Source organism: Carcharhinus amblyrhynchos, chromosome 16 (genome assembly GCF_965287045.1).
Source record: "Carcharhinus amblyrhynchos chromosome 16, sCarAmb.v2.hapA, whole genome shotgun sequence".
NCBI classification, from domain to species: domain Eukaryota; kingdom Metazoa; phylum Chordata; class Chondrichthyes; order Carcharhiniformes; family Carcharhinidae; genus Carcharhinus; species Carcharhinus amblyrhynchos.
In genome coordinates this window covers 39,632,796-39,704,884 of record NC_137339.1, presented here as the reverse complement: position 1 = coordinate 39,704,884, position 72,089 = coordinate 39,632,796, and the positions used below count along the sequence as shown (strand labels likewise).

The window sequence follows — 72,089 nt, the reverse complement described above, 5'->3', positions numbered from 1 at the left end:
CACTCCCACAGACGCATCCTTGCATCAAGCTATCTGATAAGCCTCAACTGTCCCATCAACTGGGGATGCAGTCATGCTGGTCCTTTCTCACCATGTACAGAAACATCTCTTCAAAGGTGTATCTAAAAGTTGAAAGGAAGTGGTGGCTGCAGTTTGCATTGTGAGGCTGTCAGGCAATCTGTTCAGGCACCAGTTTTGGTCCCACTCGGGGCATACTGGGGTCCCAGCAAGCGCAGGGGTTGTTGCGGCCAAGGTTGTTGCAGGAAGTGGGTCCTGAGATGCATTTGTGCCATTGTCGATTCCGTAGTGGGAGAGGAGGTTAGGAGAGAGTCAAAAGCAGGGCATTGCCACATTTTGGATCACTGGCTGTCATCAGAAAGTTATGTCGGGTGAAGTGGCCAAATTTCCAATGGAGAAAAAACCCAGCAAAGAACTATGACTGTTCCTCTGCTTTTTAGGAGTCTTCATCTGTTAATTTTATTTTATGATACAATCAGGAAAAACAATACAATAAGATAAGTTCATGCCTTCTTGCAGCCTCATTTTCCCTCTATATAACATCCAATATAGTAAATTTTTTGTATGTTCTACACTGCCTGGTGCAAATTACCTCATGTATTAGATTAATTTGAGGTTGGGGCATTTTATTTCAGATATCTGCTGAACGTTGCAGTCTCAATCTAACTCCATGAAGCAATGGGGACCCCAATTCACAATGAAAATTGTGTGTGGTATAATGTTGACAGAGTGTTATATTTAGGCATCATAAATTGATAAAAAGAAATGTTTGAATCTAATAGCGACAATAAAACTATACTATAATGATACTATACGCAAACCAAGTGCCCAAAAGAGTCTTTGTAAAATTATATAGTCATTATCTAATATGAAATACATTGCTATCATTTGGCACACATCAGGGATGTGTAATAAGAGTTACAGAGTGCAACACAAAAATTATGTCAGTGCGAAACATGTGTCATTAAAGGAGACCAAATAAATGATATGTGTCTTGATAAGAGCTGAAAAATTAATTTCACATGGTGCAATTGCAAACATGTACAATGTGTTATAATAAACTAACTTTTGTGTTTACATTTGACATTTAACTTGCTAAATGTAAGAAAGGTTGTTTTCATATATGACTTTATTTTGTACAAGATGCTACCTTGGGGTGTCAATTCATCTCAGTATGCACAAAATGATCTTGTGACAACATGTGCATCCTTGATGCTCTAAGGCTATCCTTTCATCATGACTTCTTATAGTGCTGATAGAGTTGTATCTTGTTGGGTAGGTCACTAAAGTGACTGGGTCTGTACTCGTTGGAGTTTAGAAGGATGAGGGGGGGGTCTTATAGAGACGTATAAGATAATGAAGGGGATGGATAGGGTAGAGGTAGAGAAATTGTTCCGGCTCAGAAAGGATACTAGGACTAGAGGGCACAGCCTCAAGATAAGGAGGGTGGGAGCGCAGTTTAGAATGGAGTCGAGGAGGAACTTCTTCACTCAAAGGGTGGTGAATCTCTGGAATTCTCTGCCCGTTGAAATGGTGGAGGCTACCTCGCTAAATATATTTAAGGCGCGGGTAGATAGGTTTTTGGTAGGCAAGGGGATTAAGGGTTATGGGGAGAAAGCGGGAAAGTGGAACTGAGCCACTTCAGATCAGCCATGATCTTATTGAATGGCGGGGCAGGCTCAAGGGGCTAGATGGCCTACTCCTGCTCCTATTTCTGATGTTCTTATGCTCTTGATTTGAGCAAGGCATTTGTCTGACCGATTCAATGACTAGAATTTTCCAGCAGCCGTTCCTGCTGACAGGATCTTCTGATCCTGCCAACCCCTGCCAGGGTTTCCGAAGCAGTGGGGGAATAAAAACAATGTGAAACCCTATTGACTGCAATGGGACCAGAAGACCTTCCACCATCCAATGGCGGCCACCGCTGCTGCTGCAAAACATGCCACAAGTGTGCCGAAACTCCTGCCTAATGTGTCTGTAATGACTTCTAGATTATGTCCAGCTCGAGCTTCATGTTGCATCAGTTGTGATATTCTCATGTGGAATGCTGCCCTTGACAGCTTGTCTGTGATATACATCTGTTTTCCTTGCTGGTATGTCATGTCCAGACGCTATCTTTGTAAACAAAGGAACATTCTTTGGAGCAGCTAGCACTAGCTTGACTCCAATGAAGCTTTGTCCCTCCCAAGCAGGTACTGATGAAAATGCTCACAAGCAGAAACAATAGCCTGGCACACTTTCTCAGTGGGTGTATAATGTTGTTCTATTTGCATTAGTGCTCTGGATGCAAATACAACTGATTGTCCCTGCTGCATTCGGGTTGCTCCAAGAACTGTCACACTGGCATCACGCTGCGAACTGACTTCATCATTGACATCATAGTACTTAAACACTGGCATCGTCCTCACTAGATGTTTGAATTTAGTGAACACTGCTTCTTGTTCTGTCTAATACCACAGCATCTCCTTGGTGGTAAGTTTGCACAATGGTTCAAACTGGGATGAAAAACTAGGCAAACACTTAATTCATTAAACCAACAGATAGTTGCACTGCTTTCACATCTTTTGGTAGCTGCTTCACTTCTACAGCTCTCACCTTGTCAGCACCTTAACTTCAGGCATCTTTGGACACAATTTATTCTGATTCCATTTCAGGTTCAACTTGCAAGCCTTCTCCAGCAGTTGGATTAAACACAAGCCCTGGTTCGCTATGGCTTCTTCCACTTTATCTCCGCATCCATAGGCTGCTCTGGAAAGAACTCTGATCCCATGTTGCCTGTGTTGATACACTTCTGGAGCCATGGAAATGCTAGACATCATGCACAACCATTTGTATCTCCTGGATAGTTTCCAGAACGTCATTAGAAAGTTGCTGCTTTCATCCAGCTTCACTTACCAGTAACCATCCTTCGCATCTCAATTAGTGAATATCTTTGCAAGATGCAGCAAAATTCCTTCAATAGCTGGAATGTGGTAGTGAGATTTCTCCAATGCTTCATTCAGATCCTGTGGGTCTAAGCGTACCTTCAGCTTTCCAGATTATTTCACTGCTACCATGCTGCTAATCCAGTTGTAGTTGTTGTCACTTATTTGCTTACTTGCTTATTTTCTAGCTCTTCAATCTCGCCTTTTAGGCTTGAGCTGTTGGCAGTTGGAGCTCTACTCAGCAGATGCTGAATTAAGCTTACACTGTCATCTATTTCTCAATATTATCTTGGTAGATATCCCAACCTTGTAAATATACCTTTGTATTTCTCTATGGTCTGTTGGGCTGTCAATGTTTTTCTATTTTGTGATATGTTGTGTATTATTGTTGGCACATTCAGGGTTACCAGTCCAAGCTGTAGATTGGCTTCAGCTGATATGAGTGATTGTTGTATCCCATTTATAATGTGGAACTCTAGATCTTCCTCCTTGTCAATGAATTGGGCTCTCAGACTAATTTGTCCTCTCAGTATGAGTATTGTGCCATTATATAGCCTCAAGGTTACTTCTGAAGGCTTCATTTTGGATTGTCATATTGAGCCACTTTTCACAGATCAGTGAAGATCACTACATTACGTGGCGCACCAGAGTCTATTTGACACTTCTTGTCGCTTGATACTCTCCTTCTACAGTCATCACTGTAAGAGTCACAAACAATTTAGCCTCTAATTGACCGACTCAGCTGTTGCATTGTGTATAGTTCTTCATCAGACTCTTCTGCTGATATCTCACCAATGGCCATCTGTACAGACTTGTTTTGCTTTTCTCTCATCAAGCACTCATATACAAAATGATTTGACTTCTTGCAGTTAAAACAATACTTTCCCCACACTGAGAGATGTGTATGGTGTCCTTCACAGTATTTGCATCCTGTCCTTTTTCTTTAGAATGTATTTATTATTCACAAGTAGGTTTACATTAACGCTGCAAATGAAGTTATTGTGAAAAACTCCTAGTCGCCTGTTCGGGTACACTGAGGGAGAATTTAGCATGGCCAATGGACCTAACCAGCATGTCTTTCAGACTGTGGGAGGAAACCAGAGCGCCTGGAGGAAACCCATGCAGAAACAAGGAGACTCTCAGACTCTGCACAGACAATGACCCAAGCCAGAAAATCAAACACTGGACCCTGGTGCTGTGAGGCTAACCACACGTTCCACCGAACCGCCCCGCAATTGCTCTGTTCTTTTGGCATATAATGTATCTCCTGGTGCACTGCCATACATATGCTCTAACTCATGTTTCCCAAGCTCTACATTTCTACATGTGCCTTTCTTGAATATAAATTTCTCCTCTTTCAGTAGACTTTCTCTCACTGTGGGGTCTCTGATGCCTAAGAATATTTGGTCTTTAATCAGATCATCTGTTAGCTGTCCAAATTCCCAGGATTCTGCAAGCTGTGTATTGCAGTCACTTACTGCTCAATAATCTTGTTTTTTCCTTGAATTCATAGCTTTCACAAGTAATGTTTACTCAGAGTTCAAAGCATTCTTTCAAGGCTTTCAAAATCTTGTTTTGTTTGTCTGTTAGATTTAGATAAACTTTGTAACAGTACTTCCCAGGAGGTGTAGTCGGAGGGGGGGGTGTGGTGGTGTAGTCAGGAGGTTGGAGAGTTATTGGGGGGGACGGGCTGGGGAGTGTAGTTAGGGATGTGGGTGTGGAGTCTGGTGGTGGGGAGAGTAGCTGGCAGTTGAGGAGGGTAGTCAGGGGGAGGGGGTAGTCAGGATGGTGAAGAGGGCAGTTGGGGAGTCCTGTGGAGGACCAGGCGGGTAATCAAAGGGTAATCTTAGGTCCTGTAGAGGTTGGAGAGGTTGGGGGGGGGTAATTGGGGGATCTAGTGAACAGGAAGGAGCATGGGGAGGGGGGAAGGAATCCTAGGTGGGCTGTCAATACTATAGTTACCCAGAATTTAGAAGTGGTTTTAATGCTTCTGACATTTTTTGGGTAATTATTACTGGATAAATTTGTGATTTAAATCTGTTTCAGATGGTTCCCATTGCCCAAAGGAAGTTTTAAATACCTGGCAATTGCAGTGCAAGATTTATCTAAGGACTCCTGGGAGTGGTGGGGGGAGAGTAGGGGGGGGGGGGGGGGGGGTATACCCTCAGCGCATCTTTCGCATACTCCTCCCCCTCCCCCACACCCCCCCAGGGTACGACACCGAAGAGCTCAGAGGCTAAGGGGCCATTATTGTCAATCTTGTCACCTAACTTAAATTGAAAATAGCTGAGACCCCAGCAGTAATCCTTGTGGCACTTTACCGGTTACAGACTGTCAACCTGAAAATGCCCCATCTATCCCTATCCTGTGCATCCTCTCCAACAACTAATACCCCATTCATGTTAATAATTACTCCCAACTCCATGAACATTCACCTTGAATGTGGCACCTAATCAAAAGTCTTTCCTAATACTTTTTCTCTGTTGATATTAATTATTTTAAATTCCTCACTCCTACAAGTCCCTTAGTTACATTCTAGGATATGTGGGTCTTGTGAAAATGGTCAAAAAATACTTGTTTAATGCCTCTGCCATTTCCTCATTCCTCTTGATAATTTTTCATGTCTTTGCTTTTTCAATGGTTCCCAATCTTTTGTTTGACACACCTTTGTACTATAAAAATATTTGAAGCATATGTATTTTCTCAAACTGAACTGCACTCGACCAAAAGCGTTTCATCTCTAAAACCTCCTGGAAATAGCAGGAGGTTTTTAATGCAGTTTTCATTAGTTTTAAGAAGGTTACAATGAAAGCCTTGTCATTAGTTGCATGTCAAACAGAAGATTTTTCGTTGAAAATGTACACAATTTAAAAGTGTCCTCCATTAAAGATTTCAATTATTTTCAGTTTTTTCTAAATCTGCATTTCTCAGTGTGCAAATTTATAAATGAAGGAAATATTATGAGCTGCATCTCAGCAACAATATTAAAGTGACACCTGGGCCTGTCGGAGTGAGCAGGGTCTTTTGATCCTGAGAGGAACTGATGAAGGGCAATCAACAGCTCTTGCTACACTGGCAAACTCTCGCACCTTTTGCTTTTTTTTACATAAGCCAGTTTTCAGTATGCCAGCTCACAAAAGTAGCTTATTGGAAACAGTAAGAATAGTGCTATGCATAATCTGAAATAAATAAACATTCTTGTCCCACAAGCAACCAAAATGTGTCTAGAGGCAATTCAGATGATTCAAGAGGCAGCAAACTAAAGTACCCAGTCAAAGTCTTCCATACTCATGGAGAAGGAGTACCATTCAAACTTCTCTTGTTGCGTTTTAAGATGTGCAGAGGTGAGGTTGAGTATGCTGGATGCCAGCTTGAATATTTTAATCAGCCCATTTGCCACTTTTTCTTGCCAGGGGGTCAGTTTTGATCTGAAGCCTTAAAGTTTACCTGTGGCAGTTAGAAAGTTTTTATTTTTCCCCTGCATTTTAACATTCAGCTCACTCAGATGGCAGCGCAGTGGTTGGGACTGCTGCCTCACAGCTCCAAGGAACCAGTTTCAATTCCTGGCTTGGTTCACTGTCTGTTCAGAGTCTGCACGTTCTCCCCATGTCTGTGTGGGTTTCCTCTGGATGGTCCACTTTCCTCCCACAGTCCAAAAGATGTGGTGGTTAGGTGCGTTGGCTATGCTAAATTCTCCCTCAGTGTACCCAAGTAGGCACCAGAGTGTGGAGACTAGGAGATTTCCACTGTAATTTCATTGCAGTGTTAATGTAAGCCTATTTCTGACATTAATAAATAAACTTTAAACTGAGCATATCTGAAAGATCGTAAACTTAGCATGCCAAGAATCATCACATTTGAAATCTCTATGTGGTAAGCCAAAAACACTTCAGCGCTTTACAGAGCTCATAAACATGAGAGAGGACCTCTCCTTGAGACAGCCATTGTGCTTCTGTGTGCATGAGTTAAACCCTGGTTCTCAGCTCCCATCTCAAGACAAAGTAGTAAACAATTCACAATTTTCATTATTTGGTCTAACGTTGCAGTTTTCTTTATTTATTCGTGGGACACGGGTGTTGCTGGCTGGGCCAGCATTTATTGCCCATGCCTACTTGCCCTTGAAGAGCAGTTGAGAGTCAACCACATTGCTGTGGCTCTGGAGTTACACGTAGGCCAGATCGGGTAAGGACGGAAGATTTCCTTCCCTAAATGACATTAGTGAACTAGATGGATTTTTCCAACAATTGACAATGGTTTCATGGTCATCAATAGACTCTTAATTCCACATATTTTTACTGAATTCAAATTCCACCAGTTGCCATGGTGCAATTTGAACCCAGGTCCCCAGAACATTAGCTGACTTTCTGGACTAATAGTCTAGCAATAATACCACTCGGCTATCGCCTCCCCCTGAAGTTAAATCAGATGACAAGAGCTTCACGGTTTAGGATATAGTGGCTGGCCCAGATGTCAAGATTCTATTATTTCACCTTAGTTTTTTCATCATGGCAGTTGCTTCATTAACGCAAATGCTATTGCACTTGATCCAATTAAGATTGTTTTCCTGCAGATAAGCAGTTGTGTGACAAGAAAGATTTCCTGTCCTATCGCATGACCGAGCAATTCTTAGCAAACAAAGAAATTCCCTTTGATAGAATCTCCATCAATACACCTGACATTGGCTAAGAACTGGCAGTGTCCATTTTGTATTTGTGAAGTCATCAATCTATGGGGCAAATTTTACAACTCATTCCTAATTTCTCTTGAAGCACCTGCTCAGTGTCAACTGGCATTTATCAATGCATCTTTGATTGCAATATCAGAAAGTGGAACTATTTTAATAGAACCATAGAATCACTGCAGTTCGGAAGAAGGCCATTTGGCCCATTGAACCTACATCGACCACAATCTTACCCATGCCCCATTTTGGCAGCAACATCTCTCAACAGCACTCTTATAATATTTTGGCATGCAGGCAGAATTATGGTTTTGGCAATGGTGTACACATTTTTCAATTTTGCTATGAGCTTAGGCACCAGGTAGCTCATCACTTATGCTTGATCTGAAACCCACACACACTCCATCATAGGTTGACTTTTGTTTATGCTTTGTTCTCTCAGGCACTTGAAGTACTATATATTCTTGCTGGAGAGCGAATGGGTTTTGTATTGAAATGGCATTTCAACTAACTTGGTACCATTTCAGTGTCTGAGGACTTCTTTCAGCAAATTAGGCATTCTGGGATAGGGCAAGAGGCATCACCAGTCCACAAAACTCCAAAGTTGCTGTACTGTCTGTGTACGAACCTCATTTATTTCTCCTGAGCTTCAATTCTTTTAGCCACATCTGAATAAGAGTAGATATTTCACTCCTCTTCAAGAACTTATCGATGGCAAGTGGAAAGGGGCAGGGACGAGAATAAAAATAATGTAGTTGTTGTACAGCCTCAAGATAAAGGGGGGGCGGTTTAGAACGGAGTTGAGGAGGAACTTCTTCACTCAAAGGGTGGTGAATCTCTGGAATTCTCTGCCCGTTGCAGTGGTGGAGGCTGCCTCGCTAAATATTTTTAAGACGCGGGTTGATGGGTTTTTGATAAGCGAGGGGATTAAGGGTTATGGGGAGAGGGCGGGAATGTGGAACTGAGCCACGACAGATCAGCCATGATCTTATTGAATGGCGGGGCAGGCTCGAAGGGCTAGATGGCCTACTCCTGCTCCTATTTCTTATGTTCTTATGTATGTATAGACATAGTTCTTTGCAGCCATGAGTGTGATCCCCAGGCTGTGTTTCCTGCCTGGTGTCAGGGTTAAGGAGACCTCACCTGGGCTGGAAAGGAACTTTTGCGGGGGGCGAAAGGCTCTTGTGAATACCAACTATATAGATACGACCAAGAAAATGATAATGAAAGCTAAGAACTAAATTAACAAGCACAGCCACAAAGGTAATAATCTTAGGATTGCTACCTGAGACACAAGTAAATTGGCTTAGGGAAATAAGATGAAAGAATTGAATGTATGGCTCACAGATTGGGGTGAAAGAATGTGATTTGATTTACGAGACACTACTAGCAGTACTGGGGAAGAGGAAGCTCTACCATTTGGATAGTCATCGCTTGAACTGCACTGGAACCACTATACTAGTGAATTATACAGTTAAAGCTGGAAAACATGCTTTAAGATAAATAGTTGAGGAGAGAGTTCATGTGAAGGGAAGTTTAGAAAGTTAAGGAGAAAGGATAAAGCAGGATAGTGATGGAGGTAATGATAACCAGAGTGCTTTAATCTAAATTCATTCATGAGATATCAGCATTGCTGACCTGGCTGGCATTTATTGTCCATCCCTCATTGTCCTTGTAAACTGCCTTCTTAAACTGCTGCAGTCCATGTGGTACTGACAGGGATGGAGTTCCAGGATTTTAGCTAAACCACAGTTAAGGAATAGCAATATCTTCCCAGTCAGAATGGTGAGTGGCTTGGACAGGTATTTCCAGGTGGTGGTGTGACAGAAGGGACAGAGTGTATAAAGATAACAGTGCAGCAGCAAATAATATCATAGTGTTATGGCCTTGGACCAGAATCCCAAATTACATTAGAAAGCCAGACTGGACAGCAACAATTTTTTTTTCTACTTTGTCATAACTATAATAGGATGCTTCACTCTAGGAGTAATTCCACTGACAAATTAAGGATCTTTTATAGTAAAAAGAACCTTTATTTAATAACCCAGTTTAAGTTTAACTCAAACAAAGTGATACAGCTTAACTCTTAACAATTAAACCGTAGTTTAAAAAAAAGAAAAGAAACAACTTTAATTTCTAACTTATCACTGGTTTCAGTTCCAAATAAGCAACATTCTCTTACAGACTTAAAGTTCCAGTTAAATACAATTAGCAACCATAAACCTACTTGCCATTATGAGGTATAGTTGGTCTTGAAGTTGTCAGAGAGATTTTGCGTTTCAGAGCAGCTTGCAGACCTCTGTCTTTAAACAAATCCCAACCAGAGCTGAAAGCTGTTTTCTTTGCTACCTATCTAACACCTCCCATTAATCACATTATCACAGGACCCTGTCAGTCAACCTAACTGAAAACCCGACAGGAAATCTTCATCTATAAACCCCATTAGCTCTTTCCAAAGCAAACACAACATGGCTAAAATGAGTAATTATCTGCTCTCCCAGCATTTGAGCTGCATTCCCCCCAGAAGTACCAACTGACTGAAGAAAAAAAACTGAATTTTAAATCATTCCCCATAGAAACTACTATCATCACTCTAGGGAAATGTTACTATACCCATTAATATACATGGGGAAAATCTAAAAGACCTTTATTGATTCAGTAAAGATGCTCATGTCGCAACAAAAATAATAACATTTATCTAGCACATTTAAAATCCCAAACCACTTGCTGTAATAAAACTAATTATGATGCCAAGTCACATAAGATGTCAGCTCAGGTGACCAAGAGGTTAATCAAAAAGGTAAGCTTTAAGGAGTGTCTTAAAGCAAAGAAGAGTGGAGAGATGTAGGGCAAGAATTCCAGATCTGAGTGCCAAGGCATCTATGGAGGAGCAATAAAATCATGGACCAATGGAGGAGCAATAAAATCATGAATGCTCAAGAGGCTAGAATTAGATGATTGCAGGTATCTAAAAGGACTGTGGAATAGAAGAGATTAAAGAGATGTGGAAGGATGAAGCCATGGAGACATTTGAAAACAGGAATGATCATTTTTAAATCAAGACATTGCTTGATTGGTTTCCCAAGAAAGTCAGTGAACACAGAGGTGAACAGGACTTGATGCAAGTTAAGACATGGGCAGCAGAGTTTTAGATAACCTCAAGCTTGCAGAGGACCTGAAGTGAGAGATAGGCAGGAATGCATTGGAATAGTCAAATCTATAGGAAACAAAGGCAGGAATAAAGGTTTCACAAGCCAATGAGCCGAGACAGGACCAAAGTTTATAATGTCACAGAGGTGGAAATATATGTGATCTCAGTGATATCATGAACACAAGGTTAGAATCTCATCTCCTTAAGATGTGATCCAGGACTCAGATAAAATTATTACTATTCATTTGCAAAATTCGTAGTGAGTATTTCAAAACTATTCAACTGTGGATCACAAACAAGCTCAATACAAGCTCATCTGGTGTCCTCACATTCATGCTTGCCCTATCAACCAGGATATGGAACACGGACTGATTTATTCCAGCTTTGATGACAAATGTAACCCCTCCGGCATGGCCCCAGGTGTCTCAGAGCAGAGTAGAGATTGAATCTGACATCTCTCTGTTCTGTTGTACTCTGCTACTTATTGGGTTCAATTGCTGATTCAGTGGGGAGGGAGAAGAAAATTTTTGCACCTTCCATTATGAGGTTCAGGTCAAGACCATGAGATTCTTCTTCCCAGGACCATGATCTCAATGATCATTTTTAGGAATTCAGACCAGGTATGAATAAACTCAAAGCTCATGCTTCTACTTCCTTTCTTGTTTAATGCTGACTCATCTTCAGGTTGTCGTTGGTCACAGGTATAGTGCCTGAGGATTGGAGGATAGCAAATGTTGTCCCATTGTTTAAGAAGGGGAACAGAGACTTCCCCGGGAATTATAGACCGGTGAGTCTTACTTCTGTTGTGGGCAAAGTTTTAGAAAAAATTATTAGGGATAGGATTTATAGTTATGTAGAGAGTAATGTATTGTTTGGAGGTAGTCAGCACGGTTTTGTGAAGGGTAGGTCGTGCCTTACTAACCTTATTGAGTTTTTTGAGAAAGTGACCAAAGAGGTGGATGGGGGTAAGGCAGTTGACGTGGTATATATGGACTTCAGTAAAGCGTTTGATAAGGTTCACCATGGAAGGCTTCTGCAGAAAATGCAGATGTATGGGATTAGGGGTGATTTAGTTAATTGGATCAGGAATTGGCTAGCAGATAGGAGACAGAGGGTGGTGGTTGATGGAAAGTATTCGTCATGGAGTTCGGTTACAAGTGGTGTGCCTCAGGGATCTGTTTTGGGGCCACTGCTGTTTGTAATTTTTATAAATGATCTGGATGAGGGTATAGTTGGGTGGATCAGTAAATTTGCTGATGACACCAAAGTCGGAGGAGTGGTAGATAGTGAAGAGGGGTGTCATAGTTTACAGAGAGACTTGGACAAGTTGCAGAGCTGGGCCGAGAGGTGGCGGATGGAGTTTAATGCGGAAAAGTGTGAGGTAATTCACTTTGGCAGGAATAACAGATTGTAGAGTATAGGGCTAACGGTAGGACTCTGAATAGTGTTGATGAACAGAGGGATCTAGGTGTATGTGTACATAGATCCCTGAAAGTTGGGAATCAAGTAGATAAGGTAGTTAGGAAGGCATACGGTGTCTTGGCGTTTATTGGTAGGGGGATTGAATTTAGGAGCCGCAACGTCATGTTGCAACTGTACAAAACTCTGGTGCGTCCGCACTTGGAGTATTGTGTGCAGTTCCGGTCCCCACATTATAGGAAGGATGTGGAGGCATTGGAGAGGGTGCAGAGGAGGTTTACCAGGATGTTGCCTGGTATGGAGGGAAGGTCCTATGAGGAGAGACTGAGGGATTTGGGGTTGTTTTCGTTAGAAAGAAGGCGGCTAAGAGGGGACCTTATTGAAACATATAAGATGATTAGAGGTTTTGATAGGGTGGACAGTGATAGCCTTTTTCCTCAGATGGAGAAAGCTAGCACGAGGGGGCATGGCTTTAAATTAAGGGGTGGTAAATATAGGACGGATGTCAGAGGTAGGTTCTTTACCCAGAGGGTGGTGAGGGATTGGAATGTCCTGCCTGCTGCAGCAGTAGATGCGCCTAGTTTGGGGATGTTTAAGTGATCCGTGGATAGGTTTATGGATGGAAAGGGATTGGTTTAGGTTAGAGGGTCATTGCTTTTTTAACTGGTCGGCGCAACATCGTGGGCCGAAGGGCCTGTTCTGCGCTGTAATGTTCTATGTTCTATGTTCATTGACATAACATACTTGTTCAATCATCACAGGATGTCAAAAAGTACAAATACTCATAGATTTTGCAGAAGTTGAGAATGTGCAATGCATGGAGATAAGTATGTTTTAGTTATCTGATGTCATCACCAATTGGTTTCACTCAATCGGAAGACGAGGATTCTTAGCTGCAAAATGGACCAAAACCACTCGGCAATCTTGCATACAAAATAATTGGACATCTGGTTTAATATCACTATGATTTCCTCAACCCTAATTTCAAGGTCAGTTAGATCCCAAATTAAGAGATTATGTTAATGTTTCAAAACATGACTGGCCTGTTAATCTATTTTATTCATATCTTAACGCTATCTCTAATTGCTTTAGAATGAGATGTTTTCTCAAAAACTGATAATATTTGTTTTGTATGGATATTTGCATTAGTGGTGTATTTTAACTGGTTTCATGTAACAGAAACCTCACTTTAGATATCTATTTCTGGAATAAGTAATAAAGCCACAATAGAAAGATAAAAATCTGTTGCAATGCTCCGTAATAAGATCAACCTATACCTCTGTGAACAATACATGGAACCCTTCCAAGGTTTATAAAACAGAAATTCTGTTCCCTTTATCATGTGGTAAGAATCTATTGCACAACATATAAAGATGATCCCTTTTTGGTCTCTTAACCACGTTGCCACCCTGAACTTGTGTAATTATATGTTATACATGTGGTTACTGGCCAATTTAATTGCCTTGAACAGATTAAATGTATTATACAAAAGCCTTCCTAGCATAACAAGATCAAGGTCATTTTCAATTCACATTTCCTTAGAACTTGTGTTTTCTCGTAATAAATTTAACATCTTTTGACATTTTATTTGCCTTTATCTGCATGGCCATTAAAAATTAAATGTCAACTAGCTTGCATTCAATATGTATTTGCTATGGTGTTTCCTTTTTATCTGATAAGTTAATGAAATGCAGATAAAAATCATTAGTCTCTGATGTGCATGGTTGCCTTCTTTCATCAGACCAGCTTGGTTAGCTTTCTGCAGTAAGATCTATATTTATTATAGATTAGCCTTTTCATGGGCTTGCAAAATCAAAGTTTAATAACTTTGCAAATGCTCTTTAAGATATGCATCAATCAGCTTGGTTGTTCTAAATTTGCCAAAAGGGTAAATGGCAATCGATATAATGATTCTGTAACACTAGAAAACAATTCAGCCTTACAACAAATCAGAACGAATGGCGGCAATAACTTGAGTGGTTGTGCCTGCAATCTAGTTTTTAGGCTTCAAGGTCTCTTGAGAGTCTCGGGATTTATGGTCCCACTTCAGTTCTTGGAAACTGGGCGTTCAACTGACTCAAAGGCCTCAAATTGTTGCGTTGGATAAAGTGTGATAAAGAAAATAAAATCTGTAATAAACTCAAAACACTTTGTCCCAGTCTTGAATGCCTCCATACTTATGACCTACAGCCATTGATGTATAGGGTGCCATCACTGTAAAGTAGGTGTGTGTGCTCATTGTAGTGAAGACGCTCAGCAGGACAGAAAGGTGGAAGATTGCACACATATTCAGACTTATTGAATACCAGGTTTAAACAGATGGCGCACAGATGGGAATAATGTAACTGCATCTATCTGAATGGTTTAAGTTTGCCCATTAATACTGATATGGTTAGAAATATTGTATCCCTATAGATGCTACATCACAGGCCTAAGAACACTACCTTATTTGGCAGAAACCTCACACATGAACTATCAGCTTCCAGGCCTCTCCTATCAGGATTGTGATCTATCTCTGCAAGGGACTGCACTGATAATTCCTAGCATTTTTCTTGTTTTCCATCACTCGAGGATATTTGGTGCAAATTATGGGGTAGTCATGCTTCATTTATGACAACAAAACTGTACAATACCCAATGCTAATAATTTAATACAATATACTTCAAGAACTGTACTGTCCCACAATTCCCACAGAACCAATACCAATGAGTCCTTGATCTCAAATAGCTTGTTAAAAGAATGGGGATGAGACAACCAGATTTAAGGCAGAAAATACCTCTACTTTCTCAGAGTTACATGTATGAAGTAATTAGTTTAAGGTTGCTATTTTCAATTAAATAAATGTTGCATTTTTTACATTTCTCCAATATTTTCTTTTGCCTATTATTATAATTCTTCATTATGTTCACAATAACCACGTACTGCCAATTTATAATGTTATTAATGATTTACCGTTGTCATCTTCCTTAAATTACAATTTTTTATTTAGTGTCTGGTATTTCTATTGATTGATACAGAGTTAGCCAGTCTTAAGTTTCCTCCCTTGTTTGTATGTGTAGAGCCGCTGTTTCCTGCCAGAAATGTTCCTGAGTTATTCCATAGCAGAGGCCAAAAAGACTGATTGGTGGAATGGCTTTTTTTTTCACTGCTGTTAGGTTTTTTGCCACTATAGCTGCATATCCCATGACTCCATTAATGAGCTTTCCAATATTTATACCAGTTAAATGGCCTGTTAGATGCTTGAGGAGCATTAACGGTTCATTATTGAAGCTAGATCATGATCGACTATTACATTTTCTTTACTACTAATGAAATAATATTTCAAGCACTTTGCCAGCAGCTTCTTAACTCAGACCAAAAGCATCCATTCTGTCTGTTTTTATAAAAACATCAAAGCTCCAATTTTGTCAATCTGAATTCTAAAATATCTCAGCTGTTGAGGACAGAGTCAAGTATCAATCATTTTCTAGAGTGCTTACACATGGTCATGTAAGGTTCTAGTTAGCACCTCATCAAATTAACATGTTGGAGAGTCCAGAGTGAGTAACTTTAATACTTTATTAAGAAAAAAGATTAAGAGGGTGGCACGGTGCCAAAGTGGTTAGCACTGCTGCCTCACAGTGTCAGGGACCCAGGTTCAATTCTGGCCTTGGGTTACTGTCCATGAGGAGTTTGCACATTCTCCTCATGTCTGTGTTGATTTCTTCTGGATGCTCCAGTTTCTTGCCACAGTCAAAAGATGGGTGGATTAGGTTGATTGGCCATGGTAAATTGCCCCTTAGTGTCAGGGGGATTAGCAGGTAAATATGTGAGGTTAGGGCCTGGGTGGGATTGTTGCAGGTTTGATGGGCTGAATGGCCTCCTTCTGTACTGTAGAAATTCTATGGATGTTCTAGCCTATGTCACATCAGATTGATGTATTAATCACAGTAAACATGAAAACATCACGTGTCCATGTTACTAGTATGAACTATCCCATTGGATGGAACTTTGAACATACTCAGGTTCATCTCAAACATCCTACATGTATGTTGCCCACTTACACCAGCAGGTTCTCGCTTTTATACTCTACAGTTATCCATCTATAATACCTACATTATCTTTGTCTTTTCTTGTTTTTGGCATGAGACTAACTACAGCAGGTGGAACATCCCTAATTAGTGATTTTCAAGAGCTCAAGACACAGTACTCCAAAAGCATTTAGATCTTTTTCGTCATTGTCATTTGATTAGCATGCTTATTGTTAATGATGTAATTCCTTATAACTTCATAATCAGAGAAACAAACTTCATAAATTACACACTTCAGTTTAAAGTCAATGCCAGACAAAACTTTTATCTCACTGTCAGGAAAACAAAGATAATTTTAAGGATTTATGTTTGTATTGGTAAATATATGGGGAGAAACCTTACCAGAATTTCTCAAAGTGTCAATTCTGGTGAGAAAACCGGTGTGGAGCTCTCCAGATCCTGCTGCCAAGAAATGGTAGGCCACCTCCCGCCACCAAGAAACACTCTACAGGGAGACCTGCCGAAATGGACAATTTTACATTTGTCCACTGTATACTCTGTCGGATTTTTACCCATTCACAACCCTTCCATGTCCTTTTACAACCTCCTCATGTCATCTTCACAATTTGCTTTCCTATTTATCTCTGTGTCATCAGCAAAATTAGCAACCCTACATTCAGTTCTTTCATCCAAGTCATTTATTTAAATAGTAAAAAGTTGAGGTCCCAGCACTGATCCCTATGGCACACCACTCATCACATACTGCCAACTAGAAAATGACTCATTTATGCCAACTCTATTGTTCCTGTTAGCCAGCCGATCTTCAATCCATGTTAACATATTACCCTCTATACCATGAGCTTTTATTTTATGCAATAACTTTTAATGTGGCATCTCATCGAATTCTTTGTGTATATCTGAATACATTATATCCACTTGGTCCCCTTTATCCACAGCACATGTGACTCCTTCAAAGAACTCTAATAAATTGGTTCAACATAATTTCCCTTCTACAAAACCATGTTGACTCTGCCTCATTGCCTTGAATTTTTTTTTAAGTGTTCTACTGTAACATCTTTAATAATGGCTTCTATCATTTTCCCTATGACAAACGTTCGGCTCACTAGCATAGAATTTCCTACTTTCTGTCTCCACCCCTTTTTGAATAAAGGAGTTACATTTACTATCTTCCAATCGAATGGACAGTTCCCTGATTCTAGCGAATTTTGGGAAATTAAAACCAATGCATCAACAATCTCATCAGCCACTTCTTTCAAGACATTAGGGTGAAGTCCGTCCAGTGAGCCTGTAGACCCAACAATTTGTTCAATACCACTTCCCCAATGATTGTAATTTTCTGTTTTCCTCCTTCCCTTCTATTTCCTGATTTACAGCTATTTATGGGATGGTACCGGTATTTATGGGATTGTACCAGTATTCACGGGAAGTCTTGTGGCACAGTGATCACGCCCTTACCACTAGATCAGAAGCTCTGTGTTTGAGTCCAACATCAGAAATCAATCAGGCCACAGAAGGAGCATTCAAAGTGATTCAATAGCTTGATAATCAGCTCAGAAATCCTTTCAACATCTCCCTCACTATTTCCCAAAGTGTAAAAAGCACAATAGATGTGAAGGTGTGCTAACAACAACAACCAAATTTAATCAATCTACTATCGCCTTACTTTCCATTACTGAAAATATTCCCTATTATTTCACCCAGCCATCTGGCATGTATATAGACCATGATGATTGAATTCACTGATGTTGTGTCTTCCTTCTGCAGATGTGCCAAGGACTCCCTGTTGGGCATACAGGAACACTTCGCTCTTGCATCAGCATCATGCTGTCTCTCAGAACCAGGCACTAGGGCAGATACTCACACGTCAGTGGGCATTGGTTATCATCTCTATGTAGTCCATAGTGGTGAGGGCAGATCACGTTCACGTGAGGAGGTGGCAGATACAGGGAGGTCCCAGGGCGTCGACAATGGGAGCACTGTTTAAGATCAAGGCTATGCTGAGTATGAGGCAGATGTCAAGCTGATGGAGATGTCCATCAGGTAGAAGATGCTTTATGTCCAGCGGGATAAGCAAGGAAATCTGGTGAAGGTGCTGCATGCCATGGCTTCCATCCTGGTGGAGTCTATGCAGAACATAAGCATCATACTAACGCTGAGCATTGAGTCCACATCCTTCTCCATTCAAAAGGTGGAGAAACTGCTTCAAAGACAACCTCTGGGGTTTCAGGTGGTGGACTTTCAAGCCAACACATCAGCTATGACCTCTGGATGTCACTGCTAGTGCGAGAGATGGATGAACTCTCTCTGGTAGGTCCTGTCCATCAGTGATGAGCAGGGAGGGGCAAATGCAATTTATTAATCTGGAAATTGTAATGAGGAAATTGCTGGGATTAAAACCCAATAAGTCCTCAGGGCCTGAGGGTCTGCATCCCAGAGTACTCAAGGAAGTGACTCTAGAAATATTGGACTCATTGGCGATCATTTTCCAGCATTTTATAGACTCTGGAAGAGTTCCAATGGATTGAAGGGTAGCTAATCTAACCCCACTTTTTAAAAAAAGGAGGGAAAGAGAAAATGGGGAACTATAGACCGGTTATACTGACTCTGTGGTGGGGAAAATGCTGGAATCAATTATTAAGGATATAATAATTGAGCATTTGGAAAGTGATGACAGGATCAGTCCACGTCAGAATGGATTCATTAAATCGTGCTTGACAAATCTTCTGTAAAGTAGGCAAAGGTGACCCAGTGGATGTTGTGTTCAAAAGGCTTTTGACAAGGTCCTATACAAGAGAACAAAATGAAAGCTCACAGTACTGGGGGTAATGAACATAAAAAACATAAGAACATAAGAAATAGGAGCAGGAGTAGGCCATCTAGCCCTTCGAGCCTGCCCCGCCATTCAATAAGATCATGGCTGATCTGTTGTGGCTCAGTTCCACTTTCCCGCCCTCTCCCCATAACCCTTAATCCCCTCTCTTATCAAAAACCCATCAACCCGCTTCTTAAAAATATTTAGCGAGGCAGCCTCCACCACTTCAACGGGCAGAGAATTCCAGAGATTCACCACCCTTTGAGTGAAGAAGTTCCTCCTCAACTCCGTTCTAAACCGCCTCCCCTTTATCTTGAGGCTGTGCCCCCTAGTCCTACTGTCTTTTTTGAGCGGGAAGAGTCTCTCCACCTCTATCCTATCCATCCCATTCATCATCTTATACGTCTCAATGAGATCTCCCCTCATTCTTCTAAACTCTAACGAGTACAAGCCTAGTTTATTCAGCCTCTCCTCATAGCTCAATCCCCTCAACTCCGGCATCAGCCTAGTAAACCTCCTCTGCACTCCCTCCAGGGCCAAAATATCCTTGCGCAGGTGCGGCGCCCAAAACTGCACACAGTACTCCAGCTGCGGCCTCACCAATGCCCTATACAGCTGCAGCAAGACCTCCCTACTTTTATATTCAATCCCCCTCGCTATGAAGGCCAGCATCCCATTCGCCTTCCTGACCACCTGCTGCACCTGCAAGCTGGGTTTTTGCGACTCATGCACAAGGACCCCGAGGTCCCTCTGCACCGTCGCCTGCTGCAGTTTTTCGCCACGTAAGTAATAGTCCTTCCTACCATTCTTCCTACCAAAGTGGACCACCTCACACTTGCCAACATTAAATTCCATTTGCCATTTCCTGGCCCATTCGCCCAGCCTATCTAGATCCTTCTGCAGACTCTCCACACCCTCCGCACAATTTGCCGTTCCCCCAATCTTGGTGTCATCAGCAAATTTCGACACCCTGCACTCGGTTCCCTCCTCCAGATCATCTATATAAATGGTAAATAGCTGAGGCCCCAGCACCGACCCCTGGGGCACCCCACTAGTCACCATCCGCCAATCCGAATAGCACCCATTGACCCCCACTCTCTGCCTCCTATTTGACAACCAATCCTCTATCCACGCTAACACCCTACCCCCAACTCCATGTCCCCTGACCTTCTGCAATAACCTCTTGTGAGGTACCTTGTCAAACGCCTTCTGAAAATCCAGAAAGACCACATCCACCGGCTCTCCTCTATCCACTGCCCTAGACACATCCTCATAGAACTCCAGTAAATTTGTCAGACACGACTTCCCTTTAATGAAACCGTGTTGCGTCCGCCCTATCAAGCAATTCCCTTCAAGATGCCTCGCAATTTCCTGCTTAATGATGGATTCTAACATTTTACCTACCACAGACGTTAAACTAACCGGCCTATAATTCCCCGCCTTTTGCCTGGCACCCTTCTTAAACAACGGCGTAACATTAGCCGTTTTCCAATCTTCCGGCACTTCCCCGGAATCCAGCGACGTCTGGAAAATAACCACCAAGGCATCCACTATCACCTCCGCCATTTCTTTCAGAACCCTCGGATGCATTCCATCCGGTCCTGGGGACTTGTCCACAATCAGCCCCTCCAGTCTGTCGAGCACCACCTCTCTAGTAACAGTAATGTCATTAAGACCCTCCATTCCTACCACCTTTCCATCGCTAACACCCGGCAAATTATTCACGTCCTCCTCCGTGAAGACAGAAACAAAAAAGTTATTCAAGACCTTAGCCATATCCCCATCCCCTATCACTAGCTCCCCTTTCTCATCCTCTAAAGGACCAACGTTCACCCTAGCCAGCCTCTTCCTTTTTATATATTTATAAAAACTCTTGCTATCCTTTTTTATATTAAGTGCTAGCCCAGCCTCATAGCTTCTCCTACCCTCCTTTATCAACTTCTTTGTCAATCTTTGTTGACATTTAAACCTTTCCCAATCCTCTTCTCGCCCACTGCTCTTAGCTACTCTAAATTCCTCCGCTTTTAATTCAACACTTTCCTTCACCTCCTTCGTTATCCACGGCTTATTACCTCTCCTCCTACTGTCCTTTTTAACCATCGGAATAAATTTCTGCTGAGCACCAAGAAAGATCTCCTTAAAGATCCTCCACTGCTCCTCAGCAGACCTACCTTCCAACACATTCCCCCAGTCCACATTCGCCAATTCTTCTCTCATCCTACCATACTCCCCTCTATTCAAACAAAGGACGCGTGTCCGGGAACCCACTTTCTCCTCCTCCATCTGCACCAGAAACTCCACCATACAATGATCACTCTCTCCAAGAGGATCCTTCACCGCAAGGTCCCTAATTCTACCCGCCTCATTACATAGCACCAGATCCAAGATAGCTCGCTCCCTCGTCGGCTCCAACACACACTGTTCAAGGAAATTATCCTGGCAGCATTCCAAGAACTCCTCCTCGAGCCCACCTCGTCCAACATGGGTCGACCAATCAATATGCAGATTGGATAGAGACCTGGTTGGCAGAAACGAAGCAGAGAGTGGGAATAAATGGGTCTTTTTCAGAGTGATAGGCAGTGACTAGTGGGGTAGCGCAGGGTTCAGTGGTGGAATCCCAGCTATTCAGTGTACATTAATGATCTGATTTGATTTATTTTTGTCATATGTATTAACATACAGTGAAAAGTATTGTTTCTTGCGCACTATACAGACAAAACATACCATTCACAGAGAAGGAAACGAGAGAGTGCAGAATATATGTTACAGTCATACCTAGGGCATAATGGAAGATCAACTTAATGCAAGGTAAGTCCATTCAAAAGTCTGACAGCAGCAGGGAAGAAGCTGATCTTGAGTCGTTTGGTACATGACCTCAGACTTTTGTATCTTTTTCCTGAAGAAAGAAGGTGGAAGAGATACTGTCTGGGGTGCATGGGGTCCTTAATTATGCTAGTTGCTTTGCCAAAGCAGCGGGAAGTGTAGACAGAGTCAATGGATGGGAGGCTGGTTTGCGTGATGGACTGGGCTACATTCATGATCTTTTATAGTTCTTTGCGGCCTTGAGCAGAACCTCTTGAGCAAGCTGTGATGCAGCCTGAAAGAATGCTTTCTATGCTGCATCTGTAAACGTTGGTGAGATTCATAGCTGACATGTCAGGTTTCCTTAATCTTCTGAGAAAGTAGAAGCGTTAGTGGACTTTCTTAATTATAGTGTTGGCATGGGGGGACCAGGACAGTTTGTTGGGCAAAGGAATTTGAACAAAGGAATTTGGGCGAAAGAATTGAATGCAATATCTCCAAATTTGCAGACAACACTAAGCTGGGTGGCAGGTTGTGCTGTGTGGAGGATGCTAAGAGACTGCAGGGTGACTTGGATAGGCTGGCCAGGTGGACAAATACCTGGTAAATGCAATATAATGTGGATGAATGTGATGTTATCCACTTTGGTGGCAAAAACAGGAAGGAAGATTATTATCTGAATGGTGGAAATTTAGGAAAAGGCGAAGTGGAACAATCACTGAAGGTTGGCATGCAGGTACAGCAGGTGGTGAGGAAAACTAATGGCCTGCTGGCCTTCACAGCAAGAGGATTTGAGTATAGGAGTAAGGATGCCTTGCTGCAGTTATACATGGCCTTGCTGAAGCCACATCTTGAGCATTGTGTGCAGTTTTGGTCTCCTAGTCTGAGCAAGGATATTCTTGCTATTGAGGGAATCTAGCGAAAGTTCACCAGACTGATTGCTGGAATGGCAGGGCTGAAATATGAAGAGAAACTGGATCAACTGGGCTTCTACTCACTGGAATTCAGAAGAATGATCTCATAGGAACATATAAAATCTTGATGGGACTGGACAGGCTAGATGCAGGAAGAACATTCCTGATGTTGGGGAAGTGGAGAACTAAGGGTCACAGTCTAAGAATAATGGGTAAGCCATTCAGGACTGCAGGAGGAAGAACTTCACTCAGAGCTGTGAACCTGTGGAATTCTTTACCAAGGAAAGCTGTTGAGGTCAGTTAGTTAGATATGTTCAAGAAGGAGCTGGATGTGGCCCTTGTGGCTAAAGGGATCGAGGGGTGTGGAGAGAAAGTGGGAGTGGGATAGTGGAAATGCATGATTAACCATGAGCATATTGAATGGCGGTGTATGTTCACAGACCCAAATGGCCTACTCCTGCACCTATTCTCTATGGTTGTACGTTTCCATATGTAAGCTGAGGGCTATGTGTGGATTGCGCTCTTAAGGAAAGCTTTATTGTGAGTGAGATATTGACATTGGGTTGAGTCAGCCTCCATGCCTCAGATACCTAGCTGAAGATTCATTGGATCAATGCATCCCTCAAGTCATTGCACTCTGAATGTTCATATCATTGCCACTAAACCCTCACTCCTGTGCAATACTAGAATCATCCTCAGACCCTTCATTGGAGTCATCCTTCCTGGTGTGTGGTCCTGCCTTGTTCTTCTTAGCCTCCATTGGAGCCCCCCGGTCAGAGCTGGACTGTACAGAGCACAGAACACAATACTATGAAGGAAACATGCTCTAGAGGATGCTATCCAGGATCAGTCAACGCATTGGGAGCACATTTTGAGCAGCCCGATGGCCCTCTCCACTACCAGTCTTGTGGATGCACGACTTCTGTTGTATCTTTCCTCTGCCTCAGTTCTTGGGTGATGGAGTGGGGTCATCAGCCACTTCTTCAAGATCACCCAGGAGCAATCCATCCAATCTTGCAGGATCCAGAAACAGCATTGTATCCAGGAATGCTACAAGATGGGTGAATTATATGAACTCCCTGGGTAGCAGGCACAGACTTGTAAAATTTCTGTCCTGTGGTCACAGACAATCTGCACAGTCATTGAGTGGAACTCTTTCCTGTTGTTGAAAGTTCCAGCTCTCCTGCTTGTACATTGATGGCCGCTTCCATGCAATCTATAGCACCCTGGATGTGGGCACCCAGCCATCACCATGAACCCTCTCTCTGCCTGACTGCTGTCATCTGGCTGGTAGTGGATGAATGTACAGACCTGTCTAAAGATAGCATAGTGACTGGTTTAACACAACTGTAAATATCTGATTGAGAGATGCCACACAAATCCCCCACTGAGCTCTGGAAAGAACTGAAGGCATAAATGTTGAGGGTCACTGTGACCTTCATTGCCACTGGCATCTAGTGACCGCCCACGCAATTGGAGGCAGCTTTGGTACCTATCATGCCATAAATTGATGTCATTGTGTACTTAGAGAAGTGTAGCCTCCTGTAGCACTGGACTTCGGAGATCTGGAGGTAGTTGGTATGCTGTCTGTATACTTCAGCCATTGGATAGTGGCATCTTCAGCATTCCCTCCCGTCTTAGCCTCCCTGCTGGCCCTGTGCCACTGTGCATGTGCCTCTTCCCTTACAGGTCTCTGCCTGGGACACTGCCTGCCCTCACCTGGCCTCATCTCTCTCCTGCCCCTCTCTTCCTCTTCAGAGGAGGTCCCACCAGCAGAGTAGACTATCCCCATTGGATCAGATGAGAGGACCAGTGCATTGCAAATAAAGGAGCACTGTGCTCTATTCCTTCCAGGGAAGTTCTCAAATGCTGAAGTCATGCTTCAAATATTAAACAATAACTAAGAAACTCAAGCTAAACTCTATGCTCACACACCTAGAAATTATATCAAAGAGAAACTGTTACAGTCCAGGGGGCTTTTATCCCACTCTTCATAGAATCATAGAATTTCTACAGTACAGAAGGAGCCCATTAGGGCCATTGAGTATGTGCTGACCACAATCCCACCCAGACCCTAGTCCTGTAACTCTCATTTACCCTGCCAGTCCTCCTGAGACTAGGATCAATTTAGCATGGCCAACCTACCTAACCTGCACATCTTTGAACCGTGGGACGAACCTGAAGCCCACGCAGACATGGGGAGAATGTGCAAACTCCATAACAAACAGTGGCCCAAGGCTGGAATTGAACCTGGGTCACTGATGTTGTGAGGCAGCAGTGCTAACCACTGCGCCACCCAATCTCCCCACTTGGATGAGAAAATTAAATAAACGTGATAAGCACCCACCCATTTTACACGTGCATTAAGCTGAAAATTTTACTGGCAGCATAACATCGATTGGACATTAAATGGCCTTAACTGGCCCTTTAACTGTTGGCAGGCATACATTATATTAGTGCAGACTTGCTCACCTCAAAATTGTGCACATGGCAAGATAACATCAGGAAGTGTACTCGAAGCCTTCTAGTGCAATTTAAACCATTTTCAGATTGGGCACCCATCAGCCTGAAGAATGCAAAAGCGGGTTGTGAGTTCAGTCTGTTGCTGTGAATACAGATTGAGGGAATGAGTTCAGTCTGTACCTATGATCAAGGGAGTGAATTCAGTCAGATCCTGTAAACAGATTGAGAGAATGGGTTCAGTTTATATCTGTGAACATGGATTCAGGGAGTGTGTTCAGGCAATAGGTTCAGTCTGTTCCAGGGATCACAGATCGAGGCAGTGGGTTCAGTCTGTCCAGGGATCACAGATCGAGGCAATGGGTTCAGTTTGTACTTAAGAACATGGACTGAGGGAGTGGCTTCAGTCTGTTCTGTGAACACAGATCGAGGGAGTGGGTTGTCTGTTCCTGTGAACACAGATCAAGGGACTGGATTCAGTCTGTTCATAGAATCATAGAATCTCTGCAGTGCAATAGGAGGCCATTCAGCCCATTGAGCCTGCACCGGCAACAAGCCCACCCAGGCTCAATTCCCGTAATCCGACGCTTACTCTGATAATTTCCCGACTTGCCTTTCACAACTGATGCATTGAAATATCATCTTTAACCAGTAAAAGTCCCAAGGGACCTCACAGGAGCATTATCAGACAATATCTAAGCCATAAGAAGCTACCAGCGCAGGTGATGGAAGAGGTAGGTTTGAAGTTGCATCTTGAAGAAGCAGAGGAAAGTATTGAGATAGAGAGGTTTAATGAGGGTAACTCCAAAGTTTACTGCCTGAACAGTTGAAGGTCAGTTTGGAAACAGTGACATACCCAAATAAAACACCAGCAGTTATAGGCATATGACAGACCAAAGGAGATGTTTTTGAGATCAGAGTTAAAGATCTGAATAAATGGCCATCTAAAGTAATAGTTTATAAAGCTGTTGTTGATTTAAAAATACAATTTGATATATGTGTTCATTTTAGCACTTCCATGTTCTTTTTGGAAAACTGAAAAAAACATTGTATTAATGAGAAATACACTTAGATGTGGAAAATTTGTTCCATGAGTTAATATTGAAAACGTATATGCATGTAAGCATGCAAATTAGGAACAGGAGTAGAACATTCGGGCCCTCAATCCGTTCCGTTATTGAATAAGATTATAGCTGACCTGATTGCGTCCTCAGCTCCACTTTTCTTCCTATCCCCGATACAGTTTGATTCCCTTGACAATCAAGATTCTATCTAACTCAGCCTTAAAGATATTCAACAATCCTGCCTCTACCAAAAAGAAAACAACTTTCAAAATTCACTAGAATTCTTTCCAAAATCCATTGTATCTGGCCACAATTTTCTGGAAATGCATTTCTTATGAAGAGGTGATGGGACATAATCTCTGAGGGCGGGATTTTATGGCCTCGCTCGTCTCGAAACCGTAAAATCCCGAGGTCAAATTACCTTCCCAGAGTTCACCCTTCGCCCACTTCAATTCACGTGGTAGGCAGGGAGGTAAAATATTGGCCTATGGAGTCAAACCTGATTGTTAGCACTGAGGTTTATAAAAACTGGTGGCTATTATAGGGTCGATAGGAAACATGAACTCTCATATGAAACTTAACAAATACAAGGCCCAAGAAATGGGGGGACAGTGAAAATTACACTTCTGGATCAGACAGCAGCATTGAGGGTAAGTCAGAGGTTACAATGTTTTATGATGATATAAACATTATAGCAGAAATTTTTGATCATCAGGATATTTTAATGTGCCACTAAGGAAGTTTCTGCCAAAAACAGCTCCTCCTGAATTTATTGTGTGTTGGACTTACCAGCAGTTACATTCAGGCAGTGCCACTGAAATCAGTGCTTACTGACTGTGCGGCAAGGTGTTAAATCGCTGGAAACTTGTTTCCGTAGTAGGCAAGCGAGAGAGAAAGAATGGAGACAGTTCAAAATATCTTGCTGATTAAAGTTAAGCCTGTCTCCAATTCACATAGAATTGTAGAGATTACTGTGGAGAAAGAAGATAATTTGGCCAATCACATCTGTACAGGTGCTAGCTTTTCAACTGGAATTGTTTACTTTAATCCTATTCCCTTTGTGCCCATTATTCCTTTTCAAATACTATCACAACCTGCCTCAATATCCACTGATGATAAAGTATTCTATGATCTAACATCTCCTCCCACTTACAATTTTTCAATCAGAAATATATTCCTTTGATATAAAGCATCAAATAGTTGCATGTTATGAATTTATAGAAAGCAACTGTGTTGTCTTTATTCTGCTGACCAACTAACATCATACCTCCTGCCATCCCTTACAGTGCACAATCAATACTCATTTAGGAACATTCTTGTATATTTGCTTCACAAAGGAAACCATCAGTGATTCATTTCATACGATGCAACCCAACCTAGAACAATCTCTAATTCATTGCACTCCCAGTGACTGTAAGATCACAACTGGCTTAAACTTTTACATATTATGGCCTGGATTTTACATCCTCTCCCAAAGCCTCTATCCAGTGTGTTTTTTCTTTGGGGGGGGGGAGGGTATAATATGTTAGGTGGTTAGCCCATGGCCTACCCATGCACACCCACAATAATGGGGGTGGTGGAGATAAGACACGTGTATGTTCTCTCACTATTAGACCCATTGAGGATCTTAAGTCAGTTATTGTGCACTTAACACCCTCAGTCTGCCTCCACTGCCACATGGCAGTAAAGTGATTAGCACTGCTGCCTCACAGCACCAGGGATCCAGGTTCAATTCCCGGCTTGGTCAGTGTCTGTGGAGTTTGCGTGTTCTCCCTGTGTCTATGTGGGTTTCCTCCGGTTTCCTCCCACAGTCAGAAAGACGTGCTGGTTAAGTGCATTAGTCATACTAAATTATCCCTCAGTGTGCCTGAACAGGCACCAGAGTGTGGTGACAAGAGGATTTTCACGGTGGCTTCATGTAAGCCTACTTGTGACACTAATAAATAAAAATAAACAAAGGCAAGAGTGGGAAGACTGTTTTAACTTTGGTCATAAGGAAGGAGTGCACATTATTCAGGAAGTGCTGTGTGCTCATTGAGGGCACTCCCTACTGTCAGCATTTTAGCTCCCTCTTTGTACATCCCCATTTGGCCTCCAAAAGCTGCAACTCCACACCACCCCCCTTCCAGCTATTTCCCTAGGACTTACGTAAGTCTGCTCTCCATCTTCAATTTCTTTTGGGCTTCCTTGCAGTTCCAGCAGTCCCCACTATGTTTTCTGGCATTGCAACCAAGACTGGTCAGCAACTCTCGAGCACAGGACTTAATCTCACTGAGGGGCAAAGTCTGACCCTCAGCTTACTTGGACTGCTGGCAGTTGCCTTGTTGTTGCAAGGTGGCCATTTTCAAAGTTGGTCAGTTTAAAACATGCAATCCAGCCCTTTATCAATCTTGAAGGACAAAATGAAATCAATGAGATGAATATTTTATGCACTGTATATGGCTCAATAAGAGAATTCCCAATAGCTTTACATATCACTGATTTCAATGATTGTATAGTTTATATAGAAAGCAAATTTTTCAACCTTTTTAGGACAAAATAAATCTATGACAGTAACATAAATACTGAATAGCCTGTTTCACACATTGCCCAATTTTTTTTTTCCACAATGTTACTGAAGACCTATTTCAATCCTTTCAGTTCAGTTTGCACTGAAGCGCTGAACACTAAAAGGAGATTTAGTACAGGTTTTAAAATTATGAGGGGCTTTGATAGGGTGAACACAGGGAGATTATTTCTTCCAGTTGGGAAGTCAGTTATGAGGGCCATCAATTTAAAATTGTCACTGAGAGTGAGGAGAGGTTACGAGAAATTTCTCTATAGGCAGAGCAGTTGGAGCATGGAATGTTTTGCCAGAGGGAGTAATTGCATCATTTTAAGAAAAAAAAAGTAGATTTTACACTTGAAGCAAAGGAGAATGCAGAGCTATGAGGAGAGATCAGGGCAGTAGGAATAATTTTATTGGTCAGTTATTCAGAAAAATGCAGACATTTGATGAAAAACTTTGTAAAACCTTTTTGTTCTGAAGAATTAATCAGTAATTCATTTGAATACATGACAGCCTGAGTTTTCACAGCTTCATCCAGAAAAATTAGGGAATGCAAGAAAAAATGTGAATACCTGTGACTCTAAAAAAATAACATCTGCCCTACCTTATGTTTGCTCCTTTACCTCGTAGGCTCATAAGAAGTAGACATTGAAGTAGGGATTTTGGCCCATCAAGTCTGCTTCACCATTCAATGAGCCGATCCACAAGTCTATTCCTTCTGTTGATCACTTTGTGTGAAGAGATCCCCAACATTGGTCATAAACTTGTCTTTCGCTAGTTTGAAATGACCTACCTTGCCTTATTCTAGTTTGAAGTCATTTCCTAAAGCTACCTTCCAAAGTGTTTTCTTGGTTGTTGGTGTTGCGAAACAGTTCACTCAGAGTCCAAGTTGTTGTGGCAACATGCACTTTTTTTACATTAATGTTGTAGTCTGGAACCATAGCTAGTGACGGTACAGACTGCCCAGGAATCTCTGCCACTCTTGCAGTATATGATGGTGGGATTTGTAGCTTGATATTCAACCTTTTTTGGCCACAGTACAAATACATATTCCTTGGCCATCAAGGACACTATCGTCTGCGCCACAATGTCTCAGGTTTTTTTTTCCCTTACACATATAAAAATCTTAGTGTTTCTTTGGGAGACTGAAAAGATCAGGCTTCCCTAGTCTCTGAATAGTTTAAAGGGCTGTATTGGTCAAGATGCTGATATACTTTAATGCAATATTTGCTTTATTGATTAGTTCTTGACATTTGTCAAACATGTCGAGCCATAAGTCTATTAAAATTTCGAGATTACGTTCAACTTCACCTTTAACCTGTTCAATAACATTTATGGAGTGCATATGTAGCCCAGTTTTTTTTGTGTGTAGTACTTTATATTTGACCATGTTAACTTTTATCTACTGCGGTTCCACATTAATACGTAAACCTGCCTTGATTTAGTTGAAGTTGCTGAGCTATCCCTCCTTGATTATTTATAAATTTTACCAACTTGCATTGAATTTCTGAATCCAAGTTATTAATGCAAATAAGCAACAATGGGTTTCTCAAAACCAACCTTTTGAGTCACCACGCTCTTCCCACTGGACTGCAGTTTTCTACCAGCCAACCAACTAGTTCTCCATTTCTACATTTTAGTTTGAAATTCTACCGTCTGAGCTTAACTCAGAAACAATGTTGGATTTTTTTAAAGATATCTAGGCACTGTCTTGTTCTAGAACTTTTGTCCATAAGAAGTATCACTTTCTCAGAAAAAAAGAGTCAAGCAGGTTCAAAGAGCATTCCCTTCCCCTACTGAGTCTATATAAACTATTTTTTATTGTATTACTATACAGGTAATCCTCAAGTTCATTCAACCAGCCGGATCTCTCCAGAGTTTAATCCTTACTATGCTGATTTAATACAAACAATTCCAGGAAATGTATTTGTTTTAAGCCTATCTCATCTATGTCAGTCATTAATTTTAGCTGTGCTATTGTCATTCACAAAAGTTGTCTATTAATCTTGCTGAGAAAATACTTGCAGCAAATATTATTTATTAAATTGACTATTTAATTGTACTCATCAACTAACTGCTAATACCAAAAGATATCTGCGTTTACAACCATGCTTTAAGATCCTTCCTTTAACACAGTTCCTTTCTGTTGTTTCTAGAAAAGAAATTCCCCCTGCAGGACCTGTAGAGGTCATTCTTCCCACTCCACTTCTGTTTGTTAACGCATTTTAGAATCACGTCTGTTTTGCCTATATTTGCTGTTTACGGATAAAACTTTTATCTGGAATATTTATCATTATGATGCCTGTGTGAACATACCGGTAAAAGCAAATTACTGCAGATGCTAGAATCTGAAACACAAACAAAGAATGTTGAAAAATCTCAGCAGTCAGATAGCATATGTGGACAGAGACCAGTGCGAATGTTTTGAGTCTGGATGACATTTTGTCTGATGAAGAACAGTGTGATGTGCTCTACTAAAGTGTTGAGTGCAACCTCTACTCCCTGGAACTTTAAGCTGTTCCCTCATGAATTTGAAGCTAGCCCCCTTATATTGTTTAAGACTGACAGTCCTGAAGAATTTTGAATTATTGAATATTCAAGGGTTCATTTGACAGAGTGGGGAGGGTGGAGGAAGAGCATGAGAGCAGAGGAATCGGGGACAGGAGAGAGGGTGAGGGAAGGAACAGGAGAGAGCTGGGGAGGCTGGGGAGGCGGGGAGAGAAGCAGGGGCAGCACTAAGCAGCCAAGACATTTACTATCTAAAGGATCCCAAAGCACTATTCAAAGTAGCGCAGGCATGTTCCTCTGAAATCATAGGCAACATTTATCCCTTATTCTACATCACCAAATACACATCAACTTGTATTTTTTCTGTGTGGTCATGTTATGTACAAAGTGTTTACCAACAATAAATAACTTTACTTCAAAAGCAATTAGAATCATAGAATTCCTACAGTACAGGAGGTCGTCATTTGGCCCATCAATCCCATCCAGGTCTTATTCCTGTAACCCCATAAATTTATCCTGCTAATCTCCCCGACACTAGGTCAATTTAGTATGGCCAATCAACCTAAAATGCACATCTTTGGACTGTGGGAGAAAACTGGGGCACCTGGAGGAAACCCACGCAGACATGGGGAGAATGTGCAAACTTTACACAGATACTGACCTGAGGCCAGAATCGAACCAGGGTCCCTGGTGCTGTGAGGCAGCAGTGCTAACCACTGTGCAACCAATTAATTGGTTGTAAAGTATTGAGGTCCTAACTACATGGAAGCTGTCAACAAATTATTACATACATCTTTCCTTTGCTCATTATTTGACAAGGGTTTCCTTGGTTTTGTACTTTCTGCCTTTAATAAAGCCAAAGATTCTTTGTTTGTTATTCTGGAAAAGAAATAGCCTTCTCAGCTTGTCCTGCGCTTTGAGGACTTATGTACATAAGTCCAAAGGTGTCTACATTCCTGTACCCACTTAAAGCATGTACCAATTAGTTAAAAATGCCTTTGTTCATTCTTCATAGCAGAATAGATCACCTCACATTTGTCTGCATTCAAATGCATCAGCCAATTTTAATCAATTAGTCTGTCTCTCTCCACCTAATTTGTTGCTATTCTTCTCATTGCTTACGACATTTCATAGTATTGTGTAATCTGCACACTTTGAAATTATGCCCTGCGTATCAAAGTGCAGTCATCACTATATATCAAAGAACAGAGCAGTGTGCTGAACACTGAGGGAACACTGCCATCTCTATTTCCCTATACCATGAAAACAACCATTTACCACTATTCTCTGCTTTCCAGTCTCATATTTACAATGTCACTTCCCCTTTAATCATTTGTCTTCAATTTTGCTAACATGTCTTTGAAGTGTTTCCATTTACTTATGAAAGCAGCATTATTTCCCCATCAATTGTTCGGTCTGAATGATTCTAGAGTCACAGCCTTCTGAAAATGAAAGGCTAGCAAATGATGCTTTTAATTGTAGCAACCCAACCCTTTCTGCCATGCACTGCTCCTTTGTAACACTAGCTGATTATTCAGATTCAACAACATTAGAGTTTATAAGAATAAATCTCTATTACCAGTATGCTATCACTATATATATATATATATATATATATATATACACATACACAAGATTCAATGGTCACAATCAAATCCTGATTATATTGCAATAACTCAATAAGTTCAAAAAAAAAGAAATAACTGCATTGGCTTTAGCATTGTGTAAATTTAATTATTTTGTTGTGAAGGTGGATTATGCAAGTTGACCAGAATGGACATTCGTTGCAATGTGTTACAGCAATCAAAATAAGAAGTTGATATTTGAATGCCAAAGGAATACTTCCTAATTTGGGAATTAAGATCTGAATATTTTATAGACAATTCAAAAATCAGAATATGTATCCACCGTAACAAATAAATAACAAGTGCAAGAACATATAAAAAGTTTTCCCCTCAAATAAATGGAGCCACAGGACAAAACGTTTTATAAGTCAGTCCCATATTGAAGAACAAATTATGACTGTTTTTTTAAAAAAAAATCACCATCTCCTGAAGCAAACACAGCAATAGCTGCCCAACTTGGGAAATTAATTATTCCACTGAATGAAATGTGACTGTTGAGAATACACAGCTCAGTTGTCATCTGCTTCAAGGTTAATGTTGTTTCCAAATTTTGCATAGAGCTGAACTTTAAGATCAGATAACACTTGTTGAATGGTCTCCACACGAGTCTGCAAAGCCTGGATCTCATCTTGGAGACTTTGCTGAAAAATAAAGTTTGAAGTCTTGTCAAGGTACAAAGATTCAACACATTCTACATTCATTGAATTGGAGTCACAAAGTAGTGAAAACAGCTTTAGGGATTATTTTAGTGTATAAAGCAAAGCCTGAGGAGCTTATGGCAACTGTACTTTGAGTCACTTTACAACCAAGAAACAAAGTGTAATTTACCATAATGCTTTTCACGTCATAGTTTAAAAGTGGTGGGGCAGGGGAAAAATGGCAATGTGGATCAACTGTTAAAACAGAAAGCACTAGAACAAAAAAAATGAAGAAGCCAGTGCCTCAGACCACTATCACCACTTAAATATAGTAGCAAGCTGCCCTCATGAGGGAAATAAAAGCTGGCAAAATACACAAAGCTTTCATCAAGATCATCATGCATATCTATAATGATTAAAAGTCTTACATTTGTATGCACTTCCAGTCATCCTTTTCTGTAAGAAATTCCCACAACCGCATTTATAATGGAAAATATCTACATATTTCATTTGATATATCCAGTCATCTAATGTATTTTAAACGATATAACTCCAACATAAATTTTGCATCTTGGGGAATGCCACATATGATGCTTATTCATGTCCATAAGGAAAGGGTTAAGCACTGCTAAGGCAGCAAGAAAACCTCAGGCAGGAAAAGTATTGGCTGGAAGGAGTTTGGTTGAAACTGGTTTTCAACACAATACTCATTGTAATATGATCAGATGTCCAGACCTGTCAGATTTGGTTGAACTAATCAAAGTCCATTTGAAACTGTGCCCATCAATGAAATATTGATCACCACCCTATCTTTTAATCTGAGTTAATGACTGGACAGTGCAGAAGATCTTGGAAAAACTCTATCGGTCCTTGAAAAATTCCCAAAAAGGCGTGATGCCAGAAAATAGATTAAGACACACGTGATCACTCTGGAGCAACTCAGGCTGGCCACCTGAAGTTTTAACTGTATGCTTTGCATGATAAATTAAAATTAAGGTATTAGTTTATTTTACATAGTGAGCATTAAAATTCTTTTTAGTATTGAGGTATTTCATGAAGGTGTTTGAATTAACTGCGGTGTTATCAACATTGAACAGACAGAAATCTTACATATGCTTGTACTGCTTTAAATCCTCTTGTTTGCCCTCCCCACCCCCACACATAGCTTCTAAGTGTCTTTTATTTTGAATTTTTGAGGCAGGTATGAAACATGGATGACTATGTTAGAAAAGCCTCCTAACAATTTCACTAACTTGCGTAGCTGGCTGGATCTCTTCCCAGCAGCTTTGACCAACGACCCAAGGTCAAAAATAGGTCGTTTAGAGGGATGTCTCAGCTTTATCAACTTGTTATTGGTTGTGAATAGTGCCCATCATTTGGTTACTGGCAGTCTAGTCACTCTTGAACCTTGCACAGTTGTACATTTACTTCAAATAAGAGTTACATTTTTAGGTGCATCGTTATGTCACTCTAGAAATGTGACAGTAAAGCTGCTTCTCATTTTATCTACAGCTGATGCTTCTCGACATGATGTATCACCTGGAACTCTTTGAGTTTGCATGTCCATCCACATTTTCCCAAATAAATGTCACTTGGTGGGCAGTAGGGGGAAAAAGCTGATATGGCTAAACTACGCAGTTTAAACAATGCAAGTAAATTAAAGAGAATGCCAAGGTTCATTCCTACAACCAAATCCTCCTAGAACTGGCTACATTTATATTCCCTCCCTCTTCACTCACCCATCTTCCCCCACCTCATAGCTCCTCTGTCCACACTCATCATACAGGTGTCATTGCTTGAAGAGTAGCTGTTTCAAGTAGTTACATTTATATAATATCCCAAGGTGCCTCACAAAATCAATGAAAAATGAACAGAGACCAAAAGAAGAGAGATGTGGCGTAACCAAAAAATGGTGGGTTGTCAGAAGGGTCTTAAAAGGAGATGGAGGTGAAGCAGTTAAAGATGATAATTTAAGAACACAAGTCTGAAGTAACTGAAAGCGCAGGTTCAGGTTTTCACTCGCCCGGGTTTTGTTCACCAGATCATCCATCCCATGAGCAATGATCAAGGTTACTGGTGGTTTCCTCATGTTTCTTTCTCCATCAGGAATTGGCAGTTCCAATGTTGAACTGGTAATTTTTCCACTTGGAGTTTTTGTCTCCCCTTCCTTCACCGGTTTGCTCCTTGCCCAGTTTTTCCCTCAGCTTCACTCTAAGGTCCTCCTGCCTCTTGTTGACTTGCCCGAACATCTTTGGGCAAGGCGTCCTCTAACAGAATGAGTTTGTCTTGATCAAGGTGAACCAGCAGATTAGCTAACTGAAGCTGGATTTCACATCCTTGAAAGCTTTCTTTTGTGCTGTCCCCCACTTCTGTTTTGTTTCTTTGAGAAGTAGTAGATACAGTGATGCCAATGCTGTTGAAAGATCTGGCAGAAACTTCCCACAGTAATTCACCAAGCCCAGAGATGAGCTCAGACACACTTGAGGTTTGGAGCTTCCTTGATAGTTCTGATTTTGTCTTGCACCGGGGACAAACCGTGACTTGGTGACACAAATATTCCACACACAGCCTGGAAATGTGCACTTGCTACACTTACCTTTGAAAATCTCTGAGGCTGCTGAGGTGCTTCTCCTCAGTTTTCCCTGTGGTCAGAATGGTGTCCAAGTAAACTGCTGCATGAAGAGTACAGCAGTGAGTAACCGTCCAGCTTGGAGGCCTAATTAACAGTAAGATTTTAACCCTGCATGTGCCATCACTTTGAAGGAAATGAAACAATTGGAGCTGCCCAACATGTGAATTGAATGGGCTCAAGTCTCTGCAGCCACTCCATCTCTTCCTCCATTTTGCATAATGAATGGTGTAGGGCCCTGTGCTGAGCTTGAGAAAGCAAGCAGTAGCCTGAGGATCTACGGACAACTCAACTATAGCACCACACAATGTATTCAGTTCATCGTTGAAAACCTCAGAATACTTCTGAATGACATCCACTGTTGCCTGTGTGCTCTTAATCTCACCAAGTTCAATGGATTTTTACTGAGCTAGTCACACCACAGTAAACTAGGCCCTTTCCCTTTTACCACAGGTGCCATGCTCTTGCTTCTTGGCTGTTATGCAATGTCCATTTGGAACACCCCAAGCAACAGTCTAATCTCTTTGGTGTACATCCGAAATCGGGGCCCTGTCTCAATAAGACCTGGTGCCTGCTTGGAGCCTGTGGTCTTATCAATGATGACAGATGCAAAGGCTCCCGTGTCCACCTCCATCTTGATTTGTTTCCCATCAACCTCCACTGTAGCACAGATGGGTTCTGCACACTCCTCAGTCACATTGAACATATTGTAAGAGTGCTCCTTTGTCTGCTCTGAACTGTCCAAGTGACAAATAGCTGACTGAAGCTTTTTCAAATTTGAATTTCTCTGCTCTTTTTTGTTGCAACAGTAACAAACAGCATCCTTAAATTTGCAATGATTTTTGTAGCGTTGAAATATTCCACTGCTTTTACCTTTTTGCTTGCAACCTTTCTTTACTTGATGCATTTTCACCCGCTTGTGTACTGCCTTTTGAATACCTTTCACATTGCTGGCAGGCATTTCCATGCCCTGAGAAATTTCTAGAGCCTTCTTGAAAGTCAGTGCGGCTTCTCCCAACAAACAATGTTGAATGGTAATGTCATTAATGCCATAGACTAGTCTGTCTCAGAGCATGTCCTCCAACACTGCTCCAAACTCAATGTTTAGAGAGTTGTTTGGCTTCAGCAACAAAGTTAGTTAGACTCTTCTGACTTCCAAAATTATTATGGAACTTGAACCACTGTCTGCGGAGGAATGCTACTGTTGGAGATGCTTTAGCCATAATTGAACAGGCAAGAATTAAATAAAGCAAGGCCAAGCCAGTAACACCGGACAACAGCTTGTGGTCAAAGGCCATAAAACAGTTGTGAAGGGAACTTCATGATGGTCACAAAGCCAGGATAGAAGTGGGACCAGATGGGCAGGGAATGAGGGAGGGAGGGAGGGAAGCAAACAGTCAAATAAATGGATGGTTCATCTTGTTGATAATAAACAAATCTATGATCCTTGCAAGCTTCAAAGTGCATGTAGAGATGACCAAAAAGAGTTTAAGGCAACTGCACTTTAAGGAAATTAGTCCCCCAGGAGGACTGCCTGGTCCCAGAAGTGGGCAATTTTAGCAGAGAAAGGTAAGGTATGGTATATTTTATGTCAAGCCAGATCAGTCAATGGAGTGTATCCTTATTATATCCAGTAAGATATTTCATTAATTTGCATCATTGTAGCTATACTGTTTTCTTTGTACCCAGTTCCAAATCATACATATTCCAATTAATTCTATATCAAAGTGCTCTCCCCTGGACCTGAGCGAATGAAAATTGAGGCTGTATCAGAAATAAACATCAAAAGGGATTGGTTGAGAAAATCAACCCATTTTCTTTAAAATCACATGAGGTTGCCTGCAGCCTGTGGAGAGGAAACGTCTATCTGACCAAGTTCCTAATGTGACAAGAATATAGAAATAACTGCTATGGAAAATTATTCATTGTACAGCATTTGTGAACTAGTTATTTTCACAATTCACAAGAAGTTAGTTTAACAGCCACAAACAGATGCTCAGAACTTGAGTCAATGCGACTCCTTTTCTTTTTTGCCCAATCCAAGATCTTTTTAACCTCTTCTTGTTTGAGGCTTATTGTGCAAAAAAGCAGATTGACTATCCAATACAAAACTGAAAAGGCTGTATTGTCAGTACAACTTTTCTGTGGAACTGATGGTAAACCCACACCTTTATTTTTTTCTTGTTCAGTTGGAAGTTAAAAGTTTCATAGCACTTGTGCCATGTGCTGGTGAGGCTAGGAACAGGGAGATAGTGCAGTTGAACATGTGGCTAAGGAGCTGGTGCAGGAAGGAGGGTTTCAGTTTTTTGGATCATTGGGATTTCTTCCAGGGAAGTTGGGGCCTGTACAAGAAGGACGCATTACACCTGAACTGGAGGGGCACCAATATCCTGGTTGGGAGGTTTGCTATTATGGTTCGGATGGGTTTAAACTAATGTGGCAGGGGGAGGTGGTAATCAGAACAGTAGGTCAGCAAATGTAGAGACAGGGATGAGCGTGGAATCAAGGCCAGGATAACTAAGAGGAAGAGCAGACTGGGGGAGGTCGAACTCAATGGGCTTGGGGGGTCTGGAGTGCATCTGCTTCAATGCAAGGAGCATAACAGGTAAGGCAGATGAAGTTAGCGTCTTGATTCTTGCACGGAACTTGGATGTGGTTGTGATAACGGAGACTTGGTTAAAAGAGGGATAGGACTGGTAGCTAAATATTCTGGGATATAAGTGTTTTAGGAGAGACAGAAAGGAAGGAGAAAGAGGCAGGAGTTGAAATACTAGTTAGGGAACATGTTACAGCTGTATAGAGGGAGGACATCTTGGAAGAATCTTGTAATGAGACGCTGTGGGTAGAACTCAGAAACTTGAAGGAAGCAGTCACTACAATGAGCATGTACTACAGGTTTCCCAACAACCCATGGAAAGTTGAGGAACAAACATGTAAGCAGAAATAATAGGAGCATTGTAGTGGGAAGCTAATTTTACTCATATTGACTGGAAATCCCTGAGAGCTAAGGGTCCAGATGGTGAGGAATTTAAGCGTGTCCAGGAAGGCTTTTTGGAACAATACGTGGATAGTTCAACTAGAGAGGGGGCTATACTGGACCTAATACTGGGGAATGAACCTGGCCAGGTCATCAAAGTTGCAGTGGGGGAGCATGTGACCCCAATTCCATAAGCTTTCGGATACTGATGGAAAAGGACGAATATTGTCCTACATTGAGGTGCTAAATTGGGGCAAGGCTAACTACAACCAGATTAGGCAAGATTTGAAGGTTGTTGCTTGGAAGAGGCTGTTTGAGGATAAATCCACATTTGGCATGCGGGAGTGTTTTAACGAATAGTTGATCAGACTGCAGGACAGGCATGTGCCTATGAAAAGGAAGAACAGGAAAGGCAAGATTTAGGATCCATGGATGACCAGGGAAATTGTGGGTCTAGTCAAAAAGAAAAAGGATGCATGCATGAAGTCTAGGTAATTAAAAACAGATGAAGCATTTGAAGAATGCAGGGAAAGTAAAAAAGGGCTCGAACAGGGAGTTAGGAGGACAACGGGTCAAGAAATTTCCTTGAAAGACAGGATTAAGGAGTACTCTGAGGCATTTTATACATATATTAAGAACAAAAGGGTAGCTCGAGAAAGAATTGGTCTACTTAAGGACATAGGAGGGAAATTATGCATGGAACTAAAGGAAGTTGTGAGATCCTTAATGAGTACTTTGCATCAGGACACGTCAATTGATAGTGTCTTGTAGGGGTATGTAAGCCCTTTAGGACAAGCCATCATTGCTAGGGAGAAAGTGTTAGGTAAATTAAAATACATTAAGGTAGACAAATCCCCAGGACCAGATGGCATCTATCCCAGATTACTGAGGAAGACAAGAGATGAAACTGGTGGGCCTCTAACAGAATTCTTTGCTTCTTCGTTGGCCACTGGTGAGATACTAGAGGATTGGAGGATAGCCAATGTTGTCCCATTATTTAAGAACAGCAGCAAGGATAACCCGCGTAACTATAGGTCATTGAGCTTGACTTCAGTGATAGGGAAATTGTTGGAGAGGATTCTTAGGAATAGGATCTATACACATTTGGAACTGAATGGTCTTATTAGCGACAGACAGCATGGTTTTGTATACGGGAGGTCACGTCTCACTAATTGAGTTTTTTGAGGTGGTGACAAAAATGATTGAAGAGGGAAGGGCTGTGGATGTTGATTACGTGGACTTTAGTAAGGCATTCAACAAGGTCCTTATGGCAGGCTGGTGCGAAAGATTAAATCTCATGAGATCAAGTGTGAACTAGCCAGATGAATTCAGAACTGGCTTGGCCATAGAAGACAGAGGGCAGTAATGGAACGGTGTTTTTTCTGAATGGAGGTCTGTAACTAGTACTGATCCAGCAGGGACCAGTACTGGAACCTCTGCTATTTATAGTATATATATATATATATATATATATGACTTGGAAGAAAACCAAGGTGGTTTGATTAGCAAGTTTGCAGATGATACTAAGATTGGCAGAGTTGTGGATAGTGATGATGAAGATTGTCAGAGAATACAACAGGATATAGACAGACTGAAAAATTGGGTGGAGAAATGGTAGATGGAATTTAATTCGGACAAATATGAAGTGATGCATTTTGGTAGATCCAATTCAGGTGGAAGCTATAAAATAAGTGGCAGAACAATCAGGAGCGTAGACACACAGAGATCTGGGAGTACAGGTCTACAGAACCTTAAAAGTGGCAGCATTAGTGGAACAGGTAGTGAAGAAAGCATATGGCATGCTTGCCTTCATCAGACAGGGCATCAAGTATAAAAGTTGGCAAATTATATTACAATTGTATAAAATGTTGGTTAGACCACATTTGGAATATTGGGGCCTGTTTTACCATTTTGATTCTAAGTGCTGAGCAGATTGGAAACTGGGAGCGTTTCAGATCCAACTTTTAGATCTATTCTCAGGGGCCCCCACACGCGCTCTGCCTGCAAAAATATCAGTGATTTTGAATTGTGCTGCAGAAGCTTGTGGGCAAGTCTTCAGCACCCAAAATACTGCAGCTCTGATTAGTGCCTCCAACTGAACTTACGCAGAAAACAAAATATGTGGCTCCCCTGCCACATCCCTCCCGGCCAGCTAATGCCTCCCCCATGATTCCCACAGACACTGCCTCAACATTACTGCCCCCATTATCCCTCCCACCCCTGCCACCCAGGCCAATCGTGGACCACCACCACCACAACACCACCCCCCACTACTGATGTCAAGCAGAGTGGCAGCAGACCCTGGGTGACCTGATAGAGTGAACAGTTGGAAACTTTTTCCCAGGGCAGAAATGACAATTACAAGGGGCAAGGGAGCACATGTTTAAGATAAGGGGTGGGGCGAGGTTCAGTGAAGATGTGCAGGGGAAGTTTTTTTTTATATACAGAGGGTGGTGGGGGCCTGGAATGCATTGCCAAGTGAGGTGGTTGAGGCAGTTATGTTAGCTATATTTAAGACTTATCTTGATCAGCACATAACAAACAGGGAATAGAGGGACATTAGTTGCTGGTTAGATAGGTAAACTTAATTGGTGCAGGCTTAGAGGGCCAAAGGGCCTGTTCCTGTGCTGCACTTTTCTTTGTTCATTACTGGAAGGTTCCTGGCGACCTCTCTCTCTTAATTAATATGAGCAGAAAAACACCTAACTGGTCATTCATTTCATTGATGTAGGTTTGCCCACATTAACAGTAACCATTACATTTTAATGTCATTAATTACATAGAAATCACTTGAGACGTTTGGGAAAACGATCATCCAAATGTTCTGTCTCTATTTTTACCAAAACCCATAATTCAAATTAAGCAAAAGCAAAAAGGGACTACAAGACGTTTTAAAATATTTCCATTGCCATTCAAAGTAAGCAGGAAAGCAAGGTTGAAACCCGTACCGTCTCTCCACAACTTTAACTGTGTTAACTTATATATTTGGCTACTCCAGTCTTGCTGAGTGTAGATTAACATTAATTACACATGGTGGCAGTATAACTTTGGTCTAAGTGCAATTATTCATTGGTGAATTGAAACACTATTTATTACCTTTGCTGCTTCTAGCATCTCCTGTGTCTCATCCTGGGAGTGACTAATAAAAACCTCTCCAATTTGGTAAGGCACCAGTGCAGTATCGTCATCAAGCATCATGATATCATCAGAGGCATCTTCTAGGTTTTGTAACTGTTTCTGTTAAATCACATAAAACAGGATCAGTAACAGTTTACAAATAAATCATTCACAACAATTGTACACACTGAAGTGTTTACATATTTGTTCAAACTACATAGTTAAAAAGAAAAGTTTTCACAGGCATTTTGTTGCATAAATCTTTTGTTTGGTGGAACGTAAAGAATCTCATTTTTCACAGAAAGTCAAGCAAGGATTGCTCTCTGCCACAGCATCTATGGGGAGAGAATAGAGCCAATGTTTCGAGTCTAGATGACCCTTCATCAGAGCAGCTCTGACGAAGGGTCATCTAACTTGAAATATTGACTCTATTCTCTTCCCACAGATGCTGTTGGACCTGCTGAGACTTTCCAGCCTTTTCTGTTTTTGTTTCAGATTCCAGCAGGGAATGCAAAGAAGATTTTCTTCTCTGAAGGTACTGAACCTCTGGAATTCTTCACTACAGAGGCTGTAGAAGCTCGGTTAATCGGTACGTTTAAGGTTGAGATAGATTTTTGAAAAGTTGGAGAGTCAGGGTATGGGCATATGAGTTTCATGCCTGTGCTCTCTGATCTACAATGGCTCTCAGTTAAGTAATGCCTCTATTTTAAAGGATACATTCTACTACTGCTCTATTCCTCCCCCTTCTCTGCAATCTTCTACAATCCAACAGCCCTTCGTGATATCTGCACTCCACCAATTCTGATCCCTTACACATTCATGCTTTTAATTACTCGATCACAGCTGGTCATATCTTCTCTTCTCAAGTCCAAGTTCTGGAATTCCCTCCTTGTACCCTTCCTGCCCCTCAACCTTTCTTTCCGCTTTTATTATCTTAAAAATTACCTATTCATTCAAGCCTTTAATGGCCCTATGCACAACTTAGACAATGTTCCTCTGAGGGCCTTTAGGACATTTTACCATGTTAAAAGATTCATAGAATAGAATCCTTACAATGCAGAAGGCAGCCATTTGGCCCATTGAGCCTGCACCAACAACAATCCCATCCAGGTTGTATTCCTGTAAGCCCACATATTTACCTTGCCCATCCCCTTGATGCTAAAGGGTCAATTTAGCATGGCCAATCAACCTAACCCACACATCTCTGGACTGTGGTAAGAAACCAGAGCACCCAGAAGAAACCACGAGGACAACGTGCAAACTCCACACTGTCGCCTGAGGCCAGGGTTGAACCTTGGTCCCTGGCGCGGAGAGGTGGTAGTGCTAACCACTTTGCCACTGTGCCACCCAAAAGGTGCTGTATGAATAGAAATTTTTGTTGTAGTAAATTATTCACAACCATTCTGTAGGAGGACCAACTCTGGATAACAGAGATTCCGTATATGCATATCATAATATATTTCAGCATTTACCTTTTTCAGTTCTATTTCTTCTTTAAGTTCTATGAGCCTGTTATTATTTCTTGCAAACTTGTTAATTTTCTGTTGGTCTTCAAAAGTAACATTAACATCCTCTACTGCCTAGAAAACAAAATGTAACATTTATGGTTAAAATAGAAATATTATTTCACTTACACATTGATTCCAATTTCAAAATATCCAGAGATCTAAACTGTATTACGGAACATTTATAGGCAACATCCATCGAGCAGGATCTCAAAGTTAATAAATGAGTAGGTAAACAGTGTACATTAATCGTTCAGTGCTAGACACTTTTTACCACATTTCTGAGTATTGTTCAAGACTCTGTAAACAAATATACGCCTACCACTCTCAAGCAAAGAGTCTGAAAAAAACTAAATTACTCTTTAATTACTGGAAAACTGCTGTTTCAAAAGATGCCAAGGCTGAGTAACTTCCACACCTAATATGTTTGTGTTTGGAGATGGGTTCTGTTGCACTTACTACAAATGAAGGGAACCATTTCAGTGGAAACGGAAAATTGACAGGACCCGAGAGTCCCTCAGTTTTGCAAATACTGCAGAGCAACAGTCAACCCAAACACAGTAATGAAGAAAACTACAGTATAATTATAAATATTATACAAATTCAACTAATATTTCAGAAAAGACAATGGTATTTGCAATCCATACAGTGATGGGATGTCTGATGCAAGATTTTATCTTGCAGAAATGCAAAATAGAGGTAGATAATTCAAAGCATAAATAATGGAAATTCCACTCAATCAAGCTGATTTCGAGGTGAATGAGTCAGCATTCTGAATGAACTCTACATAAGGAAGTATAAAACTCAGTTCTCTGATTTTGCAACTGTTTTCTATGTACTTGAAGCTAGCTACTGCAACTGGCAGCATTCATTTAAAGACAGAAAATCAGAAAAATAAATCATTGCTGTATTGGTTTACAAACTAACATTCTTATAAGTGCAGAATTGTCAATACTTTCAGCCAGGAATTGAGTGATAAGGTTCTGCATTACAAATCACCAACAAGGGCTTACTCAATATTGATTAGGGATTTGGAAATGAAAAATGACATCCTGACTTTAAAGTTCATGAAACTATCTATATGACACCAGACAACATACTTCACTAATTGCATCACTGCCACTTTGATGTGTTTCTTCCCTTCCCTCACTGGTCAAAAACCTATAGATATTTCACACATGCAATCCCCTTTGTACACTGATAGAATTGTATTATAGCTCTGGCATGTGACTCAAGTGTACTCTTTCATCAGGTCCAGTGTTGCTTCATAGTTTTAAAGCAAAACAAATGATCTACTAGCAATCTGCATGTCTTCTATATATAGTGGTTTAAATGTCAACATCCTTGGGATTATCATTGACCAGAAATGCAATCAGATTAGCTATACAATAATGTGGCTACAAATGCAGGTCAGAGGCTAGGAATCTTGCAGCAAGTAATTCACTCCCTGACAACCCCCCAAAGCCTGTCCACTATCTGCAAGATACACGTCAAGAGTGTGATGAAATACTCTACTCTTGTTTGGATGAATGCAGTTCCAACAACACTCAAGCAGCTTAAAATCATCCAGGACAAAGCAGCAGCTTGATTGGCGTTCCTTCCACAAACAGTCACTTCCTGTACCACCAATATATAACAACAGCCATGTGTACCAAATACAAGATGCACTGTAGGAACCCACCAAGGCTCCTTAGATGGCACCTTTCAAACCAACGGCTGCTAACATTTAAAAGGACAAAAGCACTGGACACATGGGAATACTACCACCTGGAAGTTCCCTTCCAAGCCATTAACTATCTTGACTTGGAAATATTCACCTTTCCTTCATTATTGCTGGGTCAAAAACCTGAAACTCTCTCCCTAACAGCACTATGATTGCACCTACATCAAATGGACCACAGTGGTTTAAAGAGGCAGCTCACCACCACCTCCTCAAGGGAAATTAGGGATGGGCCATCAATGTTGGCCGAACCAGTGAGGCCCACATCCCTTGAATGAATAAAAGAAATGTCCATTCCAAATGAGAGAAAATACAAGACGCAAATCAATTGACGGCATTCCAGATGTGAAACAGCTTCATGCATTTCTGGCCTTTACTGTATTGTTAAACTAACAGATCAACAGCCAAAAGACCCTACGATAGTTACGTCTGGGAGATGCAATTGCAGGAGATAGCGAAACATATCCATCAAACACAAGGTAGCTGCCTGGCAATTATAGCACGTTAGAAACTGTAAAATAAAAATGTACATAAATGCTATAATCCAAGACAATAAGGCATATTCTAACCTCGCCTAAGACAACACCAGAATTTAATGGAGGAAGGCGCTTCACGGCATGCCTGCTTACTTAACACTTTCTACAGCACTCTTCAGCACAAAAGTTTCTTTTTTGCCCATAGTTTCTGGAAGTGCCAGCTGCTGACAGCAAACCAAAGGCAACAGGGCAACTGGGACCTTGTGCATGACACGAAAAAGATTATATTGCTGTAGTGAATGACATTTAAGGCTTGAGAAATGAACAGTATGAACTGAGAAGGGTTGTGAGAGGGGGTGAATTTAATGTCAGATGTGGCATAGAAAGACAGAAAAAGACTGAAATGAGAGAAAAGAAGATGGAAAGAAAAAGAAATGTAAAAAAAGTTAAAATACAACATTTTTTAAAAACCCCAACAATTCACCACCCTACACTTTTAACTGTTCACTTTCTGGGCCAGAGGCACTGTTTGGCAGTTAGCAACAATCATTTTGTTAAAACCATACTTGCACTGTTAAATTAATTTACTTTCTGTGGCAAGTTTATTGGGTGGTAAAGACAAACGCAGCAGCTTCACGTAACAAAAGGGGAAGATGAATGGAGCAGACTAACGATAGAGTTGTGCAGATCCAGCAATTTGTGGTAATTTGCAATGCCTCAACTTGTTGACTAATGAGCCTCAGTGACAATATTTTCATAAACTATTATTTTTTCAGCAAATTTTGGTCAGTACCATTTAAATATTGCCCCAACGTATCAACTCATCTATGTATATCTATTCGTCTCTTTTTTTCTACCTGTCCCAACATACACAGAACACTGAGCCGATTGTGAGATCTGAAGATCTTCAGCAGCAATGGTTCCTGCTTAAAATTCATCCTCCTAAATACATTCACAGCCATAAAAAACAAGAACTTTAATAGTGCAGGACTGCCCTCTGACATTTAATATAGTATATACATTTTACGGAGGATGAATGATTTTTCACAGCTGGTGCTTCATTTTAGCATCTAATCATTTGGTTTTACAGTCATTTCAAAAATCCCCTTTCTACCATGTACACAAGGGTGCTACTAATATTTTATGATCCCCAAACATTGCTGCTGATTTGCAATGATTGGGAGAAAAGGTTAGCAATTATTTTGAAAACAAGGTGTCAAATGGGAACAAGACATTTGCTCGAAACCATATTTTGCGGACTCAGACCCAATAATTGCTTGGCATTATCTGTCTGACTCCATAAAATGAACAAGTGCATTCCCCGAAAACCTCTACTTCAAAGCCATGACCCAAATCCTGAAATGAAAACAACAGTGAGGCTCTCGGTAACATCTGGAATATGCTCATATGCAGAATTGTGCCCAAGTTACCCTCCACCTTCACAAGCTGCACAAGAACTAAAATCAACGTCTGGTGTGGCATGCTCCCATTAGTGGCTCACTAAAGCAATGAGAAATACATAGGGCTGGTGATCAATCATAATGGCTGCCAATAAGCCCTTTAACGCACAACATTTAATTTTACAGATACGGCATTTCATTCTCTTACAATTTAATTAGCATTGGGCATCTTTTCTTTTCTGTTCATGTCAAATCATTCTCATCCTTTTGTTTGATATCCGTACATGTTTGAAATCTAATCTAGAATTTCTAGTTTTAATTCTATGCACTGTTTCATGCCTTTTCAAACCATGTGTGCCTTGTAGAGGGTGCCATGTTGGATTATAAAAAGTGTTAGCACATTAACATTCAAAGCCAACAAAAACACTAGGCAGCATCCAGTGTAGTGAATAAAGAGTAGTTTCCCGTATCTCTGACCACAAGATCCAAGGCATTGTATAAAGAATAAAAGAACAACTTCAATCTTCCACTCTTCATCTCTCCTAATGCAGGCTTGTTTTGACAGACAATATATTATATTTTATTTATTCGCCTTCATCTAATAATTTGTGAATTTAGACATTCATTTGCTAGTCTGAAAAATAGACATGTTGCTGAAGCTTTTCGTCTTGTACTTATCAGGGCAGTTGCAAGAATGCCAAAGCTCAGCCAGATCTGGGTCAAGCCAGTTCCACTATTCATCATTAAGAAATAACAGATAAACAAGATAATGATTCAATTTTTGTTATTACCATAATCACACAATATCAATTGTTAGAAGATGGTGTAATGTACCTTATATTAAAGGATATGAAAGGGTAGTAGTAAGGATGCAAGACACTCTGAACAAATGTTTCATTTCTTCACTACAATCATTACCCCTCCTTTTGCCTTTTGTTCCATGACATCTTTGTTATTTAATCTTTTCCACACACTACATTTTCCATACCTTCCCTTTCTTGTTCTTCCCCCATTTCAATGTCATAAAACCTGTGACATTTCTTCTATCCTCCAGTTCTGAAGAATTATATTTGATTCAAAAGTAAACATGCAGGTGCAGCAAACAGTTGGATAAGCAAATAGTGTGTTGGCTTTCATTGCAAGAGGATTAAGTAAAGGAACAAGGATTTCTTACTGCACAGATATATGTTCTTGGTGAGATCACACCTTCATTCAGTTTTGGTTTCCTTACCCAAGAAGGAATATAGTCACCATTGAGGGAATACAACAACGTTTCACTGGACTGATTCCGGGATAGTAGGATTGTTGCACGAGGAGAAATTGGATTGATTGGGCCTGTATTCACTGGAATTTCAAAGAATGAGAAGGGATCTCATTGAAACATTGAAAATTCTGATAGGGCTGAGAGATCTAGAACAAAGGGTCACTATCTCAGAGTGGGCCATTTTGGACTGAGAGGAGGAAATATTTCTTCACTTAGAGTGGAACCTGTGGCATTCTTCCCACAGAAGGCTGTGGAGACCAAGACACTGAATATACTTAAGGAAGAAATAGATAAAAATTCAAGATTCATAGTGTCAAGGAGTATGGGGGAGCATAGAAGTATGGCACTTTGATAGACGATCATGTTGAATATCAAAACTGGCTCAAAAAGCTCAACGGTCCACTCCTATGTTTTTATGAAATCTACAGCTGGAGGATTATTGACAGTCAGTGCATCTTTGCCCATTGGTTCCAGAATCTTGTTTCTTTCTTCCACAGCTGCTGTCAGATCTGCTGAATATTTTTAGTAAAAAGTCTGACAACACCAGGTTTTAGTCCAACTGTTGTCAGACTTTTTACTGTGTTTACGCCAGTCCAACGCCGGCATACCCACATCATGAATATTTTTAGCACATTGTTTTTATTATGCACACGTAGGTCTTCCATAATTTTACATTGTAAAGTTAGTAATAAAAACAGATGTCAATAGATTAAATCGGTCTTTTTTTTAAATGAGAAAATGCGGGATACGCAACTTAGAATCATAGCATGGTTATGTCACAGGAACCCACTCAGCTGATTGAGACAACTTTCAGCACAAGCAGTTTAGTTAGTCCCATTCTATGTCCTTTCGCCATTGTCCTGCAAATTACTTCCCTTCAGATACTTATCCAACTTCCTTTTGAAAGCCGAGATTAAATCTGTCTCCACCATACTCTCAAACAGTGCATTCCAGATTCTAACTATTCATTGGGTAAAAAAAAAATTCTCTCATGTTGCCTTGGTTCTCATGTCAGTGTCCTTTGCTTCTCAACTATCCCACCATGAGAATAATTTCTCTTTATCTACCCTGTCTCGACCCTTCATGAAGTTAAACACCTTCAATCCCCCTCACATCCTTCTTTTCGTTAAAGGGAACAACCTTCTCCAATCTATCCACATTACTGAATTCTCATACTCTTCTATTCTTGTATTTTTTTCCCAAACCCATCAAAAGCCTTTAATCCCTCCCAAAAGTGCTTCACCCAGAAATGAGAAACATTCCAGGCGAAGTCAAATCTATGCTTTACCAAGGTTCATTATAATTTCCTCACTTGTGTACTCAATGTCTCGAAGTGGAAAGCCCAGCATCCCAAAGGCTTTTTAATCACTTTCTCAACCTGCATGCGAGCTTCAACAATTTGTGTACATTAACCCCAAGTCTCTTTGTTCCTGAACCTCCTTTAATTAACATTACCTCTTCTTCCTCCCAAAATGTATCATTTCTCACGTCTGCTTTGAATTCCACCTACAACTCGCTAAATCATAGAATCACAGAATCCCTACAGTGCAGAAGGAGGCCATTTGACCCACTGAACCTGTACTGACGACAATTCCATCCAGGCCCTATCCCCGTAATCCCACATGTTTACCTTGCTAATCCCCCTGAAACTAAGAAATAACTTGTCATGGCCAATCCACCTAACATCTTTGGACTGAGAGAGGAAAGCAGAGCACTCGGAGGAAACCCACGCAGACGCGGGGAGAACGTGCAAACGCTACACAGACAATGACCTCAGGCAGGAATTGAACCCAGGTCCCTGGTGCTGTGAGGCAGCATGCTCACAATTTATATATTTCATAATATTCTAATAAATCTGAGAACTAGACAATGGATTCAAAAAAGCTTGTTGTTGTAATGGTCCATTAAGGATAAATACTGCAAAAAGACAAATTTAACACTAATTGATGGAGGAAAAACAACATTTTTAGTTTTATGATGCAGGATTTGAAAACATGGAGAAGAATGAGGGTCTCAAAAGTGATTTTTACTCCTCGGCAAAGCTCATTTCTTCTTCGAGTACAATCATGATGTGATACACAAGACAATAAAAGCTTATTGGTACTATCATCTCTCCCATGCTCACCAATAATACAAGCAGATGCTCCAAATCTGAGCCTTAAAAACATAATAGTCAAAGCAACTTCATTCTACATTTGCACACGCACTATTATGTGGGCAGTGATCTATTTTTAAAAATAAGTAAAGCTGAGACAATTCATTTAGCCCATCTCTGCTCAAAGTGCCCTCTTCCAGAATCCAATAGGTTCATGAGATAAACTCATAGACCTTGGAATTGTTTTGTGTATTGATTACAACAGTGTTGTCAATTTTCAAATTATTTCCTAAATTGCCTTTTCCTCAAATCTACTTTGGTCACCTTCCAGATATCTTCCAGATTTATCTTTTCCATTCTTTTTGTAATCTGTAAGATCATTGCTCAGATATCACATTTCAGACTACAGATCCTTTGACTCTCAGTTTTTCCTCAAAAATGAAAGCTTGAAGATCTGGGGATCAGCTTTACTAGGTAGCACCCAAATTCTTGACTATGTCCTTGCTTCTCAGTGATCTGATCTAAATACACAAACTCAAGGCAAACGACAACACTGTAAGATTCAGCATTGCTTCCTTGGACTTGTATTTTAATTGTAAGTTGGTTAACTCGCTCCATCTCTAAGCTTTTCCCAATGTTGCATGGGGTCATCACAATGCTGACTGATCACCAATCTCCACTGTTAAACACGTGGCACAGTGGTTAGCACTGCTGCCTCACAGCGCCAAGGCCCTGGGTTCAATTTCCAGCTTGGTTCACTGTCTATGGAGTCTGCATACTCTCCCTGTGTCAACGTGGGTTTTCTCTGAGTGCTCTGGTGTCCTTGCAGTCTGAAAGACGTGCTGATTGGGTGCATTGGTCATGCTAAATTCTCCATCAGTGCACCTGAGCAGGCGCCAGAGTGTGATGACTAAGTGATATGCACAGTAACTCATTTGCAGTGTTAACGTAAACGTAATTGTGACTAATAAATACTTTTTTTATTCGGGTCAACCATTTGAATTTGGTATGTGAGTTTACAGCAGGATGCCCTTCCTGTTACCAATCCTGACAGAGACTACTTATCCATGCTGTCTCACCTGCGCTTGTTTTTCTGTGGCCAACAAAGTCATAGAATTTTACAACACAAAGAGGTCCCTTGGCCCACCAGCCATCAAGCACCTATGTATTCTAATCCCATTTTTCAACACTTGGTCTGTAGCATTGTATGCAATGGCATTTCAAGTGCTCATCTAAATGATTCCTAAATATTGAGGGGTCCCGTCTCTACCACCCTTTTGGAAAGTGAGCTTCAGACTCCCACCACCTCAAATATCCTATAAATCTCCTGCCCTTAACTTAAATTTATGCCCTCTGGTTATTGACCCCTCTGCTAAGGGGGAAAAATCCTTCCCATCCACCCTATGCCCTTTATAATTTTATACACCTCAATCTGGTCCCACTACCTTGCCCTGCTCCAAGGAAAACAACCCCAACCTATCCAGTCTCTCTTGAAGGCTAAAACGCAACATCCTGGTGAATCCACTCTGCATCTTCTCTCGTACAATCACTTCCTTCCCATCGAGTGGTGACCAGAATTGCACACAGAACTCCAGCTGTGCCCTAACCAGCATTTCATATAACCTCTCTGCTTATACATTCAACGTCTTGGTTAATAAAGGCACGTATCCCACATGCCGTCTAACCACCTTGCCTACCTGTCCTGCTGTCTTCAGAAATCTATGGACATGCACATCTCTGGACTTCCTAGGGTCTAACCATTCATTGTGTATTCCCTTGCCTTGTTAGTCCTCCCAAAATGCATTACTTCACACTTTACAGGGTTAAACTCCATTTGTCACACTCTGCCTATCTAACCAGCCCACCTATATCGTCCTGTAAGCTAACGCTTTGCTCCTCACCATTTATCATGCGATTAATTTTTATGTCATCTGCGAACTTGCTTTTCATGGAGTTGCGAGGTGATTCATTTTGGTAGGATAAACTTGAATGCGGATTACAGGGTCAGCAGCAGGGTTCTAAGGAACGTGAAGGAACATAGAAATCTTGGGGTTCATATCCACAGATCTCTGAAGGTTGCCACTCAAGTGGATAGAGCTGTGAAGAAGGCTTATAATGTGTTAGTGTTTATTAACGGGGGGTTGCGTTTAAGCACCCTGGGGTTATACTGCAACTATACCAGATGTTGGTGAGACCACATTTGGAATATTGTGTTCAGTTCTGATCACCTCACTATAAGGATGTGGAAGCATTGGAGAGAGTGCAGAGGAGATTTACCAGGATGCTGCCTGGTTTGGAGGGGAGGTCTTATGAGGAAAGTTTGAGGGAGCTGGGGCTTTTCTCTTTGGAGTGGAGGAGGATGAGAGGCGACTTCATAGAAGTTTATAAGATGATGAGAGGGATTGATAGAATGGATGTGCGGAGACCATTTCCTTGGGTGGATGTAGCTGTTACTAGGCGGTATAACTACAAGGTTCATGGTGGGAGGTATAGGAGGGATGTCCCAGGTAGATCCTTCACTCAGAGAGTGGTTGGGGTGTGGAAGACACTGCCTGCTGTTATAGTGGAGTCAGACACTTTAGGAACTTTCAAGCGGTTATTGGATAGGTACATGGAGCACTCCTGAATTATAGGGAGTGGGATAGCTTGATCTTGGGATTGGACATAGCTTGGTACAACATTGGGGGCCAAAGGAACTGTACTGTGCTGTAATGTTCTATGTTCTATCTCATCTGGGCCTGGATATTTATCCAGCTTTAGTCCAGTTAAAACTGTTAACACTGAGGGGGAAAAAATATTAAGTTGTCCAAGAAAATCACAATGCCCCTCCTTGATTTCTATACCTACATCATCCTTCTCCATGGTGAACACAGCTCAAAGTACTCATTTAAAACCTCACCAATGTCTTTCAGCTCCACACATAAATTGCCATGTTGGTCCCTAATAGGCCCTACTCTTTCCCTGGTCATCCTCAAACCTTTAAAATACTTATAAAATACCTTTGGATTTTTCTTTATTTTATCCACCAGTATTTTTACATGCCCCCTCTTCGCTCTCTTAATTTCCTTTTAAAGTAACCCCCTACACCTTGTATACTCCTTCAGGACTTCCATTTTTTTGAGCCCTCGGTATCTGCCATAAGCCTTTATTTTTCCTTATCCATCCTTGGATATCCCTTGACATCCAGGGTTCTCTGAACTTGATGCTCCCGTCCTTCACTATCAGAGGAACATGCTGGCCCTGTACTCTTTTTCCTTTCTGAATGATGTAGATTTTCCTACAAGTAGCTGTTCCCAGTTAGAATTTGGCCAAATCCTGTCTTACCCTATTAATTGGTCCTCCCCCAATTCAGAACCTTTATTTCCAATCCACCTTTGTCCCTTTCCAAAACTACTTTAAATCCCGCTGAGTTATGGTCACTATCACCAAAATGCTTCCCCACTGAAGCTCCTACCATTTGCCTGGCTTCATTCCCTAAAACTAGATCCAGCACCAGTCCTTCTCTTGTGGAGTTTCCTGCATTGGCATAAAAAGCTCTCCTGAATGTATTTTAAGAATTCTGCCCCCTGTAAGCCTTTCACATTTTGACTATCCCAGTTAATGTTGGGGAAGTTACTTTTATTACCCCATTATTCTATAGTTCTATATTATTCTCTATTACCCTATTATCCTATAGCTTTGCATACATACGCTATTTGAGGGCAAATCCACAACTAGCATGTGTCATGCTTTCAAAGGCCAGTTGATTGAAGTACAGGGCAGGCATGTGTCACCGCAAAAATGAAGGCGAGAAATGGCAGGATTCGGGAACCATAGATGACAAAGAAAATTGAAAGCGTAGCCAAAAAGGAAAAGGAATAGTCTAGGCATCTAACAACTGATGACACCCTTGAGGAATATAGTGAAAGTAGGAAGGAACCTAAATGTGGAAATTGGAAGGCTAAAAGGGGCCATGAACTGTCTTTAGCCAACAGGGTCAAGGAGAAACCCAAGGTTTTTTATGCATATGTTAGGAGCAAGAAGTTAGCAAGAGAAAGAGTAAGCCCACTCAAGCTCAATGGAGGGAGGCTATGCATGGACAGACAGGAAGTGGGTGGGATCCTTAATGAGTACTTTGTATCCGTATTCACCAAGGAGAAAGATATGATGAATGTTAAGGTCAGGGATATGTGTGTAAACACTTTAGAAAAGTCAATTTATCTTTAGAGTAAGTAGTGAGTATCCTAAATAGCATTAAAGTCCCTTAAAAGGGCCATGGAATCTATCCCAGTTTATTGTGGGAGGTAAGGGTAATAAGTAGCTGGGGCTGAACAGATATCTTCACATCCACTTTGACCACAGGTGAGGTTCCAGTGGACTGGAGAATAACCAATGTTGTTCCCTTGTTTAAAAAAAAGCAGCAGCAATAACCACCTCCCCCCCCCACCCCGCCCCACCTGCCCTCCAATTCCCTTCCCCTTCTACAGTTCATCTTCTCTCTCCCCCATTCCTCATTTCCTCCACCTTCTAGTATCCCTACTGTGTAGGAGGCCATTCAGCCCATCAGGTCTGCAACAAGCACAATCCCACCCAGGCCTTATTCTGGTAACTCCACACATTTACCCTACTAATTTCCCTGACACTCGGGTCAACTTAGCACGGCCTATTAACCTAACCCACACAGCTTTGGTCTGTGGGAGGAAACCAGAGTGGCCAGAGGAAACCCACACAGACACGGGGAGAATGTGCAAACTCCACACAGACAGTGACCCAAGCTGGGAATTGAACCTGGATCCCTGGAGTTGTGAGACAGCAGTGTTACCCACTGTCCCACCCCTCTCTCTCCAGCAGCCCCCCCCCCCCCCATCCCCTCCATTGCCTCTCTTTCTCTCATACACACATGTTCCCCCACGCTTCCCCCCTCAGTTCTCTTTCTATATATTTCCCCTTCCCTCTATTTCTTTCTCTCAGACACACATTACCCCACAGTCTCACCCTCTCCTCATTCCTTATATTTCTCACACACACACATTATCCCCACTCTATTTCTCCCACTCCCCATTCTCACTTTCTCTCTATTTTTTCTCTCTCCTCATTCCTTCTATTTCTCCCTCTCTCTCTCTCACACACACACACCCACACATTACCCTCTCCCCATTCTCACTTTCTCTCTCTCTCACTCACTCACCGCTTTCTTCATGGTGGCGGCCATTTTCCGGACTCTCCCACTCCGCTTTCCCCGGGTCCTGATCCCGATCGCGATTATCGGTGGCTGCTCCGATCCCAACGGCACAGGCCCGCTTCCCGCGGCCACTTTCCACCTTTTACTTATCGGCAGCGACGAGAAATCTCCGAATCCCGGGGTTAATTTAACTTTTACCCGAACCGGCAGCATGGTACCTTCCATTTAAAGGGGTGTGTGCCATTAAAGGCCACGCTGCTGCTGCTGCTTTATGCCGACAGGAACTGTGTGTGTGCACAGAGCAGCTTCAGTGGCAGTTTCCCTGCAACAATCTCTCAGCTGCAACACAGTTCGGTCTCGGATTTTTGTCTGATCGAAGTACGTCACAATTGAAGAAACCTGTGATATTTCCATCACTTTCAGTTTTCAGAGATTTCAATTAATTAACAGTTGCACACATATTGTACCTGGCTGAAAAATACAGAAACAGTAGACAGTCCATAGATTTTGATATGAATTAGGTGGGAAAAATAATGCTTCAGGGTAATAATACCTTTATTTGATTTTTCCCTGTATGTCATATTAGCTCCTAAATGTTCTTGAATGGTAAAGGAATCAAAGGTTGCGGAGGACAAGCGGGAGAATGGAGTTGAGAAACTCATCAGCCATGACTGAATGATGGAGCATACTTGGTGGGCAAAATAACCTAATTCTGCTGCTATATCATATGGTCTTATACTGTTGTTCCTGTGCATTTATATGTGTACACAAATTAAGCACGTCAAGAGAAGAGTGATATTGTACAAAATCACCATAGAAGCAGTTCATATCATAGAGTTATAGCCCAGAATTTTACCATCCCGCCCGCCATGGCGTAGGGCGGACCATGGAAAGATTCATTGACCTCGGATGGGATTTTGCAAATTCGGGACGAATGAGGCTGTAAAATCCTAACCATAGAGTTTTACAGCACAGAAAGAGGCCTTTCTGCCTGTTGTGTCTGTGCCAACCGTCAAGCACCCATAAATTCTAATCTAATTTTTCACGTGGCCCATAGTCTTGTATGCTGTGGGCAGTTAAAGTTTTTTAAAGTTTATTTATTAGTCACAAGTAAGGCTTACATTAACACTGCAGTGAAGGTTCTGTGAAATTGCCCTAGTCGCCACAGTTTGGCGCCTGTGCAGGTCAATGAACCTAACCAGCACATCTTTTAGAATTGAGAGGAAACCCACACAGACACAGGGAAAATGTGCAAACTGCACACAGGCAGTGACCCAAGCGGGAAATCAAACCCAGGTCCCTGGCGCTGTGAAGCAGCAGTGCTAACCACTGTGCTACTGTGCCGCCCCTGTTGCTAAGCTGCTGCCTTAGTAAATCCAATGACAGACAGACAAGCTTCATCGATAATTATCTCATGTTTGGAATAATATAATTTTTTTACACAGCCTGTATTTCCACAGTTTCAACGTAATGGGAATGATTTTACTGCACTAAACTTCAGCTCCCAATGTGCGTGGCATGGCCTGCATGAGTTTCAAAGTTTTTTATTTATTAGTGTCACAAGTAGGCTTACATTAACACTGCAATGAAGTTACTGTGAAAATCCCCTAGCCGCCACACTCCGACATCTGTTGGGGTACACGGAGGGAGAATTTAGCATGGCCGATGCACCTAACCAGCACCTCTTTCTGACTATGGAAGGAAACTGGAGTACCCAGGGGAAACCCACGCAGATGTGGGAGAACATACAGACTCCGCACAGGCAGTGACTCAAGTCGGAATCAAACCCAAGTCTCTGGCACTGTGAGGTAGCAGTGCTAACCACTGTGCCACCAGGCCGCTTGAGCTGCCACTCCTCCTCAATATCTAACACTTTGCTCCACTCTTCACACAATCCTATGAATAAATTTCAGTAAAGTTTTGGCATCCAAGCTGGACAAATGTAATAATGTTCTGCACTGTAATAGACTGTGTCTGACCTACTTTAACATTGCGTTTGAAGGGGAGAAATGGAACACAGCTACTATAATTCTAAGGTTAGGTCAGACTGATTTCCGTGAGATGAGACAGATCTCCCATAGTGATAAAAGCAGAAAATTCTGAAAATGTCCAGAAATACTTTGCAGTATCAGTGCAGAAAGAAACATAGTTAACAGGATGGATTTATGCCATCGAGGTGAGTTGAGAAATTTCCCAACTCAAGATGACTACGTTGGTATAAAGTTCCCCAATTGGCGTGATCCTTGCTCCAAGAGGATGGGCGCAAGATGGAGCTGTGCCTGCAAGGCCTCCGGAACCAGATTGAAGATGGACATGGACGGTCGAGTTGGGCTAGTTAAAAAAAAAGGTTGCTAAGTGTTTGAGTGTGAGGTGCACTATGAATGTGAGATATAAATCATAATTGATGCAGTTTGTTGGTCTGTTGGGGTGAGAGATATTGAGCAATGTGTGATGCAGTTGGTAGAATTTGGTGTTTGAAGATGCATTCACTGACTGTGACCACTTGTATTTACAGCATTACATTCTGGTCCTCAGGGCTTGACTCCTGGCATTGAACTGCACAGTTACCTGCTACACTACCTTCACAAAGTTTGTCTGTTTCTTTAGGCCAGACTTAAAAGTTTGATGGCTTGTTCAGCTAGTCCGTTGGATGCTGAATGATAAGGAACAGTTCAAATATGCTTTATATCATTGAATGTGGTGAAGTATTGAATCTCAGCACTGGTGAATACTATTCCATTGTCGGATACTATGAGTGGGTTTTTATGGCCTCACTTGATCAAGATCGGAAGTTCCCACCTGAACTCAAGGAGATTTCCATTGTCGGACCTTCACCCGCTCCAATTCCGTGGCGGATGAGGTGATAGACTTCAGATATTTCATAGGTGGAAAAACATTGGTGTAGTCTTTTAATGGTCATGTGCAGTGTAGGGGATTCACCTCAAAAATGTCCACCCATTTAGAGCATGCATTTACAATCAGCAGAAACTTTATGATGTGGAGATGTTGGCGTTGGACTGGGATGCCCATGAATGGACCAACATAATATGGACTCTTATTCATGGCTGGCCAGGCCATTCCCAAGGGTGCCAGTGGGGCTGCAGCAAGCAACCTTTGTTTCAACTGGCCTGTTCACAGCACCTGATGAGCATCTTGATGCTGCCATCAGTGCCAGGCCACCACAGCTTCTGGCAAGCATTCTCATCCTTGAGATGCTCAGATGAAGATGGTGTAATACCATTAGAAGCAGCTCACTGAGATGTATGAGAGCATGGGCCTTACACTAAACATCTTTAAGACCTTAAGTCCTTGACCAATCTTCCACTACACAGCACTGTCCCCATTATTAAGATCCATGATGGGGCTGAGGACAATGTGGAGCACTTTCTATACCTTGGAATCCTACTGTTAACAAGGGCAGATATCAATGACATGATTTAACATTGCCTTCAGTGCACCAGTGCAACTTTCATTTGCCTGAGGAACATAAGAGCACAAGAACTAGAAACAGGATTGGCAATTCTGCCCCTCAAGCCTGCTCTGCCATTCAATACTACCATGGCTGATCTTATCTTGGCCTCAACTCAAACTTCCTGCCCATTCTCCAATCTCCTTCGACATTACCAATTAAAAATCTGCCTGTCTCCTCCTTAAATTCACTCAAGGTCCCGGCATCCACCATAGTCTGTGGGAGTGAATTTGACAGATTCACAACACTTGGAGAGAAGCAATTACTCCTCATCTCTGTTTTTAATCTGCTACCCGTTATCTTAAAACTGTGACCTCTCATTCTAGATAGCCCCACAAGTGGAAACATCCTCTCTACCTCTACCCTGTCAACCCCCTTTAGCATCTTATAAACCTCAATAAAATATCCCCTCATTCTTCTAAATAGAGCGTATAGGCCTAAACTGTTTGATTTCTCTTCATGGGTGGAATTTTCCTATTCCACCCGCCATGGGAATTGTAGCAGTGGACCATATAAAAGTCGGGTGGGATTTTCTGGTTTTGTGGCCAGAAAATCCCACCTCATAAGACAAACCTTCATCCCTGGAATCAATCTAATGAACTTTATCTGAAGTGCCTCTAATAAAACTACACCCTTCCTCAAGTAAGGGGACAAAACTGTATTCAATATCCAGGTGCAATCTCACCAATGCCTTGTTTAGTTGCGGCAGTACTTCTGTACTTTTTAACTCTATTCATTTAACAATATGCCAAAATTCATTTTCCTTCCTTACAATGGGCTGTAGCTGCATACTAGTTTTCTGAATATCATGTGCAAGGGCACCCAGATTCCTCTGCACCGAAACAGTCAGAAGTTTCTCTCCATTTAGATAGTGTATGACCGAGTTTAAATTGCCTTTCTATTTTTCTGACCAAAATGGATAGCTTTACACTTATTCACATTAAACTCCACATACTACATTTTGACCCACTCACCTCACTTATCTATATCATTTGTAAATTGCTATTTCTTTATCATAATTTACTATCATACCTATTTTAGTATCATTCACAAAATTTGGCTATAGTATCTTCTATCCTTTTAGAAGTCATTAATATAGATTGTAAATTGTTGGGGCAGAACCCTGTATCACCCCACTGGTTACATCTTGCCAACCAGAAAAATACCAATTTATCTGATCTCTTTGCTTTCTGTCCATTAGCCAGCCCTCTATCCAAGCTAATAACTTACCCTTAACTCTATGTGATCTTACCTTGTGTATTAACCTTCTCTGCGGTACCTTAGCAAATGCCTTCTGGAAGTTCAGATACATTATGTCTACAGGGTCCACATTATTTTGCTTGTTACATCTTTGAAGAGTATTACCAAATTATTCAAATATGATTTACCCTTCATAAAATCATGCTGACTGTGATTGATTGCGTTGTGACTTTCCAAATGTTATGTCTTCATTAATAATGGATTCTAACAATTTCCCAACAACAGATTTTAATCTAACTGATCCATAGGTTCTTACCTTATTCCTCCCTTTTTGGATAAGGGCATTGTATTAGCATTTTTTCCACTCCACTGAAACCTTGCCCGCAATCAGAGAATTTTAGAATATTATAACCAATAGATCCGCTAACTCCACTGCCACTTCCTTTAAGGCCATAGGATGTAAGCCATCAGGCCCTGGGGACTTGTCTGCCTTCAATTCCAATAATTTGCTCAGCACTTTTACCTATTGATGCTGATTGTTCCATGTTCCTTCCTTTCCATTACCCCTGCATTACCTGTTAGTTTTGGGGTGGTACCAATGTCCTCCACTGTGAAAACTGAAGCAAAATACTGATTTAGTATTTCTGTTGCTTCTGTGTTCCCCACTATTAACTCATCCCCCAAGGGTCCAACATTCACTTTAGCTACTCTCTTCCCTTTTATATACTTAAAGAAGCTTTTGCTATTCTTTTTTATATTTTGTGCTAGTTTTCTTTCATCATTTACTGTTGGTCTTTTTACTACTTTTTTAGTAATCCTTTGTTGCTCTTGAAAAGTTTCACAATATTTCCATCCTGCCATTGGCCTTTGCAATATGGAATGCCTTAGTTTTTGTCTTTATGTTGTCTTTAAATTCCTTCATTAGCTATGGATGTTTCTTCCCCCTCTTACAGTCTTTCTTCCTCTCTGGAATGTATTTTAGTTGGGAGGAATTGCATATCTCCTTAAGCAACTGGACTGCTCACCAACTTTGCTACCTTTTAGCCTTCCTGCCCAGTCCACTAGTTCCAAGTCTGTCTTCATGCCTACATAATTACCTTTGTTTAACTCCAGAATGTGAGTGGGGGACTCCAGTTTCTCACCCTCAACCTGAATTTTGAATTCTATCATACTATAGTCACTATTCCCGAGAGGATCCATGACAATGAGGTAATTAATTCATCCCTCCTCACTACGCAAAACCAAACCTAGAATAGCCTGCTCCCTGGTTGGTTCCACTACATATTGCTCCAAGAAACAATCTCTAATACATTCAATGAACTCTCCCTCGATGCTATCCTTGACAATTTGAGTAATTCAGCCTACATGCATATTAAAATCACTCATGATTATTACTGAACTTTTCTTCTAAGATTTTGATTTGATTTGATTTATTATTGTCACCTGTATTAGTATTTAGTGAAAAGTATTGCTTATTGCGCGCTAGCCAGACAAAGCATTCTGTACATAAAGAATGTAGTGTTACAGTCATAGCTAAGGTATAGAGAACTTAACACAAAATAGGTCCGTTCAAATTTCTGATGGCAGCAGGGAAAACGCTGTTCTTGAGTCAGTTGGTATGTGTCCTCAGACTTTTGCATCTTTTCCCTGATGGAAGAAGATGGAAGAGAGTATATCTGGAGTACGTGGGGTCCTTGATTATGCTGGCTGCTTTTCTGAGGCAACAGGAAGTGTAGACAGAGCCAATGGATGGGAGGCTGGACTGCGTAATAGACTGGGTTTGAAGGCCAGGACCTCAGACCTGGCACCAAGCTCATTGTCTAGAGAGTGGTAGTGATATCCAACCTTCTCTATGTCTCAGAGACGTGCACCATGTACAACAGACACCTCAGAATCTTAGAGAAGTGCCACTGCAACAGCCTGCAATTTCACTTGCAGGATAAGTGCACCAACGTCAATGTTCTCACTCATACCAACATCTCCAATATCAAAGTATTGACCACCCTCTACTGGGGGGGAACCACTTCATCTGCATACCTGACACTAGATGCCCAAAATAAACACTCTGCTCGGAGCTTCAACACCGCAGGCAAGCCTCAGAAAGGCAGAGGAAATTCTTCAAGGACACCCTCCTTGATAGAGTGCAACATCCCCAATGACACCTGGGAATCCTGGGCACAAGATTTCCTGAAATGAAGACAAAGCACCTGAGAAGGAACTGAACACCTCAAGTTTAATTACTGAGAACAAGTTGAAGCCACACGTCTACAGTGAAAGGAGTGCGTGGCAATCTGGGCACCCTATCCTTATACTGCTGCAAGCGCTGTCTGCCCCACCTGTGACAGAGAATTTAGCCACGCATTGGATTCCTCACTCACATGAGAACACATTTTTAATGTGGAAACAAATCATCCTCAACTCCCAGAGACTGCCTAAGAAGAGAGAGCAGCCATAAAGGTGAACATTCTAAGTTCTCACTGGTGGGAACTTAACTTGAAGGGGAACTTAATTCCTGTAAGGTAACCTTTTAATGAGCATGCGTGACATGTAAATGCAAGAAAAAGGGACTTCCTTTGTTTGTTGGGAAGCTCAACCCTCACTTAAAGTTCCGAGACCTTAATTCCTGGCCTAATTATGAGACGTAATTACTGGCAGCACAGTGGTCAGCACTGCTCCCTCACATGACTTGGGACCAAGGTTCGATTCCTAGCTTGGGTCACTATCTGTGTGGAGTTTGCACATTCTCCCATGATTGCGTAGATTTCCTCTGGGTGCTCCGGTTTCCTCCCGCAGTCCAAAGATGCGCAGGTTAGGTGGATTGGCCATGCTAAATTGCCCCTTAGTGTCAGGGGGACGAGTAAATGCATGGGGTTATGGGGATAGGGCCTGAGTGGTATTGTGGTCGGTGCAGACTCAATAGGCCGAATGGCCTCCTTCTGCAATGTAGGGATTGCATGGATTCAATGATTCTATGATAAAGTTCCATTCTGTTGTCCATAAACTGATTTTTATCCTCACAGCAAGTTAAGTTCCCCGCACACCTACCAAGATTCCTACTGTTGACGGGACTGGATGGTTCCACCCAGTGTATTTGAAAATCTTCTATCCTGCAAGTTTAAGACATGTAGAATTATCTCTGCAACACCAGAGGGCCCTCTTATACTTACATCTACGTCTATATGAGGTACTGTTCCACCGTACTTACGATGCCAGTATCTATAAACCTAGAAAATATGTCACAACATCTCCTCTGCCATCCCAGTCACATGAATGTAGAATTATTTCATCATAGGTTAATTCAAATAATCAACTCTGGGCACAAAGAATGATTTCAATTTATGCTGATCAAGTAAAATAATATCCTGTGAAACATGATCAGAAGTGTAATTACATTATCTTCCGCACTAAATGCTAGTTAAGATAGAAGCTGACTAGTAAGCCAAGCAGATCAGGATAAGACAGCTGGCTTTTGTTCCACATCACAAAATCTATCTCTGCAAATAATCCGTCAGGAAAACAGGAACAATACACATAATACCTGAGCAGATCCAAAATGAGCAATATCCACCATGTGACTATATTTAAACAGACGTAAAATCTTTGCTGTGGCCTTCACTTAGAACAGAGTAGAACGAAACAAAATTATGTGTATCTTCTGGAAATAAAAGCAGAAAGTGCTTGGAATACACACGTATAATCATCCATTAGATCTTAATCACATTCTAAATGCTGACAATTCTACTCTCTGCTTCTACCCGCTCCTGTTCTATTTCCCTTTTGGTTTAGTTGGATGCATATTTTACCAACATGGTTGGTAAAACTCTTTTTTTTACAGCAGAAGATTGAGGATCTAAGCCTCTATCCAGGGTTTGAACACATATGCGGGAATTCTATCGCTCCGGCTGTCATGGGAATTGGAGCAGGCGAGGGGTGGACAATGAGAAGGTCCGTTAACCTCTGTTGGGATTTTCTGGTCCTGGGTTAAATGAGGCTGTAAAGTCCTGCCCATAATCTAGGCCTACACGACAGAGTAGCATATAAAGAAAACTGCGCTGTCATTCACGTAAGGGCTGGAATTTTCCAGCTACACCGGCCCCAAGATCAGAAAATCCCACCTGAGATCAACAGACCTTTGCATGGTCCTGCCCCAACCGCTATGATTCCTGTGGCAGGTGGGACGGGAAAATTCTGTCCAAGATCTTAGACTGAGACTCACCAATCTGTTCTTTTCTCATAGGAAAGAAAATAGGACACCGTTCCAGGTGTCATAGTTAACATAGTCCCTATGAAATAGCCTAGCAAGCATCTAAGTTGTACCAACTCATTACAGGGAAGTAAAAAGTAAACAAAGTCGGATGGATCCCCCAGCATCAGCCTAGGCACCAGAACAATACCAAGCATGTATTTTTTTTTTATTTTTAAACTTTATTCCAATCCAATCAAATCAAATTAAAGCCAATTCAGAGTCCCAACAAGTTGGGACATTTTCGATCCAAGCTGACAAGACAGGGCTCTCACCTCCTGTCTTGGGCTTGACCTGCATGATCCAAGCTGATTGGAGTAGGTGTAGCTCCACCTCTAAGGCTTGATCTAATTTGCATCTTAGCCAAAAGGCCCAGATGCCGCTTTAAAAAATTGCTTCAAATGAAGCTGAAATGTAATCTAATGACTTCAACAAAGTGCAGCATGTCGATACTACACTTGATCTTAGCCAAAAGGCCGAGCATGTATTTATACCAGATGACTGCAGTAATTCAAGAAGGCAGCTCACCATCACCTTCCCAAACACAATTAGATAATGGCAGTAAACACTGGTCTTATCAGCCTTGCTCACATCCCATTCAACACTATGAAATACATCAATTTGAACCCTCATGTATCCTGGTATTGTGTTTGTCTGTGTAACAGTAACTATACACCAAAAGAATTCCATTAATTGTGTAATATTTCATTTGTTCCAAAGACATAATAAGGTGCAGTTTTTTGAGATAGTTTATTTCCTTATATATACTAAAAGAAGAAGCATGTTCCTGGCCTAATGGCTCAAAGATTGTAATACTATAGAAATAAAGGCTGAGGCAGCTTGATAATAATGTCAGGGATCAAATGGATCAGAGTGAACTGTCTTTTTCAATTAGTAGTCAATTTGGTTGGGCCATTGTCTTTCATTGTGACTCTACCAGTTGCCGTACTAGGAAAATGGAGGCATAAGTAAGCTCCATAACATGCCAGCTAATAAATATTTCTCAAATTTTAGAGAAGGCTGGTAATTATTTATTCTGATTGTGATAGACAAAGTACGCGACACAATAGAAAGAATGTATATCAATTGGAAAAAAGAGCCATGTTTGGCTAGTTGTTGGGCTAGCTATTGTTTTCCTTTGTGTTGGTCCAGCATGTATGAAGTGGAATCTCTGAAATTTCAAAAGTCTTTGAAGTCACTCACATCATTGTCCAAAAGGGTGTGAGGGTGACCTTAATCCCTCCAGTCCTGATCTGGTATGGAAGGATGAAAATTTCAGATGTGTGTCTATGTGGTATGTGCTATGGTGATCTCACTAGCTTTCGAGGTTTCCCTCTTCGTCAGGTGAATGGAGAGTTCTGGCCTCAGACAGAGCATATAAAGCACAGACAGTTTACAGATTACTGATTAGAATGTGAATCTTTACACCTAACCTGCTATTCAAGTCCTAAAGTGGCCAACAATGTGAGTGGAAGGACCACTGATCACAGGTTAAAGAGATGTGTATTGTGAGGTTTTGCAAACCCAGGCAAGTCACGGGGGTTACAGATAGTGCGACATGAACCCAAGATCCCTGTTGAGACCGTCCTCATGTGTGCGGAACTTGGCTATCAGTCTCTGCTCAGCAACTCTGCGCTGGACTTAAAACTGGTGTTGTCAGACATTTTACTGTGTTTACCCCAGTCCAACGCCGGCATATCTACACTATGGTGATCACACATTGTGTTGCAATTGATGATGTTTCCCAGTCAAAATGGCATCTGCTTCACTGCCTCACACCATTTCTTCCCTTATGAAATAAAGGCACAATCCTTGCCCCAGAGACTCTTCAAATTTTCTATATTTTTGTTTGTCAGAAAGGAAAATATGACACCATGGGTGGTATCTTACCAGCTCGCCACACCAGTCGACCGGCGTGGTGAGCAGTTAAGATAGAGTGAGTGGCCAAAAAAAATCAGGTCCATGCTAGATTTCTCACCTCTTGCGATCTTGCTGGCTCCATTTTACCATGAAACCAGTCTCACACGCTTACTGAACACAATGCTGGTTTTGCCTTTCTTGGATGTGAGGATGATTTAAATATTAATGACCTGTGTAAAAGGTCATTAACGAGCCCTGATCACAATCGTCCAGGCTCCCTTATCTTAGTCCCTTCGCCAATCAAGGTCCTCACCAATGGAGACCAGATATGATGGCCTTGATAGTGGGACTGGAGGTGATTGAAGCCTCCTTGGTTAGTTAAGTGCAGTGCCAGGCAGTGCCGATGGGTCAGGGCAGAGATCAGGTGGGGGGAGTGCAATTGGCCTGGGCAGTGAACAGTGGGGGAGTGGGGAATGTGATGTCTGTGCGCGGGTGGTGGGAGAAGTAACAGATCTCTCACGTACACGTACACTGAAAGATTGAGGCCCCTACGTCTTAGAACTCAGCAGTTGGCCTCACAAGCATGCTGAGACTCCAAACACACGCACACAACCCTCCTCACTGGCGAGATTCACATTACGGCCTTTATATTACATAGAGTGCCATAAATTACCATCGCCTACCTTGCTGAAACAACAGGCTTGAAAACCTACCATTTTCTTGCCCACTCGATACTTAGAATTTCTTTAAGAACATAAGAAATAGGAGCAGGAGTAGGCCATCCAGCCCTTCGAGCCTGCCCCGCCATTCAATAATCGAAAATAAGACAATTCTGCCCCATATCTGCAACGATATGTTGGGGAATGGAAGTAGAGACCTGGGGAAAGGAACAGGCCCAGTCTGTAGGGTTTTGCAAAGTTCTGTTTGGTTCAGAAAATGATGGCTTTTGATTCAGTTGGGAGAAGTGAAATATGGTTTTCTCATGCTAGGTTCCAAATCTTTCCTTCTGAGGCAAGACCACCTGAAGGTTCGCTATTTCAGGAGACTGAACTGTGGAAAGGGCTCACAGGCACAAAAATATCTTTTCAGAGACAGGTATCGCCCTTCCAGATGATTCAGACATTAGCACTGGGTAAGGAATTGTGGTTCTGAGTGAACATCAAGGCTGAGAAAGGGAACTCGGGCCTTGTTGCCAACCTGTCAAATAGATCACCCATTCTAACCTTTCAGCAGAGACTTAGAAGCATCATATAGAAGCTATTCTCTGATTATATTTTAAAGCAAATGCCTCCCACAAATTTTTGTCCCTCAGGTTTTCTGATTTAAGCAGAGGCTATCATGAATATCAGCTTAACGCAATTGAAGCGGCCAATGATGAGCTTAAAATGCAACACAGTTTGAATTACAATATCCATTCAAAACAAGTGGATGAGCATATGAAATATTGTACCGCATTAGTAATGATGGTAATGACAGACCAGTGCTACAGGAAGAAAGTAGGTCTCAGCTCTCCATATCTAATTTGAAGATTTAGTCATATTTTACAGTGAAACTTAATTAGGCTCAGAGCTGTTTCTCACAGACATGGAGCAAATTTACATTTATTATACAAAAGAAGAAAATGCAATTTACTGTAATTCCTGTTTCTATTGTAAAGCAGTTTCAAGTTTCTGTTTTTAAATGCATCTAAATATTTAAATATATTAAGAATAGGTATAAAAATATTAATGAGGCTAAAATAGTCTTATTGTCTACATTATATTGGTGGCTGTTGTAAAATAGTTTGTAGTTGCTGAAGCATTTGAGGATATTTCTGGAATACATAAGATGACAATTTATCCTTGATAAGTTCTTGTTGTCAATAACTGAATGGTCACTTGTGTGAGGTGCTGAATGCTATCGACTTCCTATGTAAGTATGCCCCAATATCAACTGTTACCTTCAAGAGAAGATGACTGGGGAAACAAAATTGAATGCAAAAGAAAGTAGATGTCAACACCATCTGAGGTGGCAAAATTAAAACGTGAGAATCTCGCTATGAGCTATGTTTTCCTCCTGGTCACTAATGCACATTGTACCCTGAACCACTTTTGTCTTTGGAATATTAATTAATAGGAAATAAATCTCCTTAAAGACTATTAAATTGATCAGGATGGAAACTACGTGTGGAATTTTATGGGAAATTTGAAGGTGGGGGTCAGAGGGTGGGGGGGCTTGTAAAATGTCACCTACTCACCTGTCCCAGACTCTCTCCCATTTTAAAGGCTGGGCAATAGTGGAGGCACACCCATCCTTAGGCCCATCGAAGTCCTTAAGTAGTCAACTAATGGCCATTTAGTGGTCTCATCCCACTCCCACTGCTATTCTACCTGCGGCAAGGGGAGGCCCAGGCTAGGTGAGTAGCCTACCAGCTTTTACTGTGCAGACTGGTATCTTGTGTCAATCAGGGGAAACATCCCACCTCCTGCTAAGGTCAATATCCCACCCTTAACCCTTTCCCTTGGCCTGCTAAACCAGATTCCCAGCTCCTTCTCCCTCATACACTTGCAGCCAGGTAGGTCCAAAATTCTAGACTTACCTGAAGTCTGGTCTCCATTAGCTTCTCTTCTTCAGGATCTACCTGTAGTCACAGCGGTTGGTACAGGTACAGGTGGAATTACTGAGTCACGAACAGATCAGATCAGCTGGCTATTCTCTAAGGCGGGACTTCCTCCTCAGATCTGGATGGAAGTCTCGCCTTTGGCCAACTACCATCTTGCAGAGCCTTATATGGCTGTGGGGCAGCTAGCATTGGCGAGGATGTTAACTCTTCAGTTGGCAGGGCGGGAAACCCCAGCATCTGAAAAATTCTGCCCAACGAGCTTGATTTTACAGTGAGGGTGAGCTCGCTGTACCCCAGCATAAAGGTCATGGGCAATTCTGCCTCCATTTCCCATCTAGAGAAGAAGTCCTGCCTCATGTAGATGTGGGTTAATCTGAGAGCAACAGCTCTGTGGTAATGGCAGTGCCACTGGGAGTGGTAGCCACTGCTGGTGCTGCAGCGAGGCCAAGGCTCAAGGTCTGTGATAGGGTGGAGGTCAGGGGACATTAAATGAGAAATGAGTAGGTGGTGTGAAAAGGAACAGCAAAAGACAAGTGAAGTGACATAAGATGTGTTCAGAAGAAGTCTGAATGGCAAAATAATGAACAGCTGCTGTATGAAAGTACAAACAAGGAAAAAATAAGGGTCAAATCTTTAAAGAGAAAGGAGATAAAATGGGGCAGAGATTGTGGAGTGGAATTGTTGAAACAAGAGTTGAGTCCAGAAAGCTTAATGTTCACAATCCAAAGATGAGGTGTTGTTCCTTGAGCTTCTGTTGATCCTCATTGAAATACTGCAGGAAACTGAGGGCAGACAGGACAGAGTGGAAATGAGGTGGAATATTAAAATATCAGGTGACTGAAAGCTTGGTAACAAACCTACAGGCTGAATATTTGCTGCTCCTTGTTTCTTAACTCCATCCAAACTGCTTCTGTCCCTTGATTTTCTGAGCCAAAATCTTTCTCCCCACTGCTTTTCTCCTCTCCTTTAATATCAGGTTCATTCCTCCAACCTCTTCTATTTTGTTCAGTCACTCTGTGAACACATCACCAAGATAACAGATAAAACACATTGGATGGGATTTTACAGCCTCACTCAAGCGAGAAATTCCAGAGGTCAATGGGGATTCCTGTTGCTGGACCCTCGCACACTCCGATTCCTTGGCGGGTGTGATGATAGAGTTCCGGCCATTGATTTCTATCTGTTATTAATTCATCTATTTTGTTTATTGGTTTTTATTTTATTTTCCATTTTCCCTGATGTTAGGGTAACATCACTGATTAACTTTGTTAAGCTCTCTCCCCCTTACTGACACATTCTGCTTATTCTTACCCAAATTGCAACTCTGCTCTGCAACCTCAATGTTTTCTTACTGCTTCCTAATTTTCACTTTCTGAATCCTCCCAGCTCCATTACTTTAAACCCCAGTCTACTGATACAGTTATTAGGTTCACCAGGACAGTGACTCCCTATCTAGTTTGAATGGCACACATGCCGACAGGACAGACCTATCTTTTTCCTGTGCTAGTGCCATTGTTCTATGAATCAAAACCCTTGCCTCCTCTACCGTTTTTTTCTGCTATGCATTTAACCTTCTCATGTATTTGTTCCTCTACTAAATTGTACATGGCTGAGTGACAATCCAAAGATTATTGGGATGTTCTGCATTTTAATTTCAATGCTAGTCCCACAAGCTCACCCAATAGAACATCATTCCTAGTTCTATCTACAGCTGATCCTAAAATGGACTACACTCCTTCCCTCCCATTCTAATTTATTTTCTAACCGTAGAATTCCCAGGTTTGGCTAAAGGGAATAGTATTATTTTCCTGACTATACTATCCCCTATCACCGCCTCAGTTCTGTTCATTCCCCCACATGAAAGGCCTTGAGCACAGCGCCATGGGCAACTTGCTCCTCAACTCTTCAGATTTTATCCTCATCAACACAGGCATGAAGAACTTCATACCTGTTGAATAAGGGCAATGTTTGGGGCTCCTCCAGTGCTGCACTCCACTGGCATCCCCTTACCTGTCTGACCCACAGGAACACCCTTTTGTCCCTGACCACTAATCAGATCTGTGGCACTACCCAATCAAAAGTAGTGTGCCTGCCTTCTCAGTCAAAGTATCCAGGTAACTGTTTTCTTCCCAGATATCTGACAATGTTTCCACCTCTGATCTCAGTTCAATAATTCTGAATGAAGTTCTTCGAGATGCAGACCCTTTTTGTGGTTTTGGGCGCTGGTTTATATTTGGAAGTTAGCTTATTGTGTGTTGGTCTTGGTCATTTCTATTGAATTCCACTAGATGGCAACACAATACTTAACATTCCAATTTGAAAAATGAACAGTCTGGCAGAATCTGTGGGGTGGGCAGATTTTGCGTTTCACTGTTAATCACTTGCCTTGTCACATTGGTAAGGTGTCAGTTGTAGGTAGGTATCTGTGTTATTCAGTCTGCAATTAAATAATTATAGCTTGTCACTGGCATTTGGCAGGCCGTTATTTTATGCCTCAGTTGACTGATTGGAATATCCACACAGAGTAAAGTCCATTATAATATTCACCATTACAATTTTTCAAAATATCATTTATGTAGTAAATATGTTGTAAAATGTGGTTGCTTCCTATCATCTGTGGAACACGCAAAGAATTCTTAAATCATTGTGTATATTAGGATTATTTTAGTTGGTTACTTTTGTCTTTTCCTATTTCGCTCTTACTTATTTACTTAAACCATGCTCTTCTACGCACTAATCCAAAGGGTCTGGAATAACTGTGCATTTCCTGATGATTTCT

The 72,089-nt window shown here is 41.5% G+C and overlaps 1 protein-coding gene across 1 annotated transcript; it reads right to left on the bottom strand.

The window, feature by feature from the left end:
* Positions 1 to 33,048: 33,048 nt before the first annotated feature.
* Positions 33,049 to 56,011, bottom strand: pfdn4 (prefoldin subunit 4). The gene is made up of 4 exons (XM_080204447.1): positions 55,943 to 56,011; positions 43,788 to 43,895; positions 42,295 to 42,435; positions 33,049 to 33,595 (listed from the first exon to the last, which is right to left on the bottom strand). Exons 1-4 carry the CDS (start codon positions 55,964 to 55,966, stop codon positions 33,464 to 33,466), a joined length of 405 nt encoding a protein of 134 aa, XP_080060573.1. The 5' UTR covers positions 55,967 to 56,011; the 3' UTR covers positions 33,049 to 33,463.
* Between the last annotated feature and the right edge of the window lie 16,078 nt (positions 56,012 to 72,089).

What these genes read in the sequence shown, in the direction of transcription:
- pfdn4 (XM_080204447.1), bottom strand. Translation starts at nt 55,966, where the DNA reads ATGGCCGCCACCATGAAGAAAGCG. An exon ending in CCGCCACCATGAAGAAAGCG is followed by an intron (nt 43,896 to 55,942) that starts GTGAGTGAGTGA and finishes TTTGTTTTCTAG; the next exon opens with GCAGTAGAGGATGTTAATGT. An exon ending in AGATGCTAGAAGCAGCAAAG is followed by an intron (nt 33,596 to 42,294) that starts GTAATAAATAGT and finishes TTTATTTTTCAG; the next exon opens with CAAAGTCTCCAAGATGAGAT.